General features: G+C 43.9%; 1 protein-coding gene across 1 annotated transcript; it reads left to right on the top strand.

The window, feature by feature from the left end:
- Positions 1-34287: 34287 nt before the first annotated feature.
- On the top strand, positions 34288-60100 carry SNX16 (sorting nexin 16). Its single transcript, XM_080646402.1, has 8 exons — positions 34288-34473; positions 35842-36316; positions 40725-40811; positions 44078-44226; positions 49824-49893; positions 56669-56805; positions 57330-57449; positions 58051-60100. The coding sequence occupies exons 2-8, from the start codon at positions 35942-35944 to the stop codon at positions 58145-58147; spliced, it is 1035 nt and encodes a 344-aa protein (XP_080502528.1). The 5' UTR covers positions 34288-34473; positions 35842-35941; the 3' UTR covers positions 58148-60100.
- The last annotated feature ends 11989 nt before the right edge of the window (positions 60101-72089 follow it).

Here is a 72089-nt window from a genome sequence, read left to right as displayed (position 1 = left end):
GTCACTGAGGGTTTAACCAGTCTCCTCCCTTTCACGTGTGTTCCATGGATTCCTTCAGCATTTCCAAAAATGCCAGAACAGATCTCCCATCCCTTTGCTCACCCACAAGGTGACCTTGCCATCCTCCATCAAGAACTGGGATCCAAAATCTGTACATTGCACAGTGTGCCCACCACCGAAAGTCACACCATCTTCTGCTATTAATCAATGTCACCCAATAAATTTAATTCTTTTAAAAAATGAACTGAGATCTAAAGTTCCAGTTCCCGATGGTGACATAAAAGGGTCCTGATCACCTCCGCCCCTAAACACACCGAATCTACAGCTGCACCTGCAACCACTTCCTCTGAAAAACACTGAAACCTGGATGGGCAGCTCCTCCACGTGGGCCATGGAGGGAAGGCCACCCACGTGGAAGGGAGTGGGTGAGGCTGAGACACAATCTCCCCATCGAGCTCACTCCCAGCACAGGGACCACCCCAGAGTCTGACAGTGGAGAGGAAACTCAAAACCCAGAGCTTTGCCCTGAGGGGGAAGGGTTTGAACCCCACATCCGGTATTCCAACTTTTAAGACCTGCACCTGAGAGATGAATCCCTAAAACATCTAGCTTTGGAAAGCACAGGGCCTTGGACCCACAGAACTAGAGTGATCTGAGAAACAGTTCTTTTGTTGTTGTTGTTGTTGTTAATCCTCACCCAAGGATATTTAAGGTAAGGAACTTCGGCACCCCAAGAAATAGGCAGTCATCATTCTGAGGGACTCAAAAGACTGTTGTGACTATAATAAATATATCCATTGATTTTTTAAAAGAGAGTGGAAGAGAGAGGAAAAGACAGAGAAATATCGATGTGAGAGAAACACATGGATTGGTTGCCTCCTGCATGAGCCCCAACCAGGGCCTGGACAGGGGAGGAGCCTGCAACCAAAATATGTGCCCTTGACCGGAATCGAGCCTGGGACCCGCTGCTCCGCAGGCCGACACTCTAACTACTGAATCAAACCAGTTAGGCCTGAGAAACAGTTCTTAAAAGGCTTACTGCCTGGCCTCACCCACCCCAGAGACCAGGGCTGATCAAGGTGGACCTAAACTTTGTGTGAAAGAGGCTCATTTGCTTGTCTTGGAGCATCAGGCCTGAGGGGCAGGCACCTGGGTTGACATATACTTGGGGGCTGCTGGGGTGGCCTCAAGGGGTGAAGATGGGTGGGCAACATCTTTGCATTCCCTCTCCTCTGCGTGCTCCAGAGCACCGGTGTCTTCCAAAGGGCATTCTGTCCACTCTCTGGTGCCTGGGCTTTGGAGGCTGCCCCCAGGGGACACGTCCATAGGCCTAGCTCTGGTGGCCAGCGGGGCTTATGCTTCAGTCCCTGGGACTGTGTACATTCACACTGAGGGTCTGGCTGCCAATCAGCTGACTGAGGTGCTGACAGATCTTGCCCTTCAGGACACTCACAGGTCTGAGCACACCCTCCATTCCTGGGAGCCATTACAAATGGATTACCGGGACTCGTGGTCCTCTGGGTCCTTTCCAGTTTCTGTGGTGATGCGACCAGTCTAATTCCTGAGTGGCGCCTCCTCTGTGTGATGTCTGTGGAAGCATCATGATGGCTGAAGAGAGCTGTGGTCCGAGCCCTGCTCTGCTCCTACCGGCCTCCTCCCTCCCCTCTGCTGTGGGTCCACCTCCATCCTGGACAGGGCCAGGAGGAGCTTCACCGTGAACTTGCTTTCTCTCGACCCAACCATGTGGTCAGATTCCTCAGCGTGGTCTGGAAGTGCCCACCACATGCACTGGGTTCTGTTCCCGAGAGGATGAAGAGGAGGGTGTGGAAATCTGACCTCCTTGTCACACCTCCCTCTTCTCCTTCCCCAACTCCTGCTTCTGATCTCTCTAGCAAAGACTTCTCCTCCCCTATATCTCCCTCCTTCCAGAAGACAGCAAAGCCCCATTCTCAGCCTCGATAACAGAAGAGGCCTCTTCTCCAAAGAATAAATGTATGACATGAGCTACCATGCAGGGTTCTTCATGCAGAAGCCATAAATTACTGTTAGAAAAATAATCCATGTTGGTTTAATACCATGAACACATCATTCCTGTGGCCCTGAGAAATATCACATTTTTCCAATCTGTAAATGGAAATGTGAGCAGAAAGCTACCGGCTTTACCACTGACTTGTTTATCACACATCTTCACTCAGTAGAAACATAATATGGCTGCACTATTAGGATCGTTTATAACATGGATTCAAAATCACTATCTTCCTCTGAGTGTCTTTATGTCATGCTGGTTAAACCCCAAACCCACCAAAGGTAAGATCTACTAAGACAGTGAATATTTGTTTATTTCTTTGTCCTCTTTATTCATCATCCATCGTCCATTGTCCATTCTAAAGGTGGGCTAATTAATTCATATTTTTGAATCCGTTGTCCCCTCTGCACAACAGTTAAAGCAGTAGAAGAACGCACCACCCCCATTACCAAGTCATGTGCAAGGCCATAGACAACATGCCAATCTAGAATGGAGCAGGAGTTGGTGTGCAAAGGGGATTCTGGTAATTAAAGTGCATATGTCTGACTGAACTCAACTCTGTGTGTCGTCAATACATTGACCAGATTTCTACGGTTCAAAGTCAAGAGCCAATTACTACACAAAATAAAGCTGGTTTGTTTTCCCATTTTGATGGTTGCCAGATGGGAGGTGGGTAGGAGGAATGGATGAAAAAGGTGAAGGAATTAAGAAGTACAAATTGTCAGTTATAAAAACCATCATGGGATGTAAAGTAGAGCATAGGGAATATAGTCAATAACACTGTCATAACTATGTACGGTGCCAGATGGGTACCAGACATATCAGGTGATCACTTCATAAGTTACATAAACATCTAATCACTATGTTGTACACCTGAAACCAATAGAATATTGCATGTCAACTGTAAATGAAAAACAAATAAGCTTGTTTTCCAATGATAACTTTTAATCATATAAACATCAGTAAAATGTGCTTCTGAATTAAATAGCAAATATGGATTAACATTTTATTATCCATCTCCTTTAATTTATACCATCATGTCCCATTTATGAGACCCTAGAAAGCAGAGACTTTTAAAAGCACCTGTTTCCTATGTCTCTAGAAGACAGATCTATCTTGCTCATCGCTGTATCTCCAGCACTAGCATCGGTACAGAAACACTTTGAACAAATGAATGAGCCTCGTCCAATTCTTTTATTTTACAACTGAGGACACAGACCCCGAGAGGACACACACCTTCTCCCCACCTTCAGCAAGAACAACTAAGACGTTGCTAAGACGAATCTGTACTCAGTATGAGTGTTTCATTAATGTTGCTTGTAGCAGACGTCGATGATTTATCAGCTACATGCACATTTTTTGTATTTGTCTAGTAATTTAGTTCAAAATTGACAGGAAAACTCAATTACATTTAGATTTTCTTTACTTATATTGATTATTTTTGCCTCTGATTAAGAGGGTTGACAATAAAGTAAAAGAGAACAAGAAGAAAAAGTGCATATAAAATATTCAATCAGTTTGGAAATTATGTCATTACTATGCCCTAAGTTTTCTTTGGAGCAAATAATATGAGACACTCTGGTGCAATAATACAATTTAAGTGATTCCACATATTACTATCCTTTTGATGAAGAACAATTTTATGATATTGAAAATTAGATTGTAGCAAGGCTGTTACTTTAATTTATATTATACATTATTTTAAAATTGTTTACTATTTTTATTTAAAATTTGTTTACCCTTTCCCATGGTATCTTGAAATTTTCATTCAAACTCAATATTTATTATGTGCCAACCCTAACTGCCCACCTCATTGGAGTTTACAATCAAAAGGCACAAAGACACATGGAAAAATTTTAAATATAATTTAAAAGTACCATGATAGATCTATATACATAATCTTTTAAGAATAGTTTTAGAAATGATTAATTCTGCCTAGAAAAACTTTGAGGTCCTTTTAGGAAAGGTGATTTTGAGCCAGGCTCTAAATTATATGAAAGAAGTTACTAGTATTAGATGAAGGACAGTGAAAAGAAGAAATAAAATTCAGGGCCTAAGGAAAAAACAACTACACAGAGAAGTGAAACACCAGCAAGAATTACAAGTATCGCCAAAACCAGTTTGGCTCAGTGGATAGAGCGTCAGCCTGCAGACTGAAAGGTCCCAGGTTCGATTCCGGTCAAGGGCATGTAACTTGGTTGTGGGCACATCCCCAGTAGGAGGTGTGCAAGAGGCAGCTGATCAATGTTTCTCTCTCATCGATGTTTCTGACTATCCCTCTTCCTTCCTCTCTGTAAAAAATCAATAAAATATATTTTTAAAAAAAGAATTATAGAATAAAATGCACTTTAAAAAAAAAAGAATGAGAAGTATCCAGTGACTCTGGGTGAGCAGTACAGGGGACATGAAGAAGGGGGGTTTCACTGGTATAATTCTCAAAAGAGGTTGGAATCAGATTGTGAAGACCTTTTCGCTCATGATAAGAAGTTCTGGCTTCCTCTCCTAGGGAATGGAAAGTAATTCTGATCAGGAGAGTAATATAATTTGGTTTATAGATTAGAAAAAGAATCCTCTCGGAGGTAATGGAAAGTAATTCTTAGCAGGAGAGCAATATAATTTGGTTTATAGATGAGAAAAGAATCCAGTGGAATAATGAAGAGGCTGAGGCCAGAAAGGCTGTAAGGAGACTATGTAAATGGGTCGAATATGACGATGGGTAGTGTCAGGAAGAACGAAAGGAGGATAGATGTGTTCAGAACAAGATGCTGGTGGGGAAATTTTCTAACACAATTACCACAAACCCAGCATTAGGATTGCTGATTTTGCGACACACATCTCCTGTGAACTTCACCTCCCAAACAAACCCTCCTTTCACCAACGTTTGAGCTAGCCTGCGCGCGCTGTCAGGAGTACAAGACTGACTGGTCCCAGGAGGGGAGCTGGGCTGCCATGTGAGCCCCTGAAGGAGAAGGCACCCAGTAGATCAGCAGGCAGCACGGCTCTGCCAGGAGAACCGGAGACTCATGGGAAGTCCTACACAGAAAAACCTCTGTGACGGGAATTTTGCTAGGCAAAGGAAATATCTGTTCCCACACAATCTAGTTAACGATATGGAACACATTTATGAAAATACAAATAACATAGCAGATACTATGTAACAGGTGATGATGAAAAAAGTTAAATATTTCCATTTTTGAGAAATATACCAATGTCTGGCTATTATGAGAGAATAGGACCAGAACACATCCTTGAGAATTGGGGTAGAATTTCCTCAGATCGAAGTTTTCCTATTGTCAATCATCCTAAAAGAGGCTAAACCAGAAGATGGGTGTGAGACACTTGGGTATAGAGGAAACCTGTGTTAAAAAACAAAATTTGACTGAGTAAATCCAACGGTCTATTGGCTTTATTCAATGATTCATGAATCAAGCAGCACCCCATCAGTAAACAGAAAGGAGATCCACATTGCCGTGAAAAAGGAAGACTTCTGTAGGAGAAGGAGGCGGGACAAGGAAGTTATTCTACCAAAGAGCGGATTGTCCAGGCCAGGACACCTTCCTTAGGGGGAAGGCAGGGGTCTAGCCAGCAGATTACTCACGAGGGTTGACCAGGATTCCATACTGACTGGTTACATTCAGAGGTTACATTCCTGGGACAGAATGAAACTACAATTAGGTTAGGTACTAACTCTCGGTTTGCTAACATGGGTCTTAGTATAAGTGACTCCATTTGGGGCCTGTTGTCTGTTTTATTTTAACACTTGTAACTTCCTGAGCAGGGGCATTTGACACACAAAAATGACTGAGAATCCTGGAGTGGTTCAAATGGTTTGAACTGCCCTGGCTGGAGGAGACAGGCTGAAATCACGACAAATAATGAGCCTAAAAGTGCCCATCAGAGTGAGCAGAGGTAGGGGCAGTGGTTGTGAGGAATTCTGTGCGTCAGCAAAGCCGAGGCAGGGATTCCAGTGGTCTTGGATGTATTCTGGATCATTAGGAAAGAACTGGTGCATGCGTTTTGGGAAGAAATAATACAAGGAGCAGCAGTTCCTCCTTTCCAACGCCTAGATGGGGATGCGAGTGCGGGGATGGGAGGAGGCATGGAGTTGGGCAAGGCAGGAGCGCAGGTGGGTGGCTGTCTGGTCTCAAAGGCTCAGCGGTCAGGAAGGCAGAAGCAGAGTGAGGATCATGTGATGAAACTGAACAGAAGAACCAAGGGGCTCCAGGGATGGCCAGAAACAGCTGCGGTTCACTTCCATGGCCCTCATTTCCCGACAGTGACATTGATGGGAGCTTTGCAACAACAATATGCATATAACTATAAAGTTTGCTTTGATTTGATCATAACAGATTTGATAACTTACAGCTCCACTAGTCATAAGGTAACCACCTGTCCCTTTGCCCAGGCCAATCCCCATTATGGCAGCTGCCCCGTGCAATTATCAAGCATCAAGAATATTCATTTTACTCCAGGAGAGCCCTGGCTTGAAGAGTAAATACCATGGTCCCCCGAACTAAGCACTGCATTGATGACAGAAAAAGACATGCAGCTTCAGAAAGGGAGACATCGCTGAAGGAGGAAGATCAGATCAGAAATGTGTCTTGAAGGAAGAGCTTGAATAAAGAGAGAGAAAAAGTAATAATTTGATAGGAAAAAAAGATTATGGGGAAATAGACTCAATGAGGCGTATCTGCCATTTTGGGGATATGTATTTAATGCTTTCCACGTGTTGTGCACGTTTTTCGGTGATTTTACATATATAACACTTTACTCCTCGTAACCCTACGGAATAGGCACTCTGACTAGTCCTTTTCGTGTGAGGCACAGAGAGTGTCACTGATTTTCCCAACCACACCCTGAGGAGGAGGCAGAGGCGGAGCTGAACAGACAGCTGCTCCCCCACCACCCTCCCCCCCGCCCCCCCGCGCCCACCCTGACCTCTGAGCCCCGACCCTGACCATACACTTCCAGTCAGAGAACAAGGAGCAGGCTGCTTATTTTGGTCAAGTTTTTTATGAGAAAATAGTAACAGATGAAGTTAGCAAGATGGATTAAGGGGTGCACAGTGCCCGGTCAGCGTCTGCACCTCCCTCTTTAAGCAGCAGAGACTTAGCAAAGGGTTTTGAGAGATTCACTTGAGTGATGCATATTTTCAGATTTATGTACGAGAAGAGCATACAGAAGGAATCAGAATTAGACTTATGAGGCTGTTTTAATCACACTGGTTTATACACTCAGTTTTATTTTATTTTTCTCCCTTACTCTGCACATTGGTGACATCTTTAAGAATTGTTTGCCACTAAGATTTGTGGATAATCACATTAATATTCAGGATTCGGGAAAAGAAAGTATCCAGGGAGGGGGATGCAGACATATATTTGTACAAACAAGTCTTTCTTGCAGGGATAAGTATCTAAAACCAAGGCCGAGCTGAGTGTGAGAGCACGAGAGGCTGAGTGGAGAGGGAGGATGGGGGCAGGGGCTAGGAAGCGAGGAGGTGCTCCAGGAGAGACGGGGCCTGTCGCTTCTTGGTGAAAGCGAGCTCAGGGGCATAAGTTTCATTCAAAACAAGAAAAGATTTCCAAACAGTTACAACTATCCAAGAGTGAACAGACGATGTGATTTCTATAAACATTTGATCCCAAATGCCTCTGTTTTAAAAGTCTAATCTATTGAATGTTATTTTTAAAAATGAGAAAGAAAAGAAATGTAACTGACAGTATATATACTATGGGTAAAATGATGTGAGATGGACAGATAGATTGGCAGAATAGATAGATAGGTAGGTACTAACCAGATAAACAGATAGCTTGCTAGACAGACAGGCAGGTAAATTTCCCAGCTTCCAAAATATGGAAACCCAACCAAGACCAGACTCAAAGAGTTGAAGACTCTGCCAGAATAATGATTTCCATGGTCCATGTACCAGCAAATGGGAAACGGAAAGTGATGGAAGGCTTTAGTAATGCTTTCTAACATCTGGATTTGGACAATTACTATTTGTTCTTGAGCTTAAAATTGGGTAGTATTTCACATTATTAAAATCCAGTGAGGATTGAAATTTGGGGAGATTATTTTCCCTAAGAGGTAAAAAATACATACAGAACATGTTCCTTCCCTCAGCATGTGAGGAAAATGTGTGCCTTGTGTTTCCTTGATAAGCATCAACATCTGGGGCACCCCACATCCAATGCAGTGTTTTCTCATATACTGAGACTGTGTATGTGCCTGTGTGTCCAATATAAAAATACAAATTATATTCTTGAAAATTTATATTATAGTCATCTCAAATAGTAAATTTAAAAAATAATGGCCAGAGGAAAAACCAAGATGGCAGCATAGGTAAACACCTAAACTGCTGCCTCGCACAACAATTTCAAAACTACAAGTAAAAGACAAAACAGACATCATCCAGAACCACAGAAAGGCTGGCTGACTGGAAATTCTATAACTAGAAGGAAAGAGAAAAGCACACTGAGACTCAGAGGACCTGCGGAAGGCAGAGTACAGAGACGTGCTGGCAGAGAGGACTGGCAACTGAGTGCACGGCTGGCTTTCTCAAGTGGGAGGGAGACAAAAGCTCCCAACTGCACTGAACTCCAGTTCTGGGCGAGACTCTGGAGACCCAGACTCATTCGGGGAGAACTTCACAGATAAGAAAAAGCTAAATAGTTCATCGCCACCAAACCAGTATTATATGAATTGCTGAAAGGTATTCTTTAAGAAGAGGAAGAAGAAGAAAAAGGTAAAGATAAAAATTATGAACAACAAATACATATCTACCAACAAGTGAATCTAAAAATCAAGTGAATAAAAAATCTAATGAACAGAATAAACTGGTGAATATAATAGAATCAGGGGCATAGAAAGGGAGTGGAGAAAGAGGATCCAAGATGGCGGTGTAGGTAAACACCTAAACTGCTGCCTCGCACAATTTCAAAACTACCACTAAAAGACAAAACGTCTATCACCCAGAACCACGGGAAAGCTGGCTGAGTGGAAGTTCTACAACTAGAAGGAAAGAGAAAAGAGCAGTGAGACGTGCACAAGCGCTGAAAAGCTGAGCTATGGAGGTGCGCGAATCGGGCTGGTGGTGGGCAACTGGGAGCGCTGCTTTTTTCAACCCGAAGGGAGACAAGCTCCCAATTACTCCAAACTCCAGTTTCTGGGGAGATGCGGGGGACCCAAACTTCTACGGGGAGAAGCTGACTGTCTGCCATCGGGTCGGAAAGTGAGGTAGGCTTGCTTGCAGGGCTGCGCGCAGGAATAATTGTTTACTGCGCTGGGGCGTGGGACGCGGTCGGAGACACAGAGCCAGCTAACTGGCAGCCATCGCTGTTTGCCACGCGCTAGCCTAGTGATGCCTTGAGACCCCGCCCCACACAATCTACAAACCCACCCAAGCTCCAAGCAGTGGCTTTAGCATATGAATGGCCTGCCCTATCACAGCTTAACCTAGCAAACTTGCAGCTCTGGTCAGACAGCTCCAAAACCTCCAAACCCCAAGCAAAGAGGAGAAAACGGTAGTTCTCACTGTAGCTCCTGCTGGGTGGCCTCAGACAGTAGCTGACCTGCACCCCATTGGAGATCCAGAAGCCAGTGTACCTAGTGGTCAGTGTGAGACACCAGATTTCAACTCCTCACTTCCATAAGTGACACATTCAAGAGGCAGACTCAGTGAGCACCAAAGCCACACTGAAGCAAGTCCTGCCCCATAAGCATGTCTCCAGCACAGCAGTTCTTCCATTATAGACACAGCGGGTCCTCACAGCCAATTGGCCTGGAGGTCAATTCCTCCCAGTGTACCAACAGCAATCAAGGCTTAACTACACCAAGACTTTGCACTCAGCCCACAAAGGGGTGTACCAAGAGCGTCCACCTCAGGTGATTGGGGAGGCTGAGCTACTGGCCCCTATAGGTTACCTACCACACAAAGCCACTCCATCAACACAGGGAAGCAGCAAAATGTGGAGACAAAGAAACATGTCACGAATAAAAGAAATGGAGGAAAGCAAACTACTGGACGACATAGAGTTCAGAACCACATTTATAAGGTTACTCAAGAATCTTCTAAAAACCGCCGAGAAACTTGATGAGACCTCCGAGGTGCTTAGTGAGACCTTCAAGGACCTTAATGGGAATGCCAAAAAAATGGAAAAGGACCAGTCAGAAATTAAGCATACACTGTCTAAAATAAAGAATATACTGAAACTCAACTGTAGATCAACGTACCCCAAGAATCAAACCAAAGATCTGAAATATGAGAAAACAAAAAACACCCAACCAGAAAAACAAAAAGAAAAAAGAATCCAAAAATATGAAGATAGTATAAGGAGCCTCTGGGGCAACTTCAAACGTACCAACATCCGAATTTTTGGGGTGCCAGAAGAAGACAGAGAGCAAAATATTAAAAACCTATTAGAAGAAATAATGACTGAAAACTTACCCTACCTGGTGAAAGAAATAGACTTACAAATTCAGGAAGCGCACAGAACCCCATACAAGAGGAATCCAAAGAGGACCACACCAAGACACATCATAATTAAAATGCCAAGGGCAAAAGACAAAGAGAGAATCTTGAAAGCAGCAAGAGAAAAACAGTTAGTTACCTACAAGGGAGCACCCATACGACTGTCAGCTGATTTCTCAGCAGAAACTATGCAGGCCAGATGGGAGTGGCAATAAATATTCAAAGTGATGAACAGCAAGAACCTACAACCAAGATTACTCTACCCAGCAAAGCTATCATTCAGAGTTGAAGGTCAGATAAAGAGCTTCACAGACAAGAAAAAGCTAAAGGAGTTCATCACCACCAAACCAGGATTACATGAAATTTTGAAGGGTATTCTTTAAGAAGAGGAAGAAGAAGAAAAAGGTAAAGATAAAAATTATGAACAACAAAATGACATCAAATACATACCTACCAACAAGTGAATCTAAAAATCAAGTGAATAAAAAATCTGATGAACAGAATGGACTGGTGAATATAATAGAATCAGGGACATAGAAAGGGAGTGGACTGACAATTCTCAGGGGGAAGGGGGTGTGAGGGGTGCAGGAAGAGACTGGACAAAAATCTTACACCTATGGATGAAGATAGTGGTCGGGGGTAAGGGCATGGGGTGGGGTGGGGAATCAGGTGGAGGGGAGCGAGGGGGAAAAAGAGGAACACCTGTAATAATCTGAACAATAAAGATTTATTTAAAAAATAAAAAATAAAATTATATAGAAATACAAAAAAAAGAAAGGGAGTGGACTGACAATTCTCGGGGGGGGGGGGAAGGGTGTGGGGGTGCGGGAAGAGACTGAACAAAAATCGTACACTTATGGATGAGGACGGGGGCGGGGGCGGGTAAGGGCAGATGGTGGGGTGGGAACCGGGTGGAGGGGAGCTATGGGGGAAAAAATTGGAACAATTGTAATAATCTGAACAATAAAGATTTATTAGAAACAGCAAAAAAAAAAAAAGTAATGGCCGGAAACCTGTATACAAGTAAACATTAAAATCAGAAACATTCTACTTATCCTAATATATATTACATATCAGATGCAGAATTTCACTTCCTTTGCCTAGTTAAGGTTATAGTTCATGGTGGCCCCAATGAACCTTGCAGTAAAGAATAAAATACCTGTCTTCTAATGCATACATATTATTTTGAGGGAAAACAAATTCTACAGATGAACAACAGCAAGAAATATTTCACTTTCAAATCATTTATTTCAACAGAAAGACAACTAATGGGGTTTTTTAACTTATATTTCTTAGGTTATATAATGAAGTCATTATTTCCAGAGAATAATTCCCTTTTCCAATTGCTTGAAAACACTGTCATAATAATTTGATTTAGATTGGAAAGAAACAATCATCATCTCTTTTCAATTAAGAGACATACTTTATTTTCCAATGCCTCCATTCTCTTCAGTTCTTCTAAAACTCATTACAAACCAAATAATTTTATTCAGACCATGCAGCTTCTGGAAACACAATCAAGGGTTATAGAATAATTGTAAAGTTTTAATGTGGTCCTCTATCTATTTCTTGGAGACATTTTACATTAAGGGGTAGAAACTCCAGTCTTTTAAAATGTTTCCTTAAGGTAGCACATTTGTTATCAAAAGAAAACTAGACAAACTATGGCTTTTCTGCAGGATTAGTATAATATCACACTGTTAAAATATATTTTATAAGATGCAAATATATCAAGAAACAATGATGGTCAAAGAGAGCAATTAAAAGGACGGGGGTTTTTTAAAGCTACATTACCAAGTGTGTGGATTTTTAAAGTCAGCAAAATCAAAATGCATTCTTCTAAATATATATTTTTTGAAAGTTAAGCTATAATTTCAGAAGAAATGCTATTCTTCTAAAAATGCAGTAATCAAGCTGGACTTTGTAATAAGATGTTATAAGATGTAGAAAGGCCCAAATGAGGCTTATATTTTGAGGTAATATATTCAAATAAAATTTCGATGAAGGAAAGGAAAAAAGAATTTAACAATAATTCTTAGTTCCAAGAATTTCACCAAGCACTTTACACATATAGATGCCAGGTATATCATTTACTCTTTTCAACAATCCAGAAAGGTTGCTAGCATTGTGTTTGTTTTATGGACTAAGAAACTGAGGCTGAAAAAGAACAATCATTTAACCAAGATCACACAACTAGTTAGTGGCTGAGAAAAAATTTCAAACCAGATGTCAATGCAAAATCTTTCCTTTATTCACATGAGGATTCTTTAATCTGCTGAGCTACAAATTCCCTAGCTCAATCACATCAAAGTCAGCATTGAAAAGATGTAGGGTTATATTGGTAGGCATATATCCACACAGCCATTTTAGAGAGTAATTTACTAGTATCTATTAGAATTTTAAACAACAACCACCAAAAAAGCATAACCTTTTCCCCAGTAACCCTCAGGAATCCATCCTATAAAAATTCTTGCTATGCACAGTTAAGCTTATAGTTCATGGTGGCCCCATGATGGCAGCGAGCTACTAGCTACAAGGGGCAGCATAGAGCTACAGAAGGGAGCAGGGCAGCAAGCTGTGAGAAGGGGCGGGGGAAGGGGAGATGGGGAGAGCTACAGGAGGGCAGCAGCGAGCTACAGGCAAGCTACTGGCACACGGATTCATGCGCAGGGCTACTAGTATAACATATATTAGGGTAAGTAGAATGTTTCTGATTTTAATCTATTTACTTGTATAATCTATTTACTTGTATGTCATTGAACGTTATCTATAATTTCAGTAACAAGGAAAGAATAGGATCAACCTAATGCCCATGTATAGGGAATTACTTCAATATAATACAGTGTGCCCACACCAGAATTTTATTTAGTGATGTGTGATAAATCCACATGTATTTACATGAAAATATCTTTAAGATATATTTTAAGAGTAAAAGCAAAATAGACTATTACAAATAACATGATGTTAGGAGTTATGTTAAAATTAAAATAGACATATTTGGATGGAAGATAGATAGATATATAGATAGATGATGTGACATATTGAGAAAGAGACCTTCAACCATCCAATGCTGTGTTTATTTTTACCTTGTGACCCGATTTATCTTATTCCTACAAAAGCAGCCAGTACCACAGGTCAGGACTAGGAACAAAATGTCCCCTCGTCCTCCTCACAATCTATCAGAGACCAGGACTGAACCCACCACCCCCATACTCATCACAAGCTCATCTAACAGTTACCATTTTAAAGCACTCTCACTTGAACTCCTAACCTGGTCCTCACAATACCTGTAATCCGAGTATCCCAAAGCAGTTCAATGATAATAAAGTTATATGATTCTGTTACTTTCTGCTAGTGTGAACCATATTTATTCATGTGATGGGAACTGATTGGGGACTTACTGTAAGTTAGCTTCTCATAACAGGTGTTATCAGGGTAGAAAGACTAATTGAAGTAGACAAAATCCTGCCCTGAATAAAGCAAGCAGCCAGAGTGTATGCTCTGGGAGGGGTGGTGAGTTATATGTGCACAAATAACATAGTTTAAGGTAAAAAGTCAATAGGAGACATTAGAAAGGTGAAAAACAGGTGCAAACCATTGTCTCAATGATCTGCACATCTTGAAACCTGGGGCTTTCTGTAAGATTCAAAACTCTTTCTTTGCTTAGTTATTCACAATAGTTCTTTCAAGACCTTACTGATCCTATAACATCCTACTGTGCAAGGGGATCCCCAGCCAAGCCTCAAAACGCTGGAGACAAGCCACTTTGATCATCCGAGGAGATGCTCCACTTCCTAGCTGTTTGGCTGGGAGAGTTTTTAACCTCTCTGAGCCTCTGTGTGGTAAACTGTTTTTCCAAAGACATAAAAGTAACTTCTCTCTCCACTCACCTTCGAAATCCATCCGCCATGCTCTTAGAAGTGCAGGCCAGCGTCAGCACCATGACAGCAACCACTGTGCTTGTGAGAGAGGAGCCTTCAGATGATGGCAGGCCCAGCCTTCAAGCCTTCCAGCTGAGGCCTCACCGTCGTGGGAGAAAGACGAGACAGCCCTCTGAATTTCTGGTCCATAAGTAAATAAATGGTTGTTTTGATGTAAAACTATAGGAACTGGAACACTCAGCTGCCTCATCTGGAGAAAAAAAATAAGAACAGTATTTGGAAGGTTGTTTTGGAAGTGCCGCACCCTGCAGATACTAATAGAAATTACTGCTACCATGTTAGTCCCCCTCAGAATCTCCTCTGCTCCATCCCACACCATCCTGCCGCCTCTCCTCTCCTCTCCTCTCCTCTCCTCTCCTCTCCTCTCCTCTCCTCTCCTCTCCTCTCCCCTCCCCTCCCCTCCCCTCCCCTCCCCTCCCCTCCCCTCCCCTCCCCTCCCCTCCCCTCCCCTCCCCTCCCCTCCCCTCTCCTCTCCTCTCCTCTTACCACCCCCTGGCAGAAAAGTCAAGCCCCATTCTGAAACTGCACCACAGAAGATATTACCAAGCCTTTAGTGTGGGGAGCAAGGTAACCAAGCCTTTAGTGTGGGGAGCAAGGTAGCTTTTGGCAAGCACTTTATACATCCCTAATCCTTTCTGTGAACTTCAATTCTGAAGGCAGGAATTAACAGAAAAGAAGAGAGGGAATGGACTAGCCAAGAGTGAATAAGGCAGACAAACCTCCTCTGTGATGAACCTGCTTTCTAATTCTTCTGTTGTCACTTAGGGCACCTCCCTACACATACACACACACACACACACACACACACACGCACGCACATGCACAAATTCACTATTCTCTATACTTCCTGGACTTGTAAGCCTATTTATTCCACCAGGTAGGGGGAAGTTTTCTGTCATTATTTCTTGTGTGCTCAGATATCTGCTAGTTGGTATTCAGAGCATCAACTTAAACATTTCATTTTTTCTGTTCACTCATTCATTCATTCATGTACACACCTTTACTCAGCACCTGTACATGCCAGGTGCTGGGTAGATACTAATAACTCAATGGTACATTCTATACAATCTCTACATTTGAATATTTACACTCTAAAGATAAAAGAACACATGAAAGTCCTTTTGTCCTTTTTGAGTTCTTTCTTCTTCCAAAACATCCTTACTATTTTACTTACATAAAACTGTTTTAGTTTAAGTAGTCAAATTTTAAAACAATTACATTATACCTTAATTCATCTTCAATTTACATTTATATTCTTCTCTAATAACTTACATTATCTTGTCTTATCATCAATTTCAACAACAGTAAATATGGCACCCAACACAATAGTTCAAGTCTATCCATTTGCCTTCTCCTTAGTCAATGAATAAAGTTAAATAATCATGGTATTGACATATGGGTATGGGTATTACAGTGCATAGATTGCTGTTCACATAAACTTAATAAATACTTGCTAAACAGGCAATAAATAAAGCAACAGCAATCAAGGCTCAACTACAACAAGCCTGCGCACACAGCCCACACAGGGGTGCACCTAGAGTGCCCAGCTCAGGTGACTGGCAAGGCTGAGCCACTGGGCCCTACAGGACACCTACTACACAAGGCCACTCTACCAATTCCAGGAGACATAGCAGCTCTACCAACTACATAGAAACAAACACGGGGAAGCAGCCAAAATGGGGAAACAAAGAAACAGGTCACAAATGAAAGAAATGGAAGCAAGCAAACTACTAGATACCACGGTGATGAGGTTACTCGAGGATCTCAATGAGAGCTTCAAGGGACTTAGTGAGAATGTCAAGGACATGAAAAAGACCAGTCAGAAATTAAGCATACACTGGCTGAAATAAAGAATAATTTACAGCCCTGGCTGGTTTCTCAGTGGACAGAGTGTCGGCCTGCGGACTGGGGAGTCCCGGGTTTGATTCTGGTCAGGAGCATGTGCCTTGGTTGTGGGCACATCCCCAGTGGGGGGTGTGCAGGAGGCAGCTGATTGATGTTTCTCTCTCATCGATGTTTCTGACTCTCTGTCCCTCTCCCTTCCTCTCTGTAAAGAATCAATAAAATATTTTTTTTTTAAAAAAAAGGAATCATTCACAGGGATTCAACAGCAAAGTAGAGGATTCTGAGAATCAAATCAATGTTTTGGAATATAAGGAAGCAAAAACCACCCAATCAGAAAAGCAAAAAGAAAAAAGAATCCAAAAATATGAAGATAGTGTAAGGAGCCTCTGGGAAAACTTCAACCATACCAACATTCACGATATGGAGTTACCAGAAGGAGGAGAGAGAGAACAAGATATTGAAAACCTATTTGAAGAAATAATGACAGGAAACTTCCCCCACCTGGTGAAAGAAATAGACTTACAAGTCCAAGAAGTACAGAGAGTCCCAAACAGGAGGAACTTAAAGAGGCCCACAGCAAGACACATCATAATTAAAATGCCAAGAGCAAAAGACAAAGAGAGAATCATAAAAGCAGCAAGAGAAAAGCAGTTAGTTACCTACAAAAGAGCACCATCTGACTATTAGCTGATTTCTCAACAGAAACTCTGCTGGCCAGAAGGGAGTGGCAAGAAATATTTAGAGTGATGAATAGCAAGGACCTACAACCAAGATTACTCTACCCAGCAAAGCTCTCATTTAGAATTGAGGGTCAGATAAAGAGCTTCACAGACAAGAAAAAGCTGAAGGAGTTCACCACCACCAAACCAGTATTATATGAAATGTTGAAGGGTATTCTTTAAGAGGAAGGAGAAGAAGAAGAGGGGGAAAAAATTAAATATGAACAATAAAATGGCAATAAATTCATAGCTATCAACAATTGAATCTAAAAATCAAAATAAATGAGCAAGAAATCTAATGAACAAAATAAACTGAATAAAATAAAATCAGAGGCATGGAAGCATGGAACAGGCTGACGAATCTCAGAGGGACGGAGGGGTGAGAAGAGATTAATCAAAGATCTTATATGCATATATGCATTACACATGGACACAGACAACAGGGTAGGGAAGGCCAGGGGTGGGAACTGGGTGGATGGGGGGAAAGGGGGAGGTAAAAGAGGGACACCTGTAATAGTCTCAACAAAAAAGTTTGTTTTTTAATGTGATTCGGGTAAAAACAGATTAGTGCAAATGAAAGTATCAGATAAGCTTTCCACAAGTTCCAGACCTGCTCCCTAGGGAGTTAAGCAGCTCCTCAGGTTCAAATCCCCATTGATCTTGAATGAGCGACACCCCTTCCTACCATGCTCCTGCTGCCCGAGACAGCACTGAAAACGCCTTACTGCTTAGGAAAGTACTCCGAATTCCTACCCGGGAGCTAAGTGTACACCCCCACCCTCCAAAGGCCTAGCAGACCAATTCCATTTTGTTCTACATCCCTACTTACTCAAGTCCTCACCAACGTCCAAGCCCCCCTGTCACCACCTCATAATCAAACTGCTTTTTACATCCTCTAATGTGATCCAAACCCGTCATTTCTCCTCCTACCTAAACCCCAGATCTGCACATGCCTGGTTCCCTCTCACTCTTCCGGCCTCACCTCAATGATCATTTTCTCGAAGGTCCTCTCAGACCAGGCTGGGCAGTAGGTCTGATGCTGTGGGCTAGCATAGCGCTCCATTCACAGCACTGTCTCAGGTGGCAGCTATAATTCGCTCTTTGTTTACTTGTTTATTATATATCTTTCCCAATTAGACAGTAAGTTCCATAAGAGTCAGGGAAAATACTAATGTCGCTCACCATCTGGCTCCACACCTGGCATGCGCTGTTAATATGCTGGATGAAATGGAAACAAATAAACACGTACACAGGTGTGCCGCTACGTGAGCAGAAACAGCACGGCTGCACGCCCGCCGCCACCTCCTTCCTGCAGGTCAGTGTCATCCCTTCGCTGACTGATGGAAACTCCTTTACCCGGTCGCCCAGCTTCTCCTGGGTCTGCTCCTTACAGGCTAGCCAAAACGATTTTAAAAAGTGATTTGAAAAAAATAATTTAAAACTTCTGTGCCCGAGAAGAAAAAAGCAGACCTACTTTCCCGTTTCTCCCATTAAGTACAACTCAAACCCCTGACCCTGCACGTGAAACAAACGGAGGCGGCTCTAAAAGTGGAAAGACACCAACCAGGGACACAGACACCCCCGAGGCCATGAGGTGGCCGGCAGTCTTCCTTTTCACCTCACATGTCCCAGTTTTGCAGTTGAAGCACTGGCAACCCAGTGGTGCCCAGAGATGCAAAAGGAACAAATCAAAAGCCATACACCCTGGGAGTGTCAGAGGGAGAAACACACCCTGGGAGTGTCAGAGGGAGAAACACACCCTGGGAGTGTCAGAGGGAGAAACACACTCTTGGAGTGTCAGAGGGAGAAAACGGGAAAGGAAGCAGGAGCCAGAGAGAGGGGTTCACAGGGGAGGCCGAGCATGCCCCGTGTTTTCCCGCCCTCCTTCCACCCAACACACCCACTCTTCTCCACGAGATCTAGATTCCAGATCTCCCTGCGCATTTCCACACCCACACTCACCCATCACCACCTATCTGGACCGCACCACCACGGGAATGAAGGTTAGAAGAAGTGGCAGGAGCATGGAAGGAGAGTTAGATGCTGAGTTCGCTTCTTAGCTCCCAGTACGTGCTCAAAGCGCCCGGGGAGAAGGGGAAGAGAAAAGGGGGCTCTCCGTGGAGTGGAGGTTCAGACCTCAGCAGACTTTACGAGGACTCATTGAGACTTAAAAATTTACCACCACATTCAACGAGATGGAGAGGCGTTACGAGAGACATGGAAACAGAGGGGTCGATTGGGGGAAGGAGAATTCAGTGACTGCCACACTGCAAGGAAGAAACGCAAGAGGAACCGCAGAGGTGTCAGTGTGATAACTGAACAAAGAAAAAACGTAGTGTTCTTGATTGCTGATAGATGATTACAACTATTTTATGTAAATATGTTAAGATCTAGAACATGTAAGCTGTATTAAACATAATAAAAATGTAAGAAAATTTAATTATAATTAAATATCAAGAAAAATCTAATTGAATATGCTTTTTCCGATTCACTCCTTTTGTTTAAATTCTTTAATTAATTTTAGAGAGAGATTTGTTGTGCCACTTATCCAGGCATTCATTGGTTGCTTCTTGTATGTGCCCTGACCTGAATTTGAACCTGCAACCTCGGCGTATTAGGACAATGCTCTAACCCACTGAGCTACCCGGCCAGGGCCTTACAATTCATTTTTAAGGTCCAAATTAGTGCTGGAACTAGGTGTACTAGGAGACAAGCAGAACCTTGAAATGAGCATTTTAAATACAAAGTCATTACTATACGTAATATCTTTAGCTTATTTAATTCTGGACTTTTTGAATTCTCAAAAAAATATCTTTAGGTAATATTTGGTTACATTACTATCAATCTATAAACCTCAGAAACCATATTAAGTGACATATGTAATATCAATGTATTTTCTTTTGCTGTCCATTTCTTGTACAGCAGCTTCAAATTTTTTCTTTAAAAATATATACCTGTGAAATGCTAGATTTTGCCACAAGGTGGCTCTTCTAAATTAACTATCACATAAGCGGCTTTGAAGAACACAGTTTCCATAGAGAATATATATTACCTCTTGCGTGTTCTTTTAAAGTAAATACTTTTGAGATAAAGCCAGTTTGGGGGAAAGAGAGAAAATCTAAGCACAATATAATATATATAACTAAATGCTCCCTCAATATTTTGTACACGTGTGTGTGTAACGGGGAGAGAGACAGAGAGAGAAAAAAAGGGAGGCTGCTCCAATAACTGCCTGCTTCAAAGATACTCCGGCTTCTGAGCAACTGTAGCAGAATGTGGTACTTTAAGGCTCCTCCCACCTGGGAGGCACCCAACCCAGGTTCTCTCATCGCTTCCTGGGAAATCCAGGATTGCTCCTTTTTCACTGGCACAGCTGTATATACCCCATTCAATGTCAGATGCCGGGTGGAATATAAAAATCACTTGAAATCATTCACTTAAGGGATATCTTTACTAGCATTTACATAAATCCCAAAGAGTGAAGCATTCATTCATTCGACAAAAATATATTGGCCCTGACTGTATTCCAGACATCACAAATAGACACCACGGCAGGGCACAGACCCGGGGCCAGGTTGTCTAGGTTGCCATGCTGGTTCCGCCCCTTCCTGTCTGTGTCATCTTGGATAAATACTTAACTTACTGTGCCTGGATTTCCTCTTGTGTGAAGTGGGTATAATAACATAGGTTTCATGAGGATCAAATAACACAATATAAGTAAAAATTATAGAGGAGTGCTTGCTATGTTTAAGTGCTTAATAAGTGTTTGCTATTATTATGAGGCACTGTAGCAGATATAAATCACATCAGCAAATTCCTTGGCACTTCTCCCATCAAAATGTGGAATCCAGCCCTGGCCAGAGTGGCTCAGTTGATTGAGCATTGTCCTGTGCACCAGAAGGTTGTGGGTGCGATCCCCAGTAGGAAGCATGCAGGAGGGAACCAATCAATGTTTTAATGTTGTGCTCTTACATTGATATTTCTTTCTGTGTGTGTGTGTGTGTGTGTGTGTGTGTGTGTGTGTGGCCAGATTATTACGATCTCTGAACGCATAATAATCTGGCCACTCAGTGTGTTTGTGTGTGTGTGTGTGTGTGTGTGTATGTATATGTACATGTATATGTATATGTATATGTATATGTATATGTATATGTATATATGTATATATATTAGAGGCCCGGTGCATGGGTGGGGTCCGGCCAGCCTGGCCAGGGGGAGGGGACATGGGCGGTTGGCCGGCCTGCCTGCTGGTCGAACTCCTGGTCAAGGGGACAATTTGCATATTAGCCTTTTATTATATAGGATATACACTGAGTGGCCAGATTATTGTATGTTCAGAGATCATAATAATCTGGCCACTCAGTGTATATGTCTAATTGCTTTTCTTTAGCTATAAGCTTACCTTCATGAGGCATTACCAACAAGCAGAATGCAGTGACTTCCAAGGCTAGTTTTTAAAAAGCTCGTGGTCCTCTCTTTCCTAGGATGCTCACCCTTAGAGCCCAGTCCCCACCACCACGTTGTGAGAAAACAAGGAACAGGACATAGGAAAGGCCACGTGGAGGTGCCTGGCCAACAGCCCCAACTAAGGTTCCAGGCACCAGTGAACGCCCACGGGCAGACCTGAGTGTGAATGCATCCCGGTGATTCCAGGCCCCACCTGCTCACCAGGTGCCGCTCAGCAGAGCAGAGCTAAAGCCTGCTCACCTTGCAAATGCAGGAGCAAAATGAACATTATTGCTTTAAGTCACTAAGTTCTGTCACCATTAGTCATTCATCAATAGGTAACAAGAACACACTATAACCCATAAAAAAGAAGACCTATGTTCCTCCTTCTAAGAGTAATTCAGCCCAATAGACAGGGACAGTATGATCTCCTCAGAGAAATCCTGGGCTCTGGAGTCAGGCAGTCCCGAATCCCTGGCCTCTGTGTTTACTGCCAAACACCTCCTCGAACCCGGCTCCTGCCTGGGAAATCAGGAGAACACTTCCCTCTAAGGACTGCTCCATACCCCAGTCACCACCCTTCCTCGAGGCTTGCATCTCTCCTATTTATTCTGACATCAGACGGAGTAATCTGCCTGAAATGCAAATCTGATCCTGGGTTCTTTTCCCTGTCTTCCTGTTGCCCATTCCCAATAGTAAATGTCTAAGCTCCTCAATCTTGCTTTCAAGACTTTGTGGTCTTCCTTCGCCTCCTCAGATCATCCCAGATTCTATGGCTTGTGGTATTTGCTCTGTGAACTTTTTCTACTTCGTTTCTTACACTTCCTTCTGAAATCCAAACAGTTCCCAGGGGTCCTACAGAGTCCAGTCTCTGCATGGTGTTCCAGCCACAGAAATGTCAGGCTTGAGCCTAAAAGCTTGAAGGACAGGGTAGATCTTAACTATGAGGGTCTCAAAGAGGTGACACAGAAGTATCACGCAGAATTTCACAGAAAGCCACCTGAGCATCCCCTTTATACAACGCTCCTGCCCTGAAGGGTTCCCACTCTGAGCAGCTGGCGTTGCTCTTTCTCCATCCCATTCTCTTACAGTCACATAGCTGTGCTCTTCACTCTGCCCGTCCGTCCCTGCCAGTACCACTCCTGGTCCCCAGTCTTCCACTCCAGCCCAAGAGCCAAGGCAACCCATTCTAGCATGGTCTGAGACAGTCAGTTGGTTCAGGCTCCTGGACTCCTCCCATTTCCTCTGAAGGGAAGCAGCATCCAGGAACGTGCTGAGGAAGGCAGTCTCTGCTCCCTCTCAGTTGCATTCCTTATTTAAAACAAAAAGCAGCTCATTACTAGATTATGCAGAAGACATAACAGCAAGATTGCTCTCTTCACCTTAAAGGCAAGGGTGTATGGAAAGTTGCAGAGATCCATATATTCATGTTTTGCCCCTAATACACCTGACTCTACCATGCTGTTTTTCACCTCCAGACCTGAGAAAATACTGTCTTGCCTGGAATGCCTGCCCTCCTCCCACGTGCAATCCCCATTCCCTTCACCTGCCTAACTTCTAATCATCCTTCAGGTCTGAACTTAGATGTCCTTGCCTCCAGGGAGTCATCACTGGGTTGGCACCCCTCCTGTGTGTAAACATCTGCTAAGCCAATCAATTACTGTGCTTACTCTGCTGTATTGTCATTGTCTGTTTGCTCTATCTACTTCCAGCCACATTCTGAATACCATGATAGCAATAACTAACTCTGGTTTGATTACCACTCTATCTCTCAGTTCATTGTGTGGCGACCATAAGTGCTCAATAAATATCTGCTGTTGGTGAAAAGAATACATGGGGTAACATGTAAAGTGACTAGCAGAAAACCTGACACTTAACCCACAACTCCAAGCAAAATACCTCTCTTTCCTCAATGCTGATCAGGTACCCTGTGGAGAGATCCATCTTAGGATCTAAAACAGGTTCCTACTCATTGATTTGAACGCCCATCTCTACTTAACGGCTGGCTGAAGTCAGTAAGCAGAAAGTGTTTATTTTTAAATGGCCAGCACTTGGGATTATTCATCACACACACAAGATACTCAAGGAATGTGGGCCGACTGAGTGAATGAGAAGATAAACATGGAAACAATTCCAATACAGAGTGATCAAGACTAAGATGAACACAATGGACAAATGGAGGCATAGAGGAAGAAATGCCAACTCAGCTTGGGAAAGTGCTGAAAAACCACATGAAGGAGGTAAAATGTGACCTTTATGAATGGAGTCTTTCAAAAGATAGGGAAGAAACCATGTGGGCCAAGGAAAGCAGGCATTTCACATTCATGACAAGTGGACTAAAGAGAGAGAGAAAGAAAATTAGGAATGTGAGGCTAGAGTGGTAGGCAGGGGCCAGATCATAAAGGTCCTTGGGTACTGGCTGCCTGGCTAAAGGGATTGTTGCATTTTATCTCATAAGTGACTGAGCAAGAATAGAGGATTCTGAGCAGGTGATTATGGTGCATGTAGATTTCTATTCCAGAATGCCCACTCTAAGAGTAAAAGTGGAAATGAATGCCTTGAGTCAAGGAGACTGATCTGGGGCTAACCTTACTGGTCCAGGGCAATACAGGTGAGTACTTGAAGGAAGGCTTGTAGTGATGATGGAAAAGTTTTGAATGATCTGTTTGATAGGAATCCCATCACTAACCATAGCAGAGAGGAGAAGGGAACATCAGGGTAGACAGGAGACATGATGCCTTTAAAATGCTGGTGGAACATTCAAGAAGGAAGATTCAACCAGCTATTTGGAATAAGCCCAAGACATCTACTCCTTCCTTTTCTATTCCACAGAGTGTGTCTCTTCACTTCTTGGGATGGGGAACCTGCGGATGGGGGTCAACTTGATCATCTCTCAGCAGGACTGCTGTCCACAGGCAGATGCTCCCCTCCACTAAGCAGCCATGGGGAATCCAGTGCCTCTCCCTCCTCCACAATCTGCACTAGACACTGACATCACTTTCCTCAAATGAAGACAGACCCCAGTGGAAGTATAAGCTGATCTTCTGGACAAAGAATTCTTCAAAACCATCCCAACCTTTGTAAAAGCTGTCCATCTTTCCCTGTTAACTGGGACAACATCCAAGTTCTTCTGCCTCCTACCTGGGGTTTGCATATATCCCCAGCATGGCTCACCTCTCACCAGGTCATTAACTCCTACAGAGAACACTATGGATTGTTTTCCAGCATCCATGTTCCCTTCTCCCTTCCTAAGAGCATCCAGATCTGTGTTGAGATACACACCGCATCCCCCACACAACCCATGTACTCTGGGTCAAGCTGACTCAAAGTCTCCTCCCTCGGGGGTAGACCTTGGCTGACCTTCGCCAGCAAAGATGTTGCATTCTGCTGGCCACAGTCACTGGTGGCTCACTGGGCATGTGACTTACACAGTCCATATTGAGATGGAAATTCTTTTTCCCACAAGGAAACATATATACTTGATTAGTCCTGGCGACCATGCAATACCGTACGTCTGACTAGTTTAGTACCACAGGAAACAGAACAGAACCATCAATCCATCATATCACCCGAACCTAAAATCTGTCCTCCTCCTGGCTTTTCACATAACTGTGCCAACACAGGTTCTTATTGATGTTCCAGCAAGTGTGAGCCATGTTTTCTATTATTTATACCCCCAAGTCATACTCGCTCCGGATCTGGCATTTCACATGGAATGAGGGAATGCGAGAAGCAGGGAGCAGGGTGCATCCCAGGCTGAGGAGCTGCCATCGGACACTGAGGTTGAGAAATGGCTGGTTAATCTGTTAGCTGCTGTGATGGGAAATGAAGTCTTTCCTCACAAATGCTGCATTCACCGGAAGGCTACGTCATGCACCTCAGTGTGACCTGGTGATGCTATGATTGTCCAGCTCCCTGACCGGGTGCCCCTCAGTAAGAACTTTGGAGAAGACTGCTGGCTCCAGCTATGCATGCACCATGTCCTTAGAACACAGAGGACTTGCCGAAACCGGTTTGGCTCAGTGGATAGAGCGTCGGCCTGCGGACTCAAGGGTCCCAGGTTCGATTCCGGTCAAGGGCATGTACCTGGGTTGCGGGCACATCCCCAGTAGGGGGCGTGCAGGAGGCAGCTGATCTATGTCTCTCTCTCATCGATGTTTCTAACTCTCTATCCCTCTCTCTTCCTCTCTGTAAAAAATCAATAAAATATATATAAAAAAAAAAACACAGAGGACTTAACAGCTTATATTTTCAGCTTTGGGATTTGGCTGCCATAGGAGATAAATCTCATTTATCATCCAGTTGCACATATTTATCTCTATATAAATCTTTGTCTATATCCATAGCCATATACATAGCCATACCTATACCTATATCTATATCCATGCTATGTCTCTCTCCCTCTCTCTCTCTCTCTCTCTCTCTCTCTCTCTCTCTCTCTATATATATATATATATATATATATATATATGTGTGTGTGTGTGTGTGTGTGTGTGTGTGTGTGTAAGTCTATACATCCATCTGCATACATATCAGTAGGTTGTGACATTGGGGTTGTTATAACAATTAAGTGAATTAATATATGTAGGTGCTCAATGAAAATGTGTTGAATGAATGAAAAGTGCCTGCAACATTTTAGGGTCTCAATAAAGGCTAGACATTATTATTTGTATTTATTGTGTAAAGGTAGTATCAACAGACCACCCCAACAGAAGTTCGCTTATTAATAAGGAAATTTCTGACCTCAGACAAGTTCAAGTCCAGAAGCAGAGCAGACCCAGTAACATCAAAGGCTCAGTGATATCATCAGGACCCTTGACCCCTTCCCTCTGCCTCCCTTGTACGGGCTTCATCCCAAAACGATGCCCTTGCAGTGACAAGGTGACTGCAAAAGCGATCAGGGCTCTGGGCCTCTGTCATTCCCGTGATGGGAAGCAGAGATTTCCTCCGAGCCAGGAATCAAGGCCTTCCCTTTGTTTGGTCTTTCTGTGGACCCCTCACTTCACCCACCTCCGGGCAAGCAGGCAAAACTGACTCTGTCCAATTTAAGAATAACGAAACGTTTTTTAAAGACATTAACTAGGTCACAGAACCTGTGGGAAGCTTGGGGACAGTGAGGCCAGGAACAAGGCCCAGAACCAAACCATAAACCAGCCTGTGGATACGACTACCACTGAGCCAGAGCCGACCTGCACCGCCAGCATGCAGGCACCCAGGCCCCGCCCCGCCCGCCCCGCCGGGAGGCTGACAAGGCAAGCCTGGGCGATCTGGAATTTTATGGTGGGAAGCAGGTTCCAACCTCTCGCCAGGATTCCGAGGACAGGAATTCCCGAGACAGAACGAGATTCAGAAAGCTGGCAGCCAGTAAGGACCTCTGCAGAGCGGTCCTGGGAGGCTCTGCGGGCTCAGGACCCACACAGCGTGGTGCTGGGGGAGGAGGGGCAGTGAACTCTGCGGGCTCAGGATCCACACAGCGTGGTGCTGCGGGGAAGGGGGAACTCAATGGGCAGCAGCCTGCAGGGTCTCGGGTTCGCAGAGGGAAGTGGCGTCCCTGGAAGAGCTCCAGCTGCATCTGGGGTATCAGAGTGACTCAGAGACACTGATATCTCATCTCTGAGCGGAAGGGCTGGTGGGCAGCTGTTGAAGCAGCATGATGAGGCAGTGACTGCGGGTCATGCAGCAACAGTGACAGGGAGCACTAACCAGACAGGACCCCTCCCCCCTCCCAATACAGATGTCCCTCAGGGACTCCAAGAATATACCAGGGGCGGAGGGAAGGGGAGGATCTACAAGAGACTAGAATTCCTTAATGTGAAGTAGGAGCTAGAAAAAATTGGGTATTACTGTTAAAATCCAATGTCCCAGAGCCATATGGGTCACATATGCGATTAGAGAAACATCTGGCATCTGATTTCCTGGAATCGGAGCTCTGGGGAGAAGGAAGTGGGAGCGCATTGCTAACTAGTTTCCCTTTCCTCCTACAGAGCAGAGGCCACGTCCTGGAGCAGAGGCTCTGCCTCCTGATTTCTGCAAAGCTGTTGTCTTCTGGGTGCTCAAATCCCAGCACTCAGGACATTCTCGGGGAGCCTGACCTGATGCCCCAATGTTTGCTCCCCGTCCCCTCCCAGCCACTCTGATCACACTACTTCAAGAACATGACTAGCCGGTTTTGCTCAGTGGATAGAGCGTCAACCTGTGGACTGAAAGGTCCTGGGTTCGATTCCAGTCAAGGACACATGCCTGGATTGTGGGCTCGATCCCCAGTGGGGGGAATGCAGGAGGCAGCCAGTCAATGATTCTCTTTCATCATTGATGTTTCCATCTCTCTCTCCCTCTCCCTTCCTCTCTGAAATCAATAAAAATAAAAAAAAGAATATAACTCAACTCTTCAAACGTACTCTTGTTTATAGTCTGTCCCTGCATAGACTTTCACCAGAATGTGAATGCCATGAGAAGGATGGGTTTGCATTCGTTGTTAGGAATTAATTCCTGTAGGCTTAAAGCAGTAACTGGCACATCTGGGAGGCACTCAGCAAGTATTTGTTGAATGTATGAAGGTGTGGCTCCTCACATAAAAGTTAACTTTGTCTCTCATTAAGCAGTCTCCGCATAAAATCTTCTACACCTTTTCTGCCTGGATACACCCCTTCTAACGGCATCCCTCGCTTCCCCTCCAGACACACACTTCATCTGGTTAACTCCTTCCCAGTCCTTCCAGTCATGCTGTCATGTCCTTTTTCAACAGGAAGATGGAAGAAGTGAGACATCAGAACCAACACCAGAGAGCAGCTCAGATAACAAGAGAAGCTGAGGATGGAACAGGCCCAGGACAGCATCAGCTCATCAAAACCAATTCTTTTAGGAGCCAAACTAGGATGCATAACTTATCCTACGGCTAGGTAATAGTTGGAGAGAAAGGAAAAAGAAATGGAATCCTTTGGGCTAGCTACATAGTGTTAAAAGGGGGTAAGGAACCCAGGAGTTCCTGGAGCTAAGGCTAAAGACTTCGTTTCAACCTATGTCCTGCGAGGTTGTTCTTTGAGGACTCGGTCCCCGCGATGACAGAGAAGCGTGGTGGAGTAGAAATCTGAGTCTGGGCTTCGCAGACCAACAGGGCTGGCCTTGAGCCCCAACCTTGCCGTCCCAGATAACCTCCCAGTGAATCACTTTCCACATAGAAAGGACAACGTAATCAGCCTCTCAGAGGCTCAACAGTCAAGTATCAATAAAATACTAGCACCCGTCTCAGGGGATTATTGTGAGGATTAAATAAATCAATGCACCTAAAATCAGTAGTGCAGTTCTCTGCTCATAGTTAACTACTGTTCATTCATTCAACAAATGTCTACATACATATTGTTAATATTGTCTATCTTTTTAAAGTAGTTCAACTACTCAGTTGACTCAACAGATAATAATAACTATTGTTCATTTTGCCAGGCACCATACTAAGCACATAACAAGCATGACCCTTTTTCTTTTTCACGATAACGCTATGAGGAAGGACTGTTATTTTCCCATGTCATAGATGAAAAGAAGCCAGATGTAATCCAAACCAAAGAGCAGAGGTAACCCGGATGCACTAAGCCTTCCCTGAGAGCTAGCAAGCTCACGGAGAGGAGGAGCAGGAATCCTGGAATGAAGACCTGCTGCTTCTTCCAAGGCGACATTTTTCCCTGAAAACTTTGTTTTGGGAAGGATCTCTTGCACACTAGGATGCTGAAACTTGGCACTTGGACCTCAGAAGACAGAGTTCCTTCTCCATGTTTACACCAGGTGTTGGAGCACATCGGAACTTAATTAAGACAGACTTACCTGTACATAACACCAGGTTCACCGGTCTATTTAATTTCAGGAGTTTTGCTTTTTTGGCTTTTTTTGTGGTGATTTTATTTTTGCTCTGCCTAATGCCTTTTATAGATCTGACCATTGCTAACCAGGCCGTGATGTTTGTTCGATTATCTGCTTCAGGCTTCAAATGATACACATAAACTCACAAAACATTAGCTCTGAAGTGGACCTTGGAAATCACCTTTCTAGTCGGGTGGTTTACAAATGACTCTGAGTGAATGAAAGAACCCTTTCTCTTTAACCAGGGATGGTTCACTTTATTTGTTTCATAGAATGAGCTCCACTTAATGTTTCTTTGACACCAAATTCACCGGAGAATGTGCGTATGTGCATGTGTGTGTGTTCATATTGAACCACCAAGCTGATCCAATAAGAAAGCTTTAATGACTCACTGTCGTTCATTTGTTCACTCACTTTAGGCTCAGCACAGGCCAGAGGTTCTGCCAGCCAGTATTGAAGAAGAAAAGACACAGTCTCTGCCTCAAGAAGAGCGAGGTCTAGTCAGGAAGGCAGACACGGGGACAAGCACATAGGATAGGAGGCAGGCCTCGGCAGAAGCTTGCCAGGGGACTGTGAGGACATGGGGGAGGGGAATCAGACAAGCTTCGTAAGAGAAGGTCACTCAGAGCAGAGCCTCAGATACAGAGTGGGAGAAGTAGGATTCCAGGCAAAAGAACAACAAATACCAGCAGGAGAGAAAAATGAAGGGCTCAGAATGGGAAAGAACTGACATGGCTGGACTTGGAGATTCATTGCATGTGACAGGTACTCAATAAATATCTGGTTAATTGATTAACTAATTAATTAATCTGGAGGAAACAGACTATAAAAGTAGATAAAAGTCAGTTCATGAAAGGACACAGAGGCCTACTCAAAAAAATGTGGATTTTATTCTCTAAACTAGGAGTTGAAATTGCAAATGTCTACATGGATCTTACAGGAAATGTTAATAAGTAGAGTGGGCCAGGTGTAAAACAAATAGTCATTTGGGGACTATGCAGGTACCATGCAAATTACTGTCAGCACACGATGTCTAACAGGTGATCCTGGCCCTCAAACTGCACATGTACGCGGTACTCACAGTATAGTGTGATGCTTGCCTCCACTCACAACCCAAATACAATGTGATCACAGAGGAGGGGCTCACCTACTTCCAACGCAGGAAATCAGGAAGGTATTACTGATGAGATTGTATTTGAGATGGACTTGAGGAAAGAGTAGGAGTTCGTCTCTCTATTTCCAGTTACACCTGAACATCTCTCAATCAATCAGGTTGGTCGCTTCCTGGCCCCACAACACCCCACACTCTTTCATATCCTCTCTCAAGTCTGACTTTGTCAGGTGTGCCTCGCCTCCCTCCTTTACTTACCCAATTCCTACCAACCCTTAATGCCTGATGCAGGCCCCCCTCGTGCATCAAAGCCATGCGCACTGCCCAGGTAGCAAATGCTCATTGAGAATGCACCAGGGGCACGCCACTCCTGAAAGGCTGAGAGACATCAGGGCACAGCAGTGCGGACGAGCTGGGAAAGGCTGTCTTACTGGGTGTGGTGAGCAGCTTTCCAGTGTGGGCGTCAAGGATGCATTCATTGGCTCCGTGACTCCAGGCAGATCTTTTTGCCTGTTTTCCTTAGTCGTCTTTGCTCTAAAAGGGAGCCTTATCCCCAGGATCATTATAGTCCCTTTGAGTTCTAAGATCATAAGTGTCATTTTGTGAAGAAATTTGATATCTTTGTTATCTTTCCCGTAGGATTTCTCCAAATGCTTTCAAAACGTTCCTTGTGTAGTACGATGAGTGGAGAATCATGCATCAAAGTAGCCAGATTGAAGAGTGTCTTCTCTGCACCATTATAAAGGCCATATGATTCCTACCCCGGACTTAGGAATTGCAGAGGTCACGGGTCCATTGCAATAACGCTGGCTCTCCTGTTGCCCTGCTGCTACGTTGGTCACCGCCTGTACCCTAAGCGTACATCACGAGGCTCCTTCTCTGCAGTCTTACAGTGAGTGTCAGGGCAGAGAGAAAATGAGGCACAGGGGAAACACAGACCCAAATGGTAAGATGATGGAAACACTGTCTATGGAAATCAATATACATAAATTGAGGAATCAATGAAATGACACCAAAATAATAATTGAACAAGCTGTTTTTTATGTGATTTTATTCATAAATCATTGCGAAGAAATTGTTTGCATTTTATCAGCCTTTGCAACTCCTATTCAGTTTGCCTCATTCCAACTTGCTATTTCAGTTGTACTTTTGGTTATAAGCAAAAGTACCAACTCTGGCTGGATTTAAGCAAAAAGCAAATCCACTGACAGAACACTAGGGTATCTCAAGAACAGGAACGGGGAAGGACCACATCTATACCAGGGACCTCCGCAGTGGGACACTGAGGAACTTCTCACCACAGATCACCTCAGTCTGACCCCAGCACCTGGGCCTTCCAAGCCCGTGTCTCCCCCCACCCCACCCACTTTTAATTTCCTAGGAGAGAGCATCTTTGGACACAGCATGGGTCAATGTCCTCCATGGACACAATCATCTATGACATTTAAAAAAAAACATGTGTTAGCCCGGCTGGCATAGCTCAAAGGGTCAAACTATGAACCAGGAGACCATGGTTCAATTCCTGGTCATGACACATGCCCAGGTTGTAGGCTTGATCCCCAGTGTGGGACCTGTGGGAGGCAGCCAATCAATGATTCTTTCTCATCATTGATGTTTCTATCTATCCATCTATCCCTATTCTCACTTCTGGGTATTTATTCAAAGAAAATAAAAATGTTAATTCAAAAAGATATATGCACGCCATGGTCATTGCAGCATTATTTATAATAGACAATATATGGAAACAACCTAAGTGCCCATCAAAGGATGAACGGATATAAAAATTTGATACAAATTTCATCTCATGATTTCCAAGGCTTTGTTTTCATATCTTTTCCATTTATTGTCTATTATAAATAATGCTGCAATGAACGTGGGGTGCATATATCTTTTCAAATTCATATTTTTATTTCCTTTGAATAAATACCCAGAAGTGAGGATAATGGGTCATATGTAGTTATTTATTAAGTTTTTTGAGGAACTTCCATACTGTTTTCCATAGTAGCTGTGCCCATTTGCAATCCCACCAACAGTGCACAAACAAGGATTTCCTTTCGTCTATTTTCTCACCAACACTTACTATTTCTTGTCTTTTTGATAATAACCATTCTAAGTGTCCATCAAAGGATGAATGGGTAAAGGAATTGTCACACACACACTCACAATGAAATACTATGCAGCCATAAAAATAATGAAATCTTGCCATCTGTGACAACATGGATGGACTTTGAGGGCATTATGCTAAGTGAAATAAGTTGGACAGAGAAAGACAAATACCGTGTGATTTCACTTGCATGTGGAGTTTAAAAAACAAAACAAAATACGAAGCTCAGAGAAACAGAGAATAGATTGGTGGTTGCCAGAGGCACGGTGTAGAGGGTGAGGGAAGTGAATGAAGGGGGTCAAAAGGTACAACTTCCAGGTATAAGATAAGTAAGTGCTGGGATGAGGTGTGCATTGCATACTTGAAAGATGCTAAGAGAGTAAATCTTAAATTTCCTTATCACATAAAAAAAATGCCTATGACTATGTGTGGTGACGAATGTTTAACTAGACTTACTGTGATCAATTCGTAATATGTGCAAACATAGAATCCTTATGTTGTACACCTGAAACTAAGATAATGTTATATGTCAATTACACCACAATTTTTAAAACAATTTTAATTTTTAAAAAAGATGTTCAGTTCATTTTCTGAAAGTAAAATCTAGACATTTACTAATAGCAGATATTCTGGTAGGTGAAGGACCCATATAGTATGTATATCCTGTGATGCGCCTTTTAATAATCTGTGAAGAAAGTTCTTCTTGAACAATTTCAATGATCTTTTCTATATTGTTCTCTTCCTCCAATGGTATCTGTACACCTTTACTTCTTGAAAGTTTCGTTTTCCTTGGCTTCCTTGATATTGGTCTATCAGGTTTTCCTCGTCACAGTTATCTTTTGCAACCACAAGTGATGGAAATGTTCTAAGGCTCATTTATCTTTTCTTTTCTCTCTATACCCTTCTTCACTTACAGAACTCAGGGATACAACTGCCACCTCAGGGCAAGCCTGCCAAACCTATCTCAAAAACTACCTCATGTTTTAGTCTACTGTTTCTATAGAATTCTCTTTGTATGTCCCATTCATACTGGAAGAACAATATTATCAACCCAAAACCATTACCATGCCCCACAAGCCAGATGATCTTTAGACGTTCATTATGTAATAACAACTATCAATTTTTTCCAGTCTTGGGAATATTGCAAAGCCTTGGAAATCATTAGATGAAATTTATATCAAATTGCACACTTCTAAGGATAAACAGACCTGTAAATTGGTCTGTATTTTGGTATTTGATTATCAAAGAACAATTTTCCAGAAAACCTTTCAGTTCTTCATATGTGCACGCCTAACAAGCCCAAGGCTGTATCACTTGAGCGGAAATTGCTTCCAATGGTAAAACAAACAAGCACTAAAGAATTTCAGTTCTCTGCCCATGAAAACCTGTGAATTATGTAGGACAAATAGGCTGCAGTGCAGAGTTGTGCCTTCCCACTCTTAGAATCGATTGTCATCCCTTAAAGCGCTGCTAAATCTGGAAAACCACCTATTACCTACCAGAACCAGCCCAAGCTGGTGCAGACTACAAGTCCCATGATGCAAAGCAGGAGCCCAGTCCCCTGTTGGCCTTAGTTCCTCCCGGGAATGGTCGCCTTCTCATTCCTTGTCGGGCAAACTAGATACCGAGCCCGAGTTTCCCTAAATGTATACAAATAAAGCAGGGCAGAGGCAAAAGAATTCTTACCACAAAAGTAGGGTCAAGCCAGCTGCCAGAGCCCTGGCCCAACTCCTGTCAACGCCTCCGGGGGCGGGGCTCGTGTGACGTCGCTTCCGGGTGCGTGGTCGCCCCGCCCCTCGCTCCGCGGCGTGGGCTCCGGGCAGTCGGCGGGCGGCGGGAGCTGCAGGCTGCGGGTCACGTGAGGCCGCGCGCGGCGTGGGTGGGGACAGGGAGCTCGGTGCCGGCGGTCGGGGTGACCGTCACGGGAAGCGTGCTGGAAGGGGACCGCGGAGTGGCTCAGGTGGGGACGGGGCCGCGGAATGTCCAGGGCGCCCGCGCGGCAACACCTGCGCCCCGTGGCGGGCGGGCTCGGGGGAGGGCGCCGCGCGGTCCCCGACTCCGCGGGGCGCAGGGCGGCGAGGGCGCGACCGTCGTGGGGCCCGGGACCCCGGCGGGGCCCGGGACCCCGGCGGGGGCGGGCTGCGCCTGGTGTCCCCGCTGTCCTCGCCGCCCACTGCTGTCACCGGCGAGTGGCTCCGGCTCGTCCCTCACCTGCCCGAGGGTTTCCGGGTGGGTCTGGGCGCCGGGCGAAAGCACGTGAGGAAGCGTCCGTGCTGGCGACGGTGCCCCTGCGTCCTCCGCAGCCCTGTGGCCTCAGGGGGCGCGTGGCGGGCGCCGGGCGGCCCCGCGGGCCGTGGGCGGGCTGAGGCTGCGGACCGGGAGGAACCGGGACGCTGCTGAACCCAGGTCCTGACAGCGGGCGGGGAAGGCTGCCCGCAGCCACGTGCTGGGCTAAAACTCTCACTTCAGCACCTTTCCCGGGGCGAGCCGCCCTTCCCCACTTTTCTCGCCGCTGCGGTCGCCGCCCGACAGGCAGACCCGCAGCTGTCACGTCACTAGTCTGCAGTTGCGACTGGCTCTCAGTTTATTTAACATCTTAGTGGTAAACCTTTTCTTCGTATGATTATGAAATTATTCTGAGATAAGATCAACTGGATCTGCTGACAGCAGAAGTTAGAGTGTGCGTTGTAAAGAGCGGTTTGTGCTCTCAGCTTATGGCATAGCAGAATCAGTGGGTATCTGGAAACTATGAAGAACATTTAAACTTTGAACCATTTTGTCTTGGTGGCGATAAGTTTCATGTTCATTGGGGCTTATTTGATTATTTAATTTGACCAAGTTTGTGGTGTTTTTTCAGATGCATTCGATCCAGGGCTTAATGACCTGTTAGTTGAAGAGCAGTTGATATTTGTAGCATCTGAGCTTCTGTCTCACTTTATTCCTTTGGGTGGTTTTTTAGAATTTCACTAATTAAGTCAAAAGGTGATGTGAATAATGTTCCTTCCCTCCCTATGTCCTGTATAGTACTGTCAGGACTGTAAGCAGAAAATAAAGCCTCAGGAAGGTTGAAATAAACATTGCAAAAATCTGTCACAAAGAAATAGAGTGAGGAAAAGGGCGTGGAGTCGTTCTGCTTTCTTTGCCTTGCAAATGAGAGTCCTTAGAGCTGACATGGTGCAGTTAAAAGAAGAGATTTGGGGCCTGTTTTCATTCCAATAAAGTAATAAAGTGCCACAAAATTAAAAGGAATGGATATGAACATTGTGTTTTCTTTTGGTTAATGCTGCGGATTAAAACCCATCTTTCAATATGTTCTTCTCATGTTTAGATAGCAAACTCCCAAGAAGAAAATAATGGATTGCACATCAGTTGTTCTCTAAGTGCTTGGACTCAGCAGTTTGCAGATTTGTTGCAAAGCCCCAAAGAAGATGGCAACTCCTTATGTCCCAGTCCCCATGCCCATAGGGAGTTCTGCTTCCAGCTTCACAACCAGCAGAAACCAAAGAAGTTCCTCTTTGGGGAGCATCTCAACAAGCTCAAACTCTTCCAAAGGCCAGTTGGAAGACTCAAATACAGGAACCATGAAACAGACCAGTGCACCTGGTCAAAGGGATAGCGCTTCATCGGTCTGTAGCAGCCCCCTCCTTCGGACTAAGTTTACAAATGCAGATTCTTGCATTGAGTATTCCACTAGACCAAGGGAGAGTGAAGAACAGAATCCTGAAACAGCGAATTTGGAAGATAGGCCTTCTACCCCTACTATTCTGGGTTACGAGGTGATGGAAGAAAGAGCGAAATTTACTGTGAGTATCGACCTTTGCTGTACACCAGTAGAAAGTGAAAGACTGACTCACCTTATTCTACACTTGTGTTAAATTGATTGATGTTAGTATGTACTTGTAATTTCTTAAAGATGAAATTCAAGTGGTTTTTACACTCTAAATTCTGTCATTGTAGTAAACTTTTGTCTTACTTGAATGAATTGGCACAAACCAGATTTATATGTGAAACTAGCACACAGGTCAAGAAAACGTAACTAGCATCCAGAACCACCACAAAGCTCTCCTCCAGTCAGCACCCTCTTTCGTGACAGACTACTTTAATGTTGCCTATGTGTACCTTACGTAAATGGAATCATGGGGCGCATACTCTTGGGTGTGGTTTCTTCAGCATTGTGTTTGTGAGACTCCTCCTTGACCTTACATGTAATCCTAGGTAGCACTTTTTTATTACTGACTAGAGGCCCGGTGCACGAAATACATGCACAAGGTTCCCCTCAGCGCAGCCTGCACCCTCTCCAATCCAGGACCCCTCGGGGGATGTCCAACTTCTGGTTTAGGCCCAATCCCCAGGATAAGGGCTAAACGGGCTGTCGGACATCTCTCTCACAATCTGGGACTGCTGGCTCCTAACGGCTCATCTGCCTGTCTGCCTGATCGCCCCTAACTGCCTCCCCTGCCAGCCTGATCACCCCTAACCAGCTCTGCCTGCTGGCCTGATCGCCCCTAACTACCTCCCCCGCCCCCTACCAGCCTGGTCGCCCCTTACTGCCCCCCCTCCCCCGCTGGCCTGGTCACCCCTTACTGTCCCCCCTGCCGGCCTGGTCGCCCCTCACTGCCCCCCCCCCGCTGGCCTGGTCACCCCTTACTGTCCCCCCTGCCGGCCTGGTCGCCCCTCACTGCCCCCCCCCCCCCGCTGGCCTGGTCACCCCCAACTGCCCCCCCGCCCAGCCTGGTCACCCCCAACTGCCGGCCTGGTCGCCCTACACAGCCTGCTGTTCAGTCGTTTGATTGTCCCTTACTAACCCCCCTGCCAGCCTGGTCGCCCCATGCAGCTTGCTGTTAAGTCATTTGGTCATCCCTCACTAACCCCCCTGCCAGCCTGGTCGCCCCACACAGCCTGCTGTTCAGTTATTTGGTCGTTACTGTGACGGCATCCCAGACAATTTGCATATTCCTCTATTATTAGTATAGGTACTATTCCTTTATGTGAATGTTTATCCATCCTCCAGTTGCAGAGCACTTGGATAATTAACAGTTTGAGGCTCTTGAAAGTATGACTGCTATGAACCGTTTAGTACTTGTCACTCAGTAAACTCATAGATGCATTTCTGTTTGATATCAGCTGAAGATTGAAATTGCTGGACCATGTACCCAGCTTTAGAAGATACGGACAGTGTACCAGAAAGGCTGTACTAATGTACACTCTCGTAGGCAGTACATGAGAGTTCCAGCTACTCCACACCTTCCCAACATAGGGTGTTGTCCATCTTTTTCATTTTGGCGATTCTAGTGGGTAGAGTGATATCACATTGTGGTCTAAATTTGCATTTCTTAATGACTAATTAAATTGAAGGCATTTTTGGCCATTTGGATATTCTCTTTTGTGAAGGGTCTGTTCAAGATCTTTGTTCATTTTTCTGTGGGGAAGCCTTTTCCACTTTACTTCGTAGTTTTCTATGCATTTTGGACATAAGTCTTTTTTCAGAACATGTATCATATTATCTCACTCCCTGCTTTGCCTTTTCACTCCCTTAATGATGCATTTGATAAATAAAAGTTCTTACTTTTCATATAGTCCAGTTTATTAACTTTTTCTTATATGGTCAGCACTTTTTAAACTCTGCTTACTCCCACTGGGCAACGTCCTCTGTTTTCTTCTGAAAGCTTTATCGATGGACCTTTCGTACTTAGACCTGAAAACCATCTGGAATTAAGTGTTTTCCATGGTGTGAGGCAGGGTCAAGACCTTCCTTTCTCCATGTGAGTCCCAGTGAGCAGGCTTTTACTGAGAAGACCACTCTTTCTCCTCTGCATTTGCATGTTGCTTCTGACACAAATCAGATGACCATAAATGTGTGGGTCTGTTTCGGGTTCCATTTTCCCCTCCGCTGCCAACTCCACAGTCCTGATTATTGAAGCTTCTTGGTGGGTCTTGCTGTCTGGCAGCCCTCATGCTCTAGCTGTGGTGTTCTTCAGGGCTGTGGCTGCTCTGGACCTTGGGATTGGGTCGAACCCAGACCAACTTGGCAAAACTGACATCTTTACAGTACTGAGTTGGAATCTGTGAGCTCAGTCCATTCACGTCGTCATTTGTTTTTTTTTGTTGTTGTTTGTTTTTTTTAATATATTTTATTGATTTTTTACGGAGAGGAAGGAAGAGGGATAGAGAGTTAGAAACATCGATGAAAGAGAAACATCGATCAGCTGCCTCCTGCACACCCCCCACTGGGGATGTGCCCACAACCAAGGTACATGCCCTTGATCGGAATCAAACCTGGGACCTTTCAGTCCACAGGCTGACGCTCTGTCCACTGAGCCAAACCGGTTTGGGCGTCATTTGTTTTTTATGATGATGGTCTGTAGTGTTCAGGGCAGAGAGAGGTCTGACACCTTTTGGTTAGATTTATGTGTAGGTGTGTAGGTATTGCTTTTTCTTTTTTTTTCTTTTTTTCTTTGCTAGTTTGTATTTTTCTGGCTTATGTGATTATGTATACAGCAACTTTGCTAATTCACATATGAGTTGAAATAGCTTGTTCTTTCTCTTGTATTTCCTTGAGGTAGAGTTTTTATGTTTATGGCATTTCATGCTGCAGTTTTACAACAGTACAGAAGGACCTCCAAGAAAAAAACCATTCAGAAAATTCATGAAGAGACAATCTTTACAGTTAAATTATCTTCAGAGTGATGATGTGTTAGAAATCTTCATGAACCTGACTTTTTAAAAATAATTTTTACTATATTTTTATTGATTTCAGAGAGGAAAGGAGAGGGAGAGATAGAAACATCAATGATGAGAGAGAATCATTGATCGGCTGCCCCCTGCGTGCCCCACACTAAGGATCGAACCCACAACCCGGGTATGTGCCCTGACTGGGAATCAAACCACGAACTCCTGGTTCATTAGGTCAATGTTCTACCACTGAGCCAAGCCAGTCGCGTCTGACCTTTTTTAGAGTGATTTTCGAAATTATAATAAACTCGTGGTTCATATCCTCGCATTGGTTCATCGAGGTGATGTGTGTGAAAATGTAAGTTCACAGGCAAATTTAAGGCAGTGGCATATAAAGTCTTTCAAGACCTCAAAGAGTATCAACAGATACAAGATTAGTCCTGTCCATTTAGTCATTAATTTAACATTTTTTGAGTACCTGTTGAGTGCCAGGCATTATGACCTTTGATCCCCCTTATGATTATCTCAGATCAGGACTTTCTGGACACTTTAAAGGGTCTTCACTTTTATATGTTACACAGATAAATTACTTGTGTTTTACTTCAAGGTTAAAAGATTCATCCGTAACCCTTGATGTTCTCCCCTTAAAGCTGAAAGAGCAGTCAGTCTGTAAGGGGGGAGACCCAAGGGTGGTGTGCCGTCCCTGTACACTCAGCACTGTCAACGTGGACTTGTCATGTTTCAGGTGGGCAGTAGCCTCACGCTGAAGGGCAGCTTCAGAGCCACAGTGGAAAGTGATGGCACAGCCGACTTCAGGACAAGTTACCCTTTAGAAGAGTGTCAGTCGTTTGGCAGATGTTGTCGTCTTCATAGCTTAGCCCAAAATACTGTGCCAGAAACTACCACACTTTCCTTGAGATTCTGTTATAAAAAGTACTTCCTCAGAGTAAACTCTATACTTATGAAAAATAGAATCTAGTTTTTCTTATTGTAAGCTTTGTAAAATAGTGACATGCTTCAAACAAGTTTTTCTATTCAATAGCCTAGATAATTGTGCATAATTATAGAAATGTAAGCTTTTATCTAATGTGGATATTTTTTAGCTTGTATTTCAGCTCTGAAGATTAAAATATCAAATTTATTTCAAAATTTTGCCTTGAAGTGTTGAGTTTAAAAATTAATTTGATTGTATAAGACAAGACTGGCTGTGTTTCATAGCTTTTTTAGGCATGAGTTATTCTTTTTATTAGTTTTAAAATATGTGGCATAAAATATATTTTGGAAACTGATAAGTTTATTTATTATTAGTGTGCACCAAAAAAGGCATTTTGTTACAAATTTATCATAGTCTTGTTTCTTAAGAAAAAAATCTTGCTTTTGGTGCCTACCTCAAATATTTGTACATTTCACGTTTTAAATCATTTCTGATTTTTTTACATAGTAATTGTTAGGACCTACATTGTCGAGTAAAAGTTTTTTAGATACTTGATTTGAATGTTTAAGTATCTTTACATATATCTTTAACTCTCCCCCTTGTAGGTATATAAGATACAAGTAAAGAAAAACCCAGAAGAAAGCTGGGTAGTTTTCAGAAGATACACTGACTTCTCCCGGCTTAATGATAAAGTAAGTACTTAACAAATCTAAAACCAGCTTTTCAGTTTTGAATAATTATCTGTTTCGGACAGTTCGTCTGTTATATTTGTGGTTTTTCTTCCTTGTGAATTATTTAAATGAAGACAACCCTTTGCTAGTTCCTAAGAAAATACCATTTCACTTTAATAGCCTGAAGTCCCATCTCTACATATAGCTTTCTTTTTTGAAAACAAAAACTAAAAATGTGAAAATATCAACCTTATTAACACAAATATAATTAAGATACACCTGTTTATTACCTAGTGCAGTGGTTGGCAAACCGCGGCTCGCGAGCCACATGCGGCTCTTTGGCCCCTTGAGTGTGGATCTTCCACAAAATACCACGGCCTGGGCGAGTCTCTTTTGAAGAAGTGGCATTAGAAGAAGTTTAAGTTTAAAAAAATTTGGCTCTCAAAAGAAATTTCAATCATTGTACTGTTGATATTTGGCTCTGTTGACTAATGAGTTTACCGACCACTGATTTGGGTGGGCTCCGCTGGGTCAGCTGCTGAGGCTCAGACATGGTCAGTATTAAGCTCTTGGCTCCACTGGACTCTTATCTGGAGGCTCCAGGAAAGAATCCGCTTCCAGGCTTATTCAGGCTGTTGGCAGAGTTTGCTTTCTCGGGGTTGTCAGACTGAGGTCCCTGCGTCCTTGATGGTTGTCAGCCAGAGGTGGTGCTTAGCTCCAGGAGCCGCTCTCCGGTCCGGTCCCTGTGCAGGCCTGCCAGCTTCCCAGCCAGCAGCAGGGAGCCCGGGCCTCCTGCTGGCATCTCAGACTTTCTCCTCTGCCACCAGCACAAGGAAGCTCAACCTAAAGTGCTCCTGTGGTAAGATTAGGCTCACAGATATTGTCCCTGTGCTCAGGTCAGCCACCAGCGATCCCAATTACAGCTGCAGAATCCCTTTTACTGAGAAAGGTGGCGAAATCACAACAGCAGCACTGGGGCAGAAGTCATGGGTCCTTTTTTGGAGACTTGTTTATAGAAACATCAACTGCCTGTTATGTCATTTTTGCAGGAAATGTGTTGTTTTAATATAATGAAAGATAAAAACTAGCATTTATTCAAGGTATTTTAAGCTAATGTGTAGTTTCCAAATTGTACTTTATTCAAAATAAAGTTGTTAATTACCCATAATCTATAATACAAAGTACCCATAATATAAACACTTTGTGAGGAGTTAATTGTGGGACATCTTCTTCCTCTAAGGATAATTTTTAAGGAGGCAAAACGCCTAACTATGCATGTGGTCATATGGGACATTTAAATTTTAATGCTCAAACTTAATAAAAAGACTTTTTTATTTCCTCTTCACGGCTTTTATTATTTTCACTACAAACATTAAATAATAAAATTCCAAGACCAAAAATATCTAATTACATTTTGAAATCAAATCAAGGTTTTCAATAGTCCAGGTTGCTTTCCGGTTTTTGTCTTGTTTTATCTTCACGTATTTATGGAAATATAGACAAAACATGCTTCTTTATGTCTTTTACTTAACATTTTATGTTGTGGATTTTTCCCTTTGGTCAGTCCTTTTTCTTACCTTGTGGCATTTAGTTTTACATTTAAGAACAGAAACATGAATGTACGTGGTTTTATTGCGTCCATGCACTTAGAGAACATAGACAGCTGACTGCTGTAGTGCAGCAGGCACCACGCGGGGCATGAGGGATGCAGCAGTGAGTACGACAGAATCATCACAGAGCAGTCACGTGGCTTTCAACCTCAGATGTCCTTTGGACTTCCCTGGAGGCTTCTTAAAATTAGTTCCCAGGCCACACCCCAGCTAATTAAATGCAAACCTGTCAGAGTAGGACGTAGTCATTAATACCTTTCACAGCTCCTTGGGTGATTCCAGTGTGCAGCCAAGGTTTAGAATCACTGGCCTAGGAGAGTCCAAAATTAATAAACGTTATTTACATTGTGATAAATGGCATTTAAAAATAAGTTGGTGATTTGCGAATTTGTGGTAGGTTGTCTTTTCTAAAAATGTTCACAGCAATATTTCAGTCCCATATGCTCTTCCAGAATCTTGCCACCGACCATCAAGGGGTTGAAACTATATCCCCTCCCCCTTGAACCTGGTGAGCTTGGGCTACTCAACCAATAAAGGACAGCGATGCTGCCTGTCTAGGCCAGTCATACAAAGTACACAGCTTCATCCTGACTTGCTGTCTTGGGATGTTCCCCCTTGAAGCCCAGCCTCTCTGCTGTGAGAAAATCCAAGACATTCCATGTTAAGATTGTGGCTGATACCACAGCCAAGGTCTCAGGCAGCAACCAGCATCATTTTCTACACGTGGGCGTGACCTTCAGGAGATTCCAGCTCCCACCTTCAGATGTTCCAGCTGAGTTCCCAGCTCATTGCTGAACGGAGAGAAGCCAGCCTTCCTGTACCCACAGGGTCCATGGCCTAATAAGTGGTTCTTTTATGTCGCTGTGTTTTGAGGTGACTTGTTACACAGTTAATTACTTGAACAGAGTGTATAAAGGCAAATCTAACACAGCTTAGCAGGTTGGAAAAGTCTCTCCCTAAGAAAGTAAAATTTAAGCCAAATATGCAAAATGGATCATAAACCAAAATTTAGAAGCTAAAACTATAAATGTCTAGGAAAAAACATAAAGGAATATCCTTGCAACCTTTGAGTGAGCAAAGATTTCTTAGGATCTAAAAAAGCATGACCCATGAAAGACAAAAGTGGGTGAATTCGATAACATTAAAATTGTAAATATATGCTCCGTGAAGAGTATTAAAATGGGTCACAATCTGGGAGAAAATATTGGTCATGCATAGGATAAAGGACTTATATCTGTAGTATGAAAACAACTCTTACAACTTAATAAAAATACAAATAACTAAATTTTTTTCTAAAAAGTGAAGGGTCTAAAGATGTGAATAGATAATTCACCAAAGAAGATATGCTAGTACAGATGCACATAAGCACCGTTTGTCAACGGAGCCGTGCAAATTAAAGCCAAGGTGAAACGCTACTTCACACCCACTAGAATGGCCACCATTATAAAGACAGACAATGCAAGTGTTGACAAGGAGGTGGAGCGTGGAGCAACTGTAACCCCCGTGTACACACAACTGGGAGAAGTCAAGTAAAACAAGGAGCAGAAAGCTTTGTTTGATTCAGTTCTTCTATTTTAAGCTTATTTCATGAACAGTTACACCTAGTCAACAGAATAGATTTTGTAGACTTGGTATAACGAAGTTGAACAATGTATATTCTTTTTTCTTCCTTTTCAGTTAAAAGAGATGTTTCCAGGCTTTCGATTAGCACTTCCACCAAAACGCTGGTTTAAAGATAATTACAATGCCGACTTTTTAGAAGATAGAAAATTAGGATTGCAAGCATTTCTTCAAAATTTAGTAGCTCACAAGGACATTGCGCACTGGTATGTAACCAACTGAAATAGGAGGTTATAAATGCATTTCAACAGCTAGTTAAAACCAAAGAATAAGCGTAGGACCATATGCAGGGGAACAAAGTCTGTAAAACAAGTATAGTTACTTGTCCATTAACAAACACTGCCTGGAATTTTCTTGCTGTTTTTCAGTAAGGACTTTATTTGGTGTTTGATTTGTATTAACTTTTACAAAGTCAGCAAAGTTAAAAATTCAGCATATCATCTATTCAGAACATTCAACTGTTAACTTGATTTTTAGTTTTTAGTATTTTAGCAATCAGTTAAAGTGGCCTTCACATTTTTGGCTAATATGACACTATATAATTTTTAGGGTAATATATTCTATGTTTTTTCAAAGTAATGTAAAAATATGAAAATTGTGAAATTGGGTTAATTTATATAGAAGGTAAATCGAAAATACCAAAAACCATTATAAAGGGAGAGAAAGGATCTATATGGGTTTTTGCTTCTCAATATATTTACAAGAAAATTGCTTTGTGGTTTAATACCAGCTGGGTATCTAATTTTGGAACTTACATTATCAAGTAAATTAAAACTATTTTGAAAAAAAGTAGAGAGCATTTGCAAGGCAGCAATAGCATATACAGATACCTGTGTCTGTAACTCTAATAGTTTGTCACATAAGGATGGGAGACAAGAAAGCCATCCTGTCTCACTTTGTCTACCCTTTGTTCTCAGTTTCTTTATATCACCTGGGATACATAATACACAGCGTGCTTCTTAATGTGTGCTGCCCAAGCGTGATGGCTACCTGAGGCCTCTGCCCACCTCCCGCACTTTCCTTAAAAAAGGAACTGCCAGCCAGACCCCTCTCAGGTCCACATGCAGTTGCCTCCTCGACAACTGGTATCTCACAGTGACCTGAACCGAAAACAGACTTAACAGCTGACTCTCTAGAATTCCCCCCAAATTCAGCAGCTGTCTACCCAAAGCCCCTTATCCCTTCCTTTATGTTTTAAATTCCACTCAACTCTCTACCGTCCCCCGTCCCTCCATTAACACCGAGTTATTGATGAGTGTTGGTAGCTCACCTTGCTCATTGCGGAAGCTTCCCCTGGTCTCCCTCATCCCCTCGGACTCCTGTGCCCGCCGGCAGCACCGTGCTCTCTGTAATGCAGTTGGACTCTTCCTGCTCCTCGCCTCCCTGCCTGTCTTTCTGACCCTGTGTTTTGTTGTCCTCCTCTGTCCGTCAGCACAGTCCCCTTGCTCCTTGTCCCTCAGGCCTTCCTGGAGAGGCAGTTTCACACTCCTGCCCATCCAGCCTGGCCTAGACAACTCCTGTACACCCTTCAGCGCCAGTAAAAACTCCGCTTCCTCAGGGGCCTGGCGCTCCTGACGCCTGCGGTGCTTTATGCCACACCAAGATCTTGGCTGTGCTCCCTCCTGCTGCAGGAGGCCGGGTGGGTTTCAGCTGGGTTTGCAATAGCATTGGGGTTTGGAGTACTGTTCTGGGTTAGAAGGAATAAGGCACACGTGGGCTAAGAGTGACTAGGTGAGATAATCAAGGTCTGAACTAGGCCCCCACGGGAAGCCAAACATGAGCTCCGCACCCATAAGCCAGCTCCCACGCTGTGACCCCCACTGTCACCTGCCTCGATCCCCAGTCCCGATGCCTATCCTCAGGGTGGCGTTTAATGTCATTTTTTAAAATATTTCTCTTAACTGGTGGGGAATAATGGCAAATACTAACTGATATTTCTGTCTGAATCCCTCAATAATATTTTCATGCAGTGACCCTTGGTGCCTAATCTTGTTTTGACGGAATTAGTATCTAGTATTTTTAGTACATTTTTCTACCTAACTTTTAATTGACCTCTTAATGAATTGTCAGCATTAGCTTTAGGGGTGTATTTTATTTTTAAAGTATAATATTTAAGATAAAGAGCACATTTAGCTATTAATGACTGGTCTTTTTTTTTTTTAATTGTGAAATGTAAACTGATACATAACCTATGAAAGAAAAAAGGAAAATAAAGCATAAATAGAAGGTGAAGGTTCACTAGATGAAGCAGTTTTTTAAGAAGTTTGAAAATACAGTAAAACTTCTTTAAGAGGATCGAAGGAAGAGTTTAAGTTAAGGCACATTTGCCGGGATGATAAAGACAGGCGGAAGGAGGCCACCTGTGGTCCTGATTTATCTCCCGTTTCCCAGTCCTAAGACAGTTTTAGGTTCTAGGTCAGCGGTCGCCAACCTTTCGGACCTCACGGACCACCGGTTGGCGACAAAAGGTAACAAAAGGGACTAGGAATTGCGGAGCTTGCCCCACCTTTAGTTCCAGGCGTTGGGTGTTCCCTCAGTCAGGTGCTTTCCTCCTGTCCTGGTGCTTGACTTACTTCATCATCAGGTCCAACAGAAGCACAGTGTAAAGGGTTGAACACAGGAGAGAGATTAGGGATGGAGTTGAACCTGTCAGGGGAAAAATTTTTTTAAGTATAAGACTTTTTTTAATGACTTCCATTAAAAATAAATAAAATGACTTCTGTTTAAGCCATAGACTCTGTGATAACAGACTCTGGTGTATTTGATTTGAACTCACTTCACTTATTTGTAAAGCACACGTTGATAACATACGGGAAGTCACTGAGCAGAACCGGGCACATAGCAGTCAGACACCTGTCAGGTCTAAAGGTTCGCCAGTCAGCACGCAGGGCAAGGGCTCCGCTAGGGAGAAAGGCATCGGGATTTCTGAGGAGGAACTCGTTTCTCCAGCCCAGTGTCCGGGAGCGCCTGTCACTCTGCTTGGCAGGGCCAGCTGGCGAACATGACACGCCTCTCCCAGGCCTTTGAAGCAGAAGGAACATATGTGAGCCACTGAAAACTGTTTTGTAAGTCAGAGTTGTAAAACCAGTTTAAATTTCATCCTTAATGCTGCAGATTAGAGAAAGCAGGGCATGGAATAGAACTCAACTATATTGAAAAAAAACTTAGCCCCATAGCCCTGACCGGGTGGTTCAGTTGATTGGGGTGTTCTCTCTCTCTCTCTCTCTTTCTCTCTTTCTCTCTTTCTCTCTTTCTCTCCTTTCTTTCCTTCCTTCCTTTCTCTCTAAAATATCAATAAATATATCCTCAGGTGATGTTTAAAAAAAAAAAACTTAGGGAGTCCATTGGGTTTCATCTGAGTAGAGCTCTGGTGAGCCCTAGGTCATGAGGATTTTTAGGGAAGGAGAATGAAATGGAAAACCTCTCCAAAAACAGATTCCTACAGCCAAGTCCCTGTGGGCATCACTGCTGATCGTGGCTGAATTGCCACTATAAAGTAAAGGTATAAAAAGAGACGTGAATTCCCTTACCCACGTTTTCTTTTCCTCCAGCAGCTTTCCAGTAATTAGAGTAATTTGTGAACATAAAACTGTTAGTAAAGGATGAGGACATCCGGGGTCTAAGCCCATGAGAAAATAATGTCTCATGTTAGGTTGTTAAACACTGAAAGTATTAAAAGGGCCATTGCCCATGCTGCTCAGCACTTTGCTTTTCAGTCTTAAAAGCCATCATCTCAGGGTGTCATCCAAACTTTCGACTTCTCAATCTCGAGATAATTTATTTCCAGTAGCTCATTTCTGCCTAATAGATGGTTTTCCGATGTAAATAATGGGTAGGTGGGAAGTATAATATCTAAACCGAAAGAACGAAGGTGGTCCTGTTCTCTATGCTGTCAGATCACCGGCAGTGTTCCAGAAACCTCGATCAACGAGGGACACAGGCTGGTTGAGTGTGGTGAGAGAGGTGCCTGGCAAGGGCAGAGAGTCCAAATGAACCAAAAGAGAAGAGAAGAGAATTCAGAGGTAGAAAAGGCACATGTTTATACTCAGAAGAGATTTAAGAGCTGCCTCTACCACGTTGTGCTGTGTGACCTTGAGTGCGTCATTTTACCTCTCTGAACTTTGGGATCATTTGTAAAATTGGAAATAGGGCCCATCTTCACTGTACATGATTGTTGTGGAAATTAAATAAGATACGTTGCCCTGTGTTTACAACGTACTTGGAAAATGTGAGGTAATGTAAACGTTAATTAGCTTGATTGCCGTTCACAGCATGTGCATATATCAGATCAAGCTGTACATTTTAAATGTGTGCATTTGTAATTATACCTCAGTAAATCTGGAAAAAAATGTTGGCTTCATGAATGCAGAGACCCTGTAAGCTTTAAGTAGTCAATTAAGTTTGTGATACGAAACGGAAAGGAAATGTTAGTGTATCAGTATTGCTTCGTGGAGACTGAGGTTAGAGGAAATATAACACTGTTGACATATTTTAGGATTATCATGAGAAAAAGGACTTAGATTTATCTTGAAGGGTCCCAAGAAGCAGAACTGACTCATGAATAGAAGCTGCGGGAAGGGATAAGTTTCAGTGGTTCAAACAGGATGGAATAGTCCCCATTTCAGGGACGTGTTTCTTGGCCGAACATGTTAAAGGGATGGAAAGCAAGCCATGGTGCTTAAAGCTGCACCACATTAAGATCCCTTCCATCTCTGTTCTTCTGTGGGTATGGGACCGCCAGCTTCCTCTGTTTCCTTGACTGTGTGTGTGTGTTTTATTATATTGTCAAGATTTTACAGCCCAGAAATTTGCTCCTCTTTCGGATCTTCTGGATTGCATTCTTGACACTACTACTCTATATTAATTCATGTTATTTTTCTTTGGGAAGATTTTACTAAAAAATTCCGTTTTTCTCTTCATGGCCGTCCCCTGTCATCATCAACCTATCTGGCCTGAGCTGAACCCCAAGTCCCCATTCCCTTTTCAGCATAGGTCAGTGTGTCCTTTATAAAGTGCATTAGAAATTACATTCCTGTCCTTTATGCCTTAAAAGGTAAATAGCCACATTTATGTTTTAACATGCACAGAGTTGTCTCTGTCCAAAATTGCTTTTAGAGAGTGGACTATTTTTGTAAAAAGGGAGCTTAATCTCCTACACTCTTAACCTATTTCTGATAATTCCAGAGTGTAAACATAACAATACCATATTTCATTATTTCAAAAGTTATGGTAATTCAGCAATGGCATGGTCAGAATTTTCCCCTTGAACTCTTTAAGAAAATATATTTTAAGTAAATTAATATAACAAAAAAGATTGCAAGAAAGTTGTTAACTTTTTTCAGAGTAAATATTTAGATGTTACTGTAGGTGTATCTCCTAAAAAGAAACAAATGACGTGTAAGTTAGAATAGTTATTTCTCCATAACAGGGTAATGCCTTTTTAGACTGCTTCAGCTGACATCCCTTTGAAAAGAGACCATCTCTTACCTATTCATCACTTAGATTGGTCCCTTTAGCATTATTCCGAATTATGTTTTATATCCTGTAGTTTTTAAGTCGCATAAATTCCCCATCGCTATGTATGATCATAAGATTGTAGAAAATAGTTTAAAATCTCTGCAGCTTCTTTGTATTTTATGTTTATGTTTGATTACTTGTATGAAGCCACGTAACCCAGCTCGTTTATTTTGGTATATCAGCAGCCACTTGCTTAAAACACGGTATAGCTTCAAAGTTACTTGCTTTTTGCAGTCTGTGGTAAACTTATTTGTACCCCAGCTAATTTTCTTTTCCCTTTGAAAAGCCTGGCGGTGAGAGAGTTTCTTTGTCTGGACGATCCACCGGGTCCATTCGATAGCCTGGAAGAAAGCAGGGTGAGTGCCGTGTTCTATGTCACATGAAGAGAGGAACAATAACTCAGCACAATAACTGCATTGTTCCTGGAATGGAAGAGCAAACAGCAGATATCATAACTGCAGACCATGGTGGTTTTGCACAGAAAGCTTTTTAGTGTTTGAGCCAGAGTTTTCTTTCAATGACATGCATGGACCTGTTCAGTGAAAACATAAAACTCATACATGTCGCATCATCAGTGTAGCTCTAAAACTAAGTCCTGCATTTTATCCTCTATTTTTACTTTTTCCAAAAAAAAAAAAAAATGTTTGCAAATTTGTTTTACTGCATTTAAAAGGGCTATTTGTATGTTGAGTTTTCTTCGTCTGAGTATCAAAGTCAAGAACCTACAGTTAAAATCAAAGTGAAAACTTACTTTCAGAGGTAGAAGGTATTGTCTTATTATCAGTTTAGCCCAAGCTTGATGCTGCTCAGATTACACTAATTGACGTGGTAAAGTGGCCTATTTCTTGAAGCAATTGGCTAGATTATCCAAGAAGATTTGGTAATAATAGATTAGTAGAATTTTTCTCTTAAGTTTTTCCCCAAATGTTTAATGGTGCTTAAGTGGAACAGATTTAATTGGTAGGTTTGTAATGTTTTCAATTAAACTGAGTCAGTTCTTTGTATTAGAGTGAATACCATGGCTGTTTAGAAACAGCTTTATTGAAGTCTTTATCCATAAAAGTTGCTATTTGCTATTCCATTGTGAATGTACAATTTAATAATTTTAGTACATTTTTAGAGCCCTACCATAATCCAGTTTCAGAAACTCCCATCACCTGGAAAAGTCCTACAGCCGTGCAGTCAGTCTGCCCCAGCCCTTGACAGCCGCTGGTCTGCTTTCACTCGCAAATTTGCCTTTTCTAGATATTTCATATAAATACAGTCACACTATATATATGTATGTATGTGTGTGCGCCTATGTAAGATCAGTATTCATTACATAATTTTATATGTACAGTATTTATAACATTATATACATTCTATATATATAAAAACATAATATTTGCATCTAGTTTCTTAGCATAATGTTTTTGAGAGTCATCTGCGTTTATTTTATTACTGAATGGTTTTCTATTGTATACATACACCACATCTTGCTTACCCAGTCACCATGAGGGACAGTGGGATTGTTTCCAGTTTTACGCTGTTAGAAACAGTCTTGTGAGGACCTATGCTTTCATTTCTTTTGAGGTGATTCCTAGGAGAGGAATGTTTGGTTATATGGCAAATCATGTTTAACTTTTTTGGGAAACTTACAAAGTGTTTCCTAAAATGTCTGTACCATTTTACATTCCCTCCAGTAGTGTATGAAGTTCCAGTTTCCTCACAAATATTTTGTCTTTCTTTTTTCTAGGCTTTAAAAATTAGGGTGATTTTACATTTAAAATTTACATCCCAGCTCCTCTTGAAAGATCGGTAGAGCTGGCGCCGCCACTGGGTCTCCCTTCCCATAGGCTTCAAGTATCTCAAGATGAGCTGTCTGCCCTTATCAACAGAGCAAGCATCCTCCAATCCCCACCACTCCCTATTGTCCTACACGTGGCCTGTACCAAGTGTATGCAGAGATAGTGGAAGAGAAGGCTGCAGAGCGCAGAGTGAGGCTAGGGCATGCTCTGAACGACCAGCACATTGATGAAATAATATTATACTATCTGTCTTTGGATTACAGCCGTTCTCGTGGGTGTGTGGTGGTATTTCATAGTTTTAATTTGCATTTCCCTAATGATGTTTTTATATTGATCACTTTTTCATGGGCTTTTCAGCCATTCATGTTTTCTTTGATGAATTGTCTACTTAAGCCTTTTGCCCATTTTTTTAGTTTGTCTTATTGAGTTGTAAGAGTTCTTTGTTTTGGAGACAAGTCCTTTATCAGATACATCATTTATAAATATTTTCTCCCAGTCTGTATGTGTCTTTTCATCTTCTTATTGGTCTTTTGAAGTGTTAATGTTTTTTAATTTTAATGAAGTTCATTTTATTATTTTATGGCTTATGCTTTTTGTGTTGTATCATAAGAACTCTTTGCCTAATACAGGGTCACAAAGATTTTTTTCCTACTTTTTTTCTTAGAAGTTTTATAATTTAGGTCTCTGGCCCAATCCCACACTAATGTTTTTGTAAGGTGTGAGGTAAGAGTCTCAAGTTCCTATAGATATCTAATTATGTCACTCCCTTGACTGATTTGTGTTGAAACCTTTAGCAAACGTCAAATGAAAATAAAAGGACTTTTAATTTTCTTCATCTAGTTCCCTGTCCTCCTGTCGACACCACAGTCCTGTTTACTGCCACTCTCATGGCTACTGTGTACGTGGCGTAGCGTCTTCCATCCTTTGCTTTACGCTGTTTGTGTCTGTCAGTCTGAAGTCTGTCTGTCATACATCGCATGTGGCTGGTGCTGGTCTTGTATTCGCGCTGACATAGCTGCCTTTACGTCGGCCATGTTGCAGTTTGTTTCCTCTTTCTCAGGGTTGGGGTCTTCTTCCCCTTGACTGCCTAGTTTCATTGTGTGAAATAAGTAAGTCTGCCATCTGATTCCCCTGTAGAAATTTTTACATTTTTCTTCGTTATTTCTTAATTATTTTTTAGTGTCTGCTCGAGGTATTATAGTGTTCATCTTAATGCAGTCTACTTCAGAATAAAACTTAATTCCAAGGAATTAAACACTTGCCTCCAGACTGTTCTCTTTGCCTTTCCCTCTGTGTTGCTGCTGTTGTATATTTTATAACCTGTGCATAACAATACAGTGCAGGAATTATTTCTTTCACAATCCTTTGTCTTTTAAAGGACTTAAGAGAAGAAATGAGAAAAAACATTTACACACTCTTCTATCTTTCGTCATAGATGCACTGTTTCCTTCCTGTGGATTGGTGTTACCGTTTGGTGTCAGTCAGTCCTTTCAGCTTCGAGGCTTTCATGTAGTATCTCTCGGAAGGCAGGTCTGCTGGCAGCAAATTCCAGTCTTTGTTCTTCTGAGAATGTCCATTTTCGAAGCATAGAGTGTTGACAGGTCTTTTCCTGCGGTGCGCTGTGTCATCCCCATGCCTTCTGGACGCCACTGTTCCTGTTGCAGTCTGCCTTTGAGTACATTGTCGTTCCTCCGTGCACGATGGTCACGGTGCCCTTGCTGCTTTCCAGGTGGTTTGTTTCTTTGACTTCCAGCAGCTTGATTATGATGTATTGAGGTACGGCTCTCTTTGTGTTTATCATACTTTGGCTCATTGAGCTTCTTGGATGGATTTGGCAGATTAATGCTCAACATCAGACCTGGAAAGTTGTTGGCCATGATTTGTTTGTCAGTCCTTTTTTTCCACCCTTCTCATTCTGGGACTCCTGTTACGTGTATGTTTGTACACTTTATATTGTACTTCATGTTTCTGAGGTGCTGTTCGTTTTTCTTCATTTCTTTTCCTCTGTTCTTCAAGTTGGACAGTTTCTGTGTTGATCCATCTTCAAGCTCACTGATTCAATCTGACATCTCCAGGCCGCTGTTGATTTTTCATTTCAATTATTGTACTTTTCAAATCCAGAATTTCTTTCTCTCTCTCGATCTCTCTCTCTCTCATCACTCTGTTTTTCGTTGAGGTTGTCTGTTTGTTCAGTCCATGGGTTGTTCATTCTGTGGCTTTAGCATCTCTGTGTCTGGCAGGTAAGGGTTCCTGCCTTGTTCCTTAAGCTGACTACATGCTCTTCCATAATTTTGAAGAGTGCTGCCTTCATAGGAGTGAATCTTCCTGTGAGATCTTTGCTTACTTAGGTCTTTTTTTTTAAATCCTTCAATAAAGGTTTAAATTTTTTCCTTAAACTTCTAAGGGAAGCTATAGGATTTACTCTTATGTTTTTATATCATAATTGATTTTTTATTATATTCTAATTTATTGCTTTTATATTATTGATTTTTGTATATTTATTTTATATGTCACATCCTTGGTTAATAGTGCTGAGGAATTAAAATCCTCATTAGTTTGTAGATTCTTTTGGATTAACTGTTCACTATTTCTTGGTTGTTTTTTGTTTGTTTTTTTAATTTAATAAATCTTTATTGTTCAGTTTATTACAATTATTCCTCTTTTTTCCCCCATAGTTCCCCTCCACCCGGTTCCCACCCCACCCTCTGCCCTTACCCCCCCTCCCACTGTCCTCATCCATAGGTGTACGATTATTGTCCAGTCTCTTCCCACACCCCCAACACCCCTACCCCCCCGAGAATTGTCAGTCCACTCCCTTTCTTTTTTTTTTTTTTTTTAAATATATATTTTATTGATTTTTTACAGAGAGGAAGAGAGAGGGATAGAAAGTTAGAAACATCGATGAGAGAGAGACATCGATCAGCTGCCTTCTGCACGCCCCCTACTGGGGATGTGCCCGCAACCCAGGTACATGCCCTTGACCGGAATCGAACCTGGGACCCTTTAGTCCGCAGGCCGACGCTCTATCCACTGAGCCAAACCAGTTAGGGCAGTCCACTCCCTTTCTATGCCCCTGATTCTATTATATTCACCAGTTTATTCTGTTCATCAGATTTTTTTATTCACTTGATTTTTAGATTCACTTGTTGATAGATAAGTATTTGTTGTTCATAATTTTTATCTTTACCTTTTTCTTCTTCTTTCTCTTCTTAAAGAATACCTTTCAGCATTTCATATAATACTGCTTTGGCAGTGATGAACTCCTTTAGTTTTTTCTTATCTGTGAAGCTCTTTATCTGCCCTACAATTCTGAATGATAGCTTTGCTGGGTAGAGTAATCTTGGTTGTAGGTTCTTGCCACTCCCGTCTGGCCTGCATAGTTTCTGTTGAGAAATCAGCTGACAGTCATATGGGTGCTCCCTTGTAGGTAACTAACTGTTTTTCTCTTGCTACTTTTAATACTCTCTCTTTGTCTTTTGCTCTTGGTATTTTAATTATGATGTGTCTTGGTGTGGTCCTCTTTGGATTCTTTTTGTTTGGGGTTCTCTGTGCTTCCTGGACTTGTAAGTCTATTTCTTTCACCACGTGGGGGAAGTTTTCAGTCATTATTTCTTCAAGTAGGTTTTCAGTATCTTGCTCTCTCTCTTCTTCTGGCACCCCCATAATTCGGATGTTGGTACACTTGAAGTTGTCCCAGAGGCTCCTTACACTATCTTCATATTTTTGGATTCTTTTTGCTTTTTGCTTTTCCAGTTGAGTGTTTTTTGCTTCTTTGTATTTCAAATCTTTGACTTGATTCTTGTGATCCTCTAGTCTGCTGTTAGATCTCTGTATAATATTTTTTATTTCAGTCAGTGTATGCTTAATTTCTAGTTGGTCCTTTTTCATATCCTCGAGGGTCTTGCTAAATTTATCGGCCTTTTCTAGAAAATTCTTGAAAAACCTTATAACCGTGGTTTTGAATTCTATATCCAGTCGTTTGCTTTCCTTCATTTCTTTCATTTGTGATCTGTTTCTTTGTCTCCACATTTTGGCTGTTTCCCTGAGTTTATAGAGTGGCTTTGTGTGCTAGGTGTCCTATAGGGCACAGTGGCTCAGCCTAATCCAATTACCTGAGGTGGACACTCTTGGTGCACCCCTTTGTGGGCTGTGTGCACAGTCTTGTTGTAGTTAAGCCTTGATTGTTGTTGGTATCAGTGGGAGGAATTGACCTCCAGGCCAATTGGCTGTGAGGATCATCTATGTCTACGATGGGAGATCTTCTGTGCTGGAGACACCCTTATGAGACAAGACTTGCAAAAGCCTCTGTGCTCAGCTTGGATGGGGCGGAGTCTCAGGGCAGAGCAGACAGCATTGGTTTTCCCGTCAGCTCTGCCTAATAGGCCCCTGTGTCTCAGTGTCCCGCGGTAATCGCTGCAAGCACCTCTGAGAGAAAGCCACCCTCGAGTTCCGCCTGCTGCCAGACAGTCCAGTTTCTCCCCAAATGAGTCGGGGTCCCCAGAGTCTGGCCCAGAACTGGAGTTCAGTGCAGTTGGGAGCTTTTGTCTCCCTCCCGCTTGAGAAAGCCAGCCGCGTACTCAGTTGCCCGCCCTCTCCGTGTGCGCACCTCGGTACATCTGCCTTCCGCAGTTCCTCTGAGTCTCAGTGTGCTTTTCTCTTTCCTGACAGTCCAGTTTCACCCCATATGAGTCTGGGTCCCCAGGGTCTCGCCCGGAACTGGCGTTCAGTGCAGTTGGGAGCTTTTGTCTCCCTCCTGGTTGAGAAAGCCAGCCGCGCACTCAGTTGCCAGTCCTCTCCGCGCGCCCATCTCAGCACCTCTGCCTCCTACAGCTCCCCTGAATCTCAGTGTGCTTTTCTTTTTCCTTCTTGTTGTAGAAATTCCACTCAGCCAGCCTTCCTGTGGTTCTGGATGGTGTCCATTTTGTCTTTTAGTTGTAGTTTTGAAATTGTTGTGTGAGGCAGCAGTTTAGGTGTTTACCTATGCCGCCATCTTGGGTTCTCCTATTTCTGTTTACTATTACCGAAATAATACAAATGGAATCAATAGCCTCAGGTTTTTTAAAAAATATAATTATTTAGGATGGGGCAAAAATAGACTAAGGAGACTAGAAACTCATACAGTGGTGGTTAGTAATTTTTCATTACACTGAAGGATCTACCACATATTCTCCTCAGACGAAGAGCTAAGATAGCAGAGACCAGAAAAGGTACAGACAAGTTGTTTAGGTTGCAAACCTATTATCTTGATTGTCCATGTTCCTTGACTTCTCATGATCTTGAGAAAGACACTATATACGTAATTAACTTTTTTCCTGCACATGATTTTTGTTTGTTTGTTTCTAAGGCTTTCTGCGAAACTTTAGAGGACACAAACTACCGTTTTCAGAAAGAATTACTTGAAAAACAAAAAGAGGTGGAATCACTGAAGAAACTGCTCGGTGAGAAGCAACTTCGTATAGACACGCTAGAGAGCAGGATCAGGTGTGTTGCCATACCTGTGCTTCTAGCCAGACCAAGTCAGCTCGCAATACTCTGGGTAGACGCCTTGTATTTTCGTATGATGTAGGAAATTTCTAATCCCAAAGTCATAGACTTCAGGCGTACTTCCTTGTAGATTGAGAAAATTGTCTTTTGATTATTTATTTAGGAGCCTGAACATTTGAAGGATGGGAAACATCAGGATAATAAGCCACTATCTGTTCAACAGGATAAACATTATTCATTTTAACTATGTAAATGGCATCTTTGTTTCTAGGCATGTATGCCAAATTTTCACATGCAAAACTTGCAGTTTGCCTGCCCGTCACCATGTATTGGTGCTAAAATCGCTCTAAATTAAGCATGAACACTAATGTTTCTGTGGCCTCCCAGTCCGCAGTTCGTGAGCCGGGTGACTGCATTCAGACCTGACAGTGTCAGCCAGGAGAGCTGCAGTATTCCCGCAGTGAACATCTTAGTCGGCAATGTTGGTAAGAAGGTAACCTGCGGCTGTCATTCCCTTGCAGAGCCCTGTGTTTAGACCGCGAGGAGCCGCCGCACTGGTCAGGCACCGAAGGCGAGCACGTCCCGAAGGTGGCGGTCCCTGCGCTCGAGGCTGAGCCAGAAGTCCTGGGTGAAGAGTCCAGGTGTGGAATGTGCAGTCCGTTGCAGCCTAGCCTGAGGCAGTGGAGGGACAGTGTTCCAGTGCTCGATGGGGTATCTCTGTGAACTCCCTGCGCACTGCGTCCTGAGCCTCCTGAGCAGACAGGAGGACGGTGGGTGTTCTAGGCCGTCCTACACACGAGGCTCAGGGTCCCGCTGCGTGTTTTCTTATCACTGAAACTGAAGCTCTGTCTGATGACCTGGGCTGTGAGTCAGTTAATTAATTTTTTTGTAAATCCTGATAAATCACTTTAATCTCCCACAATGTCAATCTTTACAACGAGAATGACAAAAAATAGTATTTTTTAAAGCCTATTGAATTTTTATTGCATATAAGTCCAAGTTAATTATTAATACTTCAGTGATAATGGTTAAGCTATAATTATGACAACAAATTTGTAGGATAATTACTAATTATTATTGATACGTGTTTGTTGGGAGAGCTGAGGAATTAAAAATACAGCTCCAGAAAGTTCTCTGGCACTGACACGTGAAAAATGTTACATTTCTGATTAATATTTCAGTGTTCTTCCATTTTTAAAGGTGATAGCATTCACCCAGCTGACACACATCTCTTCTTCTCAGAGCTGATGACAAGCCGCACTGCCGTCTCAGTGCGCCCGAAGCCTGCGCAGCAGAGGTGGAAGTGGCAGAAGTGGCCTACGATGCTGAGGAGGACTGAGCCATGTGGCGCTCCTGCCATTTCTGCAGCTCAGCAACTTCCCAGCAGAGTGGCCAATGTTGAAAAATAAAAAGACTGAAGCATTTACAGAAAACATCAAGAATGCATGTGTATAAAGTTTACATAAAGAGAAGTTATTGGGATAGGAAATATATTCACTGATGCTTTAAATTGTCTTTTATTCAATCTTTGTATTTATAGTGTGCATAAGTTATTTTGGTGTTTTGCCAGTATATTGCCCCAAACTAATTGGTGTTTAAATTACCAGTTATGTTAGATGGAAAGGAACTGCATGTTGCTATCATATACTCCTTTGTGCCTCTGACATGATATAGTTTCACTGACAGTTTACGTCAGTGGTGAAGAATTGTTCTAAATATTTACATGTTTACCATCTCCAAATAGATATTGCTTATTTAGAACGTTACTGCTATTTAAAAGTAGGAAACTTTCTGGTACCAAAGGAAAATTATTTGAAAGAGCTGTAATTATATAAAATAGCCTTTATTTTAAATAGCCTATAATTCATTAATATCAAAATACTATACTAAGCATCCCAGGTTATTGTTATACTTGTTTATTTTCCACATAATCGTCATCTTAAATCTTTACCTGTAGATTCAGGAGTTTGCCTCTTTCAGAACACTACCTCTTTTTGCGAATCAAGGCATACTCATTTGAAAATAGAGATTCTGAGTAAAGAGGGAGTTATTTAAAAAATACACATATATACTACCAAGTTCCTAACTATGTTGGCTCCTGGCATTGCCTTTTTATCCCACATGTGTACATATGTTACTATACTCTGTTCTTGGCTGGTTTTCTTTTTAATACATTTAGCCAAGTGATGCACTTTATGGTAATTAAACTCTTCCGTGCCAAGTTGAACTGGTGAATTTCTTTAGTGAGTAGAGTCAGGGCCTGCACTTTTTACAAGTCTCCTGGGGTCTGTGAGTCAGCTTTAGGAAAAAGTATTCATTTCAGCTTCGCGGACAGTTGTCAAAAGTGCCTTGTTTCATTTTTATAATAAGTTACTTTATTTCTACTGTTTTGCATATTGCTGTTAATAAGCATCGTACTCATGCTAGCATTTTGAGATCCCACTTGGTATATTGAACTCCATATACTTTCTGGAAACGGAGGGGAACTTGCTGGGAAATGGAGTAGCCATCCCCATTTCTGTTCACTGCTGGAAGTTGCCATGTCTCGATGACTGCTAAGACGGGGTTATTTAAAATTCCACTCGCACAGATGAACAGATCCAGTGGCTGCTGCTGGCCTTTGATCTGGAAAGGAGACTGCATTTTAACCAAGTTCCACACATTTTAAAAGTCTGGGTCACAATGCCCCCTGGGTGCTCTGTCCCAGACTGTTTTCCGCAGAGTGGGCCAGAGATGTGCTCTGTCCTGGGGGCAGCGGACCGACACCTGCTCCCTCGTCTCTCTAAGACATTTTTCGAGGCTTAAAAAAGGTTTAAAGAGACCAGTCGTTTAAATTAATATGATTTTTAGTCTAATGGAAATGATCTACACTAAATTCCAGATATTATAACACTACACATCTGTTTACAGTGAACCACACACTTGCACAATCCAGCCTTTCGGAAGGTGGTTATTAAAGTTTAGGGTGAGTGAAGAAAAACTCATTAATTAGGTCAGCCACTATCCCTTTATCGAATTTACTTTTTTACTTTTGTAATGCATTTGATTCCCAGTGTGATATTTGTTTAATAAATAAATTATTTCTCAGTGTGACAGAATGTGTCCGATGTTGATACCCTGCCACCCCGGCCTCCTCGTCCTCTTCCCCATGCCCAACGTGTGAACTTGGTTGTCGTTAGCGGCTGCTTTCCACAATGCGGAAGTGTTTTCCAGTTTACACTTTATAGCAAGTCTTCATGAAAAGGTGGGAGGCACTTCAAATGCCCCCAACATTAATAAAAGACTGAACAAAACTGAAACAGAACTCTTCTGTGGGTAATCTTTTAACCCTCGAGAAATTCAGGGTGGTATAGGTAGTACCACCATGAAACGTAGCATTTTAAACGCTCATCCGTCTGCCATGCTGACGTTAGCCATTTTAAGCACATTGATCTAGCGAATGTTCCTCCGATAAACCACCTTCGTAGTCTGCTTCAGCTGTGTGCAATATTGTAGTGAACAGTGGCCTTAGTCTAGGAAGGATTTGGATGTGTAACTTGGAAGAACAAGGGATTTGGGGATTAGGAAACAGACAAAATTAGCTTGTCCTCAGGGGCTCACAGACGTCACAATGACACACTGACTTCACGCAGCTACCTGTCTGCGTGACCCTCCTCGCACGCTGCCGGCTTCCGCTAGCAAGGCAGGCTCCAGCTGCGCTCCAGTGCGTGTGCTTGAGGCTGGGGCTGTGTTGCGTGGGAAAGTCCTTGGCCTCAGCAGCGCTGCTGAGCCTTGAGCAGTGGGCAGTGCTTTGTAATCGGAGGACTGCTGTCCCCTCCCTCCGGGTGCGCGGGGGCGGTTCTGAGTCAGCCTTGCGCGCAGAGGGACTGCATTTTTCTGCCTTACTCTCTTAACGCCCGTCTCCTCCCTGTAAGCTCTGCTACAACATACGCATTTGTGTTCTGACAAAGCCCAGATTCCAGTGTTCAGACGACGTGAGGTAGGAACTTGTCACAGCCTGTCCTGGCACACACTGCCCGCCGCCGATGCCAGTACCCGCCCAGAGCCGGAGGGCTCTGCTGAGAGGCGCCTTTCGGAGCAGCCTGCGGAATGCGGACTTGGCAGTGCCGGCTCCGCGCTCGGCAGGCTCTTGGCCAGGGAACAGCATCGATGCACGTGATGCTTTTCACCGTAGCCTCGCATCAGAGCAGACCCACTGCCACCGGCGTACTGACAAAGGGACTGCCATCCTCACACAGCGAACCACCAAACAGGACAGCCCAGGTGTGCCAGGAGGTGAAGGTGGGCTCCACTGTGACAGACAGGCAGGAGAGGTGTGACTGCCTCGGGTTCGGTGCAGCCTCGCTCACTGCCATCTAAGAGGTATCGGTGCTAGATGGCGCGAGTCCTTTGCTAAAGTATGGAATGTAAGCACACCTTGGGGTGACCAAGGCCATAACGGGGGGACCCCTAGAGTTAGCTCACCTGCGGGCCTGGCCTTCAGATCCCGCACAGCAAACACCACTCAAGGACAAACCAGCCCAGCAGAGGTTTGCATCGCCCTGAAATGGGAACTGGATGAACTGAGGACAGTTGGCCCTTGAACAATGTGGGTCAGGGGCACTGAACCCCAGCAGTCAGAAATTCACAAATATCTCTGGAGTCTGCAGCCAGCCCTTCCCATACACGGATTCAAACAACTGAGAACCAAAGTATTTTCACATCTGTGACCACAGATTCGCAAGGTTGGATAGAAAACACTTTTCAATCGTGGTTGGTTGAATCTGCATATATGAAACAGGTGGCTGGGAAGGGCCCACTATTGACAAAATCTGGCGTGTACGTGGACCTGTGTTGTTCAAGGTTGACCGTACTTTTCTCAGCTTCTCGCAACCAGAGTTGAGCCTGCGACGTCACCATGGCCAATGAGACAAAGGAAGTCTGCTGGAAGGTTCTGGAATGGCTTGCTTTTCCCATAGGAAGGTAGGCAGGCTGCTGGGAGCCTACCCCTCCTGCTTTGATCTCGGTGTTGGCCAGAGCACTGTGGAAGCCACCTGGTAAACAGGTGTGACCGGTGAAGGAGGAATGGCAGTCGGGAGACCAACCTCTTGTTAAACCCTATAGACGTGTGTTCTGTTAGCTGTGCCAACACACAAGCCCCTTCCGTTTGGAGTGTAGACTTAAACAGGGTTGGGAAGGCTTGTCTTCCTGTGGCGGTGGTGCGTATTTTGTTAGCGAAGAAACGATTACAGGAGAAATGTTTTTCTTGAAGGCAGAGCAGCTCCTGTTGACATGCCAGAGGCCGCTTCCTCCTGAGGCTCCTTCGGCAACTAGACATGAAAGAGGAAAACTAACGGCCTGCTGCTCTGTGGGTGCATCCGTCTGCTCGGGCCACTGCAGCACACCCCAGGCTCAGGGGCTCACACGGGACGCCGCTCCCACCGGGCTCCGGAGGCTGGGGGCCCAGATCCGGGTGCCAGCAGGCCCGGTGTCCGGGGCCCTCCCTTGGGTGCAGACTGCCTCCTGTGTGTGCACGGCCTTTCCCGGCCCGTGCGCAGAGCGGGCTCCGCCGGACCTCAGTCCTCTTGGTTGAGGCCCCACCCTTATGACCTCATTGACCCTAAATCACTTCTTTAGAGGCCCACTTCCAAATGCATTGTGGGTTTGGGCTTCTACATATGGCTTTGGGGGAACACATTCAGTCTCTAACAGCATAGGATGGCTGTCACATTACTGATGTTTACAGACATCTCTCAGTTGGGAAGATTCCGGCAGATGGCCTATTCCTGCCTTTATTCATTCAGCCACACGGAGCACCCACTGTGTCGCTCTGGGTGACAAACGCCATCCCTTCAGGGAGTCCAGGGTGGTCCGGCTTTTACACCGCTGGTCTGCCCACGGGGTGCAGCATCGGGGGAGAGGCAACAGGCGTGCGGACAGACTGCAGAGACCACAGGGCCGCCCAGGAGGGAAAGATTGGCAGGAAGCAGAAGCCTCAGGCTTTATCTGCTTCTAAAAAGTGGCTTAGACGGGCGAGCGGAGCAGGAGTCAGCCCCGCCTCTGCGAGTGACAAGTGTTAATGTCCCTGGTCCTTCCTCCCTCACCCAGTGCATCACCGCCAGTGCCATGGGCGCCCACCTACCTGGTGAGGCGGGCGAAGAGCAGCTCCGACCATGACGTACACCTCACATGTTTCACTCCAACTTCATGCACGCACATGGGGATGCGTTCGCCAGCGTCTGATGGGGGTTCCAGGCCTTCCTTAGTGCCGTTTCCCTGGGCGTCCCGTGTGCCTTGCTAGGCCGCACCCTGATGGGGCTCTGAGCTCTGCTTCCGGTAGGTGGAGATGTGAGCATGAGGGTCCGTGCAGAAAGCAGTTCTCGCTGGGGCTCAGAGCACCGCTCTCTCTCGAGTCGACTTCCACCAAGTCTTTCCCAGCCACCTGCCCAGTTTTCCCTGGAAACGGCCTGTTGTTCTCCCATCCAGCCATTGCTTCTTATGCTCCCAATACACTTACTAAGAATTAAGCTGAATGCGGCTAGTGTACACAAATGCAGACATAAACGTGCGTGGTCACCACGCAGCTCCTGGTGGCGGGCGTGGGGACGGGAGTGTGCAGGTGCCTGGGAGGGACGGGCTGACCTGAGCGCTCAGGGGTCGTGGGGGTCAGTGAGTGCACTTCACAGAGGAGAGAGCACGTGGCCAGTGAGGAAGTGTGTGCTCTGAGGCCGTTCTGAGATGGTAACTGTTCAGTCCCAGTGGGGAGCCTGAAGAGAGAAAAGAGCCACCTGCAGACTGAACCCTCCACACTCCTGCCTTTGGGGTCTTAGTGAGGGCGGGGCCTGATGGAGCGTTCCCAAGGAAATGCATTTTCACTGCACACAAGGTGACGGGACACTGCAGCTCGCCTCTTCAACCTCCAGCATCACTCACCCCGCCATTCACCAGCCATTCGAGCTTTTCTCAGTTCCTGGAATGTCCCCAAAGCTCTCCCACCTCACCGCCTGCAAGCCGCATCCCCCGCATGTCCTTCAATAGAAGGACAAAGCCAACAAAATCAGGGAACCCTCAGCTTCCTGCCTCTTCAGTCCTTCCGAAGAGTCTTGTTTCCTGAGGGCGGCCTGCAGATCGTGTATAACACTGGAAGTTCCAGTGAAACTTCAGTGCACATGCATGAAACACACAGGCATGTTATGTAAGAGACAAAGAAAGAGGGAAATTAAGGAAGCTGATCTAATGGTGGTCAGACATCAAATTCCCTTAAAACTTGTTCTTGGAAACATTTTTTCTTTTAACTCCATCTCACATCTCAAATATGTCAAAGGAGTAATATTGATGTATTGTGCTGTCTGGGCATCCAATGGTGATATGGAAGCCACTTCCTAAATTCATTGTCACCGTGACAACATGTGTGTGCCTGCGCCTTGGTTGGTTCCTCATTCAATTACACAGAGCGCTTGACACCTAGAAATGTTTGAAAGAAAACATTTTTTCACACGCTGCTGCTGAAGTAGGAGGTACACGCTAAGAAGTTGCATTTTAAGATAGGGAAATTTCTTTAAATGCAATCACTATTACCGCCCCCTCCCCCCCATCCATGCTGAGATTCCTGCCCAAGTCCATGAACTTTCTGGAAAAATAATGGCAACCAAGACAGCCTGTGCTGGCCTTGGGTTCTGTCAACAGAAAGAGGTCGGATGTCTTAGGCATCGCTTTCAACGACCCAACGCTGTGTCATCTGCATCCCTCAAGCACTGGCATCTCCTGAGTGGCAGGAGCAAGGCCCTTCACGCCCCGCTGCTTCTGCCATCCCGCCAGGAGCCTGCCCGGCAGACATGCTGTGTCCCAGCTCTGGGCGTGGTCTTCCCAGGGGCTGCCCAGAAAGTCAGGCCCACATCTCTGTGTACATCCTCTAGTGCGGCGATTTTCAATGGTGTGCCGAAACGTTTTTTAAACATGCAATACCTGACTAAGTCGGGGCCGCTGACCTCTTTTCCCTTAGCTTCTTAAATAAAAAGATGATGGCAGCCCTAGCCGGTTTGGCTCAGTGGATAAAGCATCAGCCTGTGGACTGAAGGTCCCAGGTTCAATTCCTTCCCGGGCACATGCCTGGGTTGTAAGCTGGAGCCCTAGTGGGGGCTGTGCAGGAGGCAGCCAATCAGTGATTCTCTCTCATCAGTGATGTTTCTGTCTCTCCCTTCCTCTCTGAAATCAACAAAAATGTATTTTAAAAAATATACGGTTAATTTAAAAAATGATGACAGCCAACACAATAGCCATCTGGTGTGAATAAATCAAAATTACACTTTTTTTTTTTTTTTTTTTGTCAGGACAGCAAAAATATACTCTATTTTTTGGAGTGCTGCAGAATTTTAGTAATGAGTTGTGTGTGCCATGCGATGAAAGGGTGGGAACCCGCTGCTCTAGCGCGCCGGTTCTATTTGCTGCGAGTCCCCCCACCGCGGACTCTACCAGCCCTCACCGCGGTCCAGGTGCCGCCCCAACACGCAGGCTTGCACGCGAGTGGCCGAGCGAGGTTGTGGGGCCTGTAAGTTCCTTCCTAAGTGGCAGTCGGCTCTCCCGGTTAGCACAGGCCCCGAACGGCCCCCTGTCCCCGGGGAGGCAGGCCCCGGTGCACAGCAACCCTGCGGTTGTCCGGGCAGCCTCGCCTCGTCCACGGGGGGCACCAGAGTGAGACGCAGCAAAAGCAAGGATTCCGAACACGCCTGCCTCTCAGGCGCCGTTACAGCATGCGGCCTGCCTTGTTGTCTGGTTTATAAAGAACAAGTTCCCATTTAAAATTTTCAATTAATAGAATCCACACTGTTCTGGCAGATTTTATGGGCGCGTGAACTGGTATTTACGGTGAGCTTAGAGCGCGCCCTAGTGGCCGCGACGGGCGCCGGCACTTGGTGACGCTCGCCGGGAACACCACCAGGGGGTGTCAGGAAAGCCACACCCTGCACCCCGGCTGCGGCTGCGTCCCCCAGGCTGTCAGTCGGGGAGACACATCCCAGAGGCGTGTCCTCGCGCATCTAAGGAAGTGTCCTAGCAGCTAGGACCTAGCTCATCAGAATAGCTCTCAGGTGGCTCAGCAGGCGTATCGTTCATTTACAGTATTTTGTGAAGTTTCCCCTTTACCTTCTTAAGGTGGGAACATGAAATTGACACTCGCCTGACCCACTGTTACAGCTGAAAGGCTCAATGTCATTATCCACTATTTTTGAACGGTAATCAGCTTTTCAATTCACTTGTTTCTATTATCTTACCTGTGTCACTAGAAGCCAGGTACCCAGCAGGGAAGGGCGTCTGTTTTACATGACCTGAGTGCTTCCACCTGAACTGCTCCCGAGTGTATTCCTTTACAGAAAGTTTTCCTCTTCCTTAACTCCTTTCCTTGTTTCAGCTAGTTTTCTGAAAGTGGTAGGTTTAATAATTTCATGTCACCTTATTTTGAAAAAAAATAAAATGCTTCCCCTTTCCTCCATATCTTCCTTTTTTAAAAACGTTTTATTGTCGAAAGTATTACCTATGTTCCCCTTTTTCCCTCATTGACCCCTCGTAGCCCACCCCAGCCCTCGGGTACCTTCCTTCCCAGGGAACTTGGGTGTCTGAGCGAGGAGGCCCTGCCCGGTGATTCAGGATCGGATCGCTGCTCCCTGGCTGATGGGAACGGACACTCCTCACTGTGAGCGCACGCACAGCGGCTGGCACCCCCCTCCCGCTGGCCCTGCTCCTCCCTCTCCCGCCTCAGCTGCAGTTCCCACCGGTAGGCGGCCTCGCTCTCCTCTCTGCAGCTGCAACGTGCTGACTCCAAAGACTGTTAGATTTAACCCTCCTGTGGACCCTATACGGACATATTTAAATGCTTATTTTACAAATGAAGACAATGAGCGTCAACAAAGTGAAACAATGATCTGAGGTCACGGTGGTGGAAGCTGGCCGGACCTTCCAAAGCCCGAGGAGAGGACTTACTCCCGCCACATCCACGCCCGGTCCCGGGCACGCCTCCACCAGACGTCACCTCAGAGTGTCTCATGGGGTCGCTGAGCGCAGCCTCTCCTATTCAGTGTTCCTTTCTGCCCTTTCTTCCCGTGGGGCCGATGCCCAAAGCACTCCTTAAGGAGCCGCCCGCACGGGCTCTCACCCTCGGCCTCCCAAGGAGCCCGAGGCGACAGCCACGCAGCCGTGGTGACGAGGACACATGGACCAGAGGCTCGAAGTCCGCCGCTGTGGCCTTGACCCCCAGACCACCAACTCCGACGAGGGTGGTATGATCATTCCTTCACCATTTCACCCTCGACGACCTGACAGTCCAGTCTGTTACCTGAAGGCTCAGGCTCATTATATTCTGAAGTTCATGATTTTACCGTCAAGAAATGGTACTTTATGCAAGAGGCAGCTCATCGATGTTTCTCTCTCATCGATGTTTCTGACTCTCTTTCCCTCTCCCTTCCTCTCTGTAAAAAATCAATAAAATATATTTTTTTTAAAAAAAAGAAATGGTACTTTAAACATTCAGTTCACGGACATATTCTGACCTTGGACTTTATTTTCTTTATCAATACTTTTAGAAACTTAAAATTTTAGCAATTACATTTTTACTCCTTAAAACACAAGTCTGACCCAAGTCTGGTGTTACTTTACTAAACACCTTTAACGTCATTAAAGAGCAAAGCGTGTTAGGAGCGGGGAGCTCACGTGCGCGCCGTGGTCCCAGGTCTAAGGGGCGCTGGGGCCGCGGGCCAGCTTCCTGCACGGGTCACTCTGCGGGACGCAGCTGGCAGCGCCCCAGGCCTGGGCTGTGGCAGGTGCACTGTCCTGCCCACCGACATCTCCAGGGGAAACAGCCATAAAATAGCTCCATCGCCTGTAAACCTTAGCTGGAAAATACCACCTTAAACTCTGTTCTAAGAGCTACGCTGCAAAAGGGCTGACTTTTCAAATGGCGACTGAGGGGAGCATTCTTCACCGCACATGGACTGTTACTGGCTTATCTTTTCGGCTCAGATTTGCTTTCTCTCTCTGAAAAAAAAAGGAGGAATATTCTTTAAAAACAAACAAACTGTAGATAAATAAATAAATAATAACTAAAATTGGAAAACCCTATCAATCTGGCCCAGTTTCCCAGGACGCATGCCGCAGTGTTAGGCCCGGGTAAGTTTGCATCATACAAATTAACAAACCTAGAAATAGCAGCAGTGGAGAACGCAAGCCTGATTCCACACTGTGGAGTGCTCACCCTTTTCACCACCTGGCTCTCTGCTGCCCTCTGCAGCCACAGGCAGTGGAGCAGTGGTCCTAGCTTAGGCTCTCCTGGTCTGGAACCACTTCCTTCGGGATGAGCGGCCCCTGTCATCTTGTGAAGGAAGTGCTGGGATTAGCAGAGATGCAGGAAGAGATTAAGGACGTAGTTATTGGACGGAAGGAAGCCTGAATTCAAATTATCAACCTTGTTTTAGGAATTGTGTAGCTTTACAATTGTTTAATTTCTTTGAGCCACTTTCAATTTTACTATTAATACTTATTACTTATATTAATGAATTAGTACACTGGGGTTTCCTTTTGAGAGAACTAATAAAGATTGAAATCCTTTCTTTCTTTCTTTCCATCACCACGTATCCCCCCTTGCCCTCTTCCCTATCCACCAGCCCTCTCCCCTCTGCGATCACCACACACTGTTGTCCACACTGTGATTTTCCTCAATCCCTCCACCCTAACACACCCCCACAAGAGCTGTCTGCCTGCTCTCTATGACCTGTCTCTGTTAATTAATACTCTGTTAATACCTCTTTCATAGCCATGTTTTTAAAAATAAATCTAATATTGAATGAGACCCTTTGCACTCAGTTGGCATAAAGATGGCATAGGACAGGACAGAAGGTGATAATTGATACTGAAAGTGCCTCTGTTGCTTTGAGAATTGACAACAGCAGGAGAAATTTATCAAGCCTTAACTTTGTACCCGGGACTGCACTAACTTTGCATACATATTCTCATTGAATTCTCATGACAATCCAGTGAGATCAGTGGTAGTATTCCCATTATATCACTAAATAATTTCAGCCTCACAGAGATTAAGAAACTTCCCAAGGTGACCTGAGGACACCTTCAGCTGATATAGGAAATATAAGTAAAGGGAAAGAAATTCTAAAAAGGACCTAAATGGAAGTTCCGAAGTTGAAAAATATGATAATTGGAAAGAAAAATTCACTACAGGAATTCAACAGTAAATTTGAGTAGTCAGGGAAAGAATTGGTGGACGTGAAGGTAGATCAGTTACAATTATGTAGTCTGAGGAGCATAAAGAAACATGAATTAAAAATTAACAGATCCTAAAAGACCTGTGTGATGCCATCAAGCATACTAACATATAAGTAATGGGACCTCCCCACCCCCAAAGGATAGTAGAGAGAGAGAGAGAAAGGGACGGAAAAAATATTTGAAGAAATAATGACCAAATACTTTCCAAATTTGATCAGAGACATGAATGAACACCTCCAAGAAGCTCAATGAACTCCAAGTTGGAAAAACTCAGAGATCCACACTTATAATCAAACAGTCAAAAGCCAAAGATGAAGAATCTTGAAAGCAGCAGAAGGCTCATGTAAAAAAGATTGTCAACAAAATTAACATCTGATTTCTCATCAAAACCATGGAGGCCAGCAGGCAGTGGAATGACATATTCAAATTGTTGGGGGCGGAGAAACCCTCTCAACCAAGAACTGTATATCTGGCAAAATTGTTCTTTAAAAAAGGAAGGAGAAATTAAGACATTGCCACATAAACAGAAATAGAGGGAGTTCGTTGCCAGTAAATCTGCCCTCTGAGACATGCTTAAAGGAGTCCTTCCAGCTTAAATGAAAGGACATTAGATAGTAATTCAAACCAACACAAAGCAATGGAGAACACCAGTTCAGATAACTGCATCGGTAAATATAAAAGGCAGCTCCATGTACTTTTATTTGTTATTCCTCTTTTTTCCAATTTTGTTTAAAAGACAAGTATGTGATACAATAATTGTAAATCTAAGTTGATGGGCACATATGTGTAAATATGTAACTTACCTAAACTAATAAAAGAGTAATATGCTAATTAGACCGAGAGACTTTCCGGACATCGTTCTGGACAAAGCCATGGTGGCAGGGCCGAGGCAGAGGCAGTTAGGGGCGATCATTCTGGTGGGGGGTGGAGGGGCAGTTGGGGGCAAGCAGGCCGGCAGCGGGGGGGGGGGGGCAGTTGGGGGTGAGCAGGCCGGCAGAGGGGGGCAGTTGGGGGTGATCAGGCCAGAAGGAGGGTGCAGTTGGGTTGATCAGGCTGGCAGGCAGAGTGGTTAGGGGCGATCAGGCAGGCAGGCAGGTGAGCGGTTAGGAGTCAGTGGTCCCAGATTGCGAGAGGGATGTTCAACTGCCAGCAGTCGGACATCCCCCAAGGGGTCCCAGATTGGAGAGGGTGCAGGCCGGGCTGAGGGACACCCCCACCCCTGTGTACGAATTTCGTGCACCGGGCCACTAGTACAGTATAAAAGGGGATGGGGACATGTAGGAGCAAAGTTTTTGTTTACTGTTGAAATAAATTTGTATTAATCTGAATTAATTTGTTACAAATTAAGGTGGTATTTGTAATTCTCAAGGAAATCACTAAGGAAATCCAGTTGACTGGAGCCTGGGATAGAGACCATGGATAGAAATATACCATTTTTTATTAAACTTCTATCCCCACACTAGCTCAGAGCTCAGAGTATCATATTTAGTAGATATTGGTTAACTGAATGAATACACTTATATATGAACTTCATTCCCATAAAAGTGATAGTTGAAGCTATAATTTAAAATGAGGACTATGAAAAATGTAATGGAAGAGATAGAAAATAACTAAATTATGGAAAATGTGGAAAAGAGTTGCATTTATAGCATGGAACAGATGTGGAATCTCAGAGGGAAGGCAGGGGAGGGTGGGTGAGATAAACCAAAGAACTTGTTTGCATCTATGCATAACCCATGGACACAGACAATGGGGTGGTGAAGGCCTGGGGCGGGGGCGGGGTGGGCTAGAAGAGGTCAACGGGGGAAAAGGGGGACATATGTAATACTTTCAACAATAAAGATTTAAAAAGATTCACATTTGTGAGGAAGGAAGAAGACGGAGTCATCTAAAAAGAAAAGAAGAGTTGGGATTATGGAAATGCAGGAATGTTATGGAGGGCAATGAGTGGCAAATTTTCAAAGAGTACATGACAGGTATCCATATAGAGAGTATGTATAATTTGTACATAAGTATACACACATTTGATATGATTATAGATGTTACATGTAAAAACAATCACCCACATACATGTCACCCTTTCAGAGAGGTCTGGATTGGAGTGTTTTTTCTGCTGAAAGGAATCCTCCTGATATCCTGAAGAACAGTGTGTATATAACCTTCGGTAGCCTGTGAATACTAGAGATTTCCAGAAGAACCATTCATCATCAGAGGTGTTACCTACTTGCTGAGTGTTTGGGCATCTCTCTTCTCTTCTGAAAAGCAGCCCATAACTCAGTAAAACTTCCAGGAAGCCAGAAAACAAATTATGCAACATGAATTTGAAGTCTGAAGAGGATTTTTAGCTCTTTTAAGAAATGTTTTCTCCAGCACAAACGTTAATATCAATCTTAAATTAAGGGAACAGAGGGAAGGATGTGGGGAGATGAAATTAAAATTGACTTAGATTTCATCAAGTTGTTCCCTAGGGCCGTAATGTAATGGCACCAAAATGTCTTCATTAGTCTCAGCTTTTCTGGGTTTTTCCTTTTTCTGTCTTGTTGTTGTTGCTGGGATTGCTGATTTAGACACATGATCCAGTTTGTCTCCACAAGACACCTACGTTGTGTTGCATAGAGGATTGGCTACTCCAATTCCTACGAAGTAAACGAGCGCTCAGACTCTGTAGCCAAGAATGAGTAAAAGCTGCAGCTCTGCGTCCATCATTCTCAGTGTGGAGTGCACACCTATTGTTTGGGGTGGAGAAGTCAGGTTTGAGGTGGCCAACATCCAGCCCCCCTTCCTCGGTCGGAGCGCCTGGATTATGCTTTAGCAAACCTGCCTCCCTGCTTCTCCCAGATGGCTGACTCCAGAGGTAGTTCCCTGAGCCAAGCTCAGCCTATGAAATATTCTGGCTCTAGAACGTGACTCTGGAGCAGAATAACATCTTGCTCACTTTTCCTGACAGTTGGCTGGCTCCTCAGAAGGTGGAGTCCCCCGACCTGGCTCCCATGAGCTCCAGAGCCTCTCTGGTCTGATTTGCATTTTAAGCATTTCCA

Source organism: Plecotus auritus, assembly GCF_963455305.1.
Source record: "Plecotus auritus genome assembly, chromosome: 11".
NCBI classification, from domain to species: Eukaryota; Metazoa; Chordata; class Mammalia; order Chiroptera; family Vespertilionidae; genus Plecotus; species Plecotus auritus.
Note: the sequence above shows the minus strand (reverse complement) of the source record. Positions and strands in the feature narration are given on the sequence as shown.

Excerpts from the sequence above, each read along its gene's own strand:
- SNX16 (XM_080646402.1), top strand. The coding sequence starts at position 35,942 with ATGGCAACTCCTTATGTCCCAGTCCCCATGCCCATAGGGAGTTCTGCT. Across the intron at positions 36,317-40,724 it reads AAGAAAGAGCGAAATTTACT|GTATATAAGATACAAGTAAA; the intron begins GTGAGTATCGAC and ends TCCCCCTTGTAG. Across the intron at positions 40,812-44,077 it reads TCTCCCGGCTTAATGATAAA|TTAAAAGAGATGTTTCCAGG; the intron begins GTAAGTACTTAA and ends CTTCCTTTTCAG.